The sequence below is a fragment of the Panthera onca genome, chromosome Y (genome assembly GCF_046562875.1).
Source record: "Panthera onca isolate mPanOnc1 chromosome Y, mPanOnc1 haplotype 2, whole genome shotgun sequence".
Classification (NCBI taxonomy): Eukaryota; Metazoa; Chordata; class Mammalia; order Carnivora; family Felidae; genus Panthera; species Panthera onca.
Window position 1 is genome coordinate 2,190,034 of NC_138358.1, and position 72,089 is coordinate 2,262,122.

The window sequence follows — 72,089 nt, forward strand, 5'->3', positions numbered from 1 at the left end:
GAGAACACTCTGACGGTCACCAGAGGGGGGGCAGTGAGAGGATGGGGATGAAGGAGGCCACTTGTCCTGACGAGCACCAGGTGATGCACGGAGGTGCCAAAGCACTGTACCCCACAGCTGAACCTAATTTAACGCTGTATGTTAACCAACGGGAATTAAAATAAAACTTCTCAGAAAGGTCATTAAGCTGATTGTGAGATGGGGAGATTTTCTGGGTACCTCACGAAATCCTAAGGATAAGGAGCCGAAGCGGAAAAGTAAGAACTCTAGAGATGGCAGCACAGGAGGGACTCTGACCAGTGCCATGGCCTTGAGGAAGGAGGAAGAGGCCACGAGCTGATGAGGCAGGCATCTCTTGAAGCTGGAAAGGGCCAGGAAACGGATTGCCCCTAGAGCCTCTGGAAGGAACCAGCCCTCCCCACACTTGACTCAGGGCTCGTGCCAGACTTCCCTCTTGAACAGTGAGATACTAAATTTGTGTTCGAAGTCACTGAGTTTGTGGAACTCCGTTATAGCAGCCATGGGAAATGAATAATGATTCGATGCCTTAGATTTTCTGATGAACAATGAAACTTCTAACTCTAATGATGCCCGTAGGAGATGGGTCCTTCCCACCCCTCCTTCCCTGAGGCCTGGGCTCCGCCTACCCCCACCAGCCAGGATCCACCCTACCCCCAGCCTGTAGACATTTCTGGCCCAGTCTGTCCACCAGACATCGAGGCCTGCCCCCACACTTGCTCTCAGTTCTGCCTCCCCAAATCTTCCCGCCTTAGTGGGCAAGGGGTGGACCACCTGCTTGTGACACCAGTACCACTCACCTGTCACTGACACTTGCAGGCTACCTGCCTGGCACCTCCCACGGCTCGCTCCTGCTCCTCCACCCCTCCCAGTACCGTCCATGCCAACCACGTGAGTCTTCTGTATTTTCTCCCCAAGTTCCAAGAGCCCCTGTCCCAACCACTTCCCTCAGCTCTTCCTCTGACAAGTTGGGGGCAAAACGTTCCGTCTCATGAAGAGAAATTGTCTGAATCCTGATGGTTCTTTGAATGTGGCTTCGACTTCCATCCTGTTGCAAACTAGAGCCCACTCACAGAAAAATAAAGCAGAGCACCCAAGAACGTGCCAGAACAGCTTAGTTGGTCAAGAGACATCAGAGACCCAAACTGTACCAGGCACGCCCACCAGTAAGACACCTGTGAAAATCATTTACCCCAAAATGTGTACGTTGGACATATATGGGCTCCATTCTCTGTTTTCAAGTTTAAATGGGGGAGAAAAAGCTATTTCAGATGAATGGTCCATTTGCTGTGAACTTGCTCTTAATTCAGTATATAAAAATGTAAAGGGATGAAATAATTTACAAATTCAGCTGCTTACACTCAGCAATAATTTACAGAAATGTACAGGATGAGGCCTCACAAGTGACTTGTTTCCCAATCTCCTTTCCATTTCCTCATGCCTGTGAAAATAGACATTAAAGGTTAGTTTCAAAAAAAAAAAAAACAAAAAACTGTAAATATATCATCCAGACTGAATATTACCAAAGACTCCTGTAAGGACTTGTCTTATATTAACATTTTAAGCACAGTTACTGGGGTTAATTAGTTTTTGGACCCTGAAAAATTGTAAGTGCCTCTGATGACTTACTTGCAACTGATAATTTTGTGTGAGAAACAGAAAAATAATAACAAACAGACAGTGAATAAATACACTCTTCATATTCCTTCTTATTAGTATAGAGAATATATTTCTGAAATTTAATTAAATATCAAGATGTCCAAAAGATCTATAATAAACCACTTTGCAAGACCTCTAAATGTCAAGGAAAAGCACATTTTACATGCAACATCCCTCCCCCCCACCCCCCGTAAATCTATGAAGATTCAAGACTTTTTTTTTAAATCTGCAGAACCCACAAGTACATATTTTATCTCAGAAATGCTTTCCAAAGACTTGGGAGTAGCTTCTTGTTTGCAGTATGACAGATTGGAAAGTATTTTAATTTGTCACACAGTGGTTTGGGCCATTAGTTTTAGAGATATGCCAGAGGCTTTATAATAATGCAAGAGCTGCGGACTTCAAGTTTAACGTGGCAGAGCTTGAGGAGAGGGCGATAAAGAATCTCTTTGGCCATTTTTCCGCCGTCCCCGTGCAGACACGCTAGGTCCCCGGCGATACTCAAAGCGTGCGGGAAAGAAGGTGGCACTCTGGGAGGAGAAAAATGTAAAACATAACCAAAAATAAAGGCATTTGTCAGCCCCGATGGCTTTATCACCTTAATAAGTAATGATGTCTCTGTGCCGCGGTCCCCACGTGTGGCCACATCTCCCCGGTGGCAGCAAGAGGTGAGGGGCGACAGGAACGCGACACAGAAGGCCACTGAACCACACGGGGTGGGAGTTTCACCTTTTTGGTGGTCTCCTATCCCCTCTTCCTACACGCAGGACAAAGTCTCATTTCACTGCCAACACGTCTCATATGCTCGCCGATGTCCTTCACCACAAAAAGGGACATCCGGCCCGGAGTCCCTGGCAGGCCACCAACTCCGGGAAGCATTCTGCCATTTAGTCCACCTTGCCCTGTTCTCTTCAGAGCTCCTTCCCTTCAGGGCAAGTGCTGCTGATTTTCCAGGCAGTTGTGCTATAAGGCTGTGGCCCAGGACCAGGTGCAGTGATTCACCTGCTCATTAACATTTGAGAAGCACCTGTCTAAAGGAGGAGCCGGCACATTTTCCGCCAAGGGCCTGGGAGTCAACACTCAGCCTCTGCGGGCCATCTGGCTTCTTTCCCAGCTGCTCAGCTCTGTCCCTGTTGTCTGAAAACAGCCACGGACAGTACGTGCATGGCTGAGCTCCTACAAAAGTTTATTTCTAAGAACAGACAATGGGCCAGCTTTGTTCTGCAGGCTCTAGTTTGCTGACCTCTGGTCTGAAGTTGTCTCTACAAAATCAATGTATTTTGTTTTTGTTTTCGTTTTTGTTTTTTTACTGTGTATTTTGTAGAAGAAAATGTGAAGCAAATAGTATCCCAGGAATACTCTGCTGTCCAGTGGTGTGCTGGTAAATGTTTAACAACTGGTGGTCCAGACGTTAAAAAAGCCCCACTTGTAGCAACTACAGATTCCCTGGGGATAAATATTCCCACCATAGCCAATTTCCAGCTATGCACATATATCACTGAACACTAATCTATTAGGGCTCTCCAGACAAGCACACCGGTATTTATACATAAAATGTATTTATCCCATTATACCTTTACACTTATCGTATTATTTATCCTACTTAAGAGATTTAGGAGAAATTGGCTCATGTGGTTATGGAGGCTGAGAATCCCCACAACCTGCCACCTGCAAGCCGGTGACCCAGGCAAGCCCATGGGGTAGTTCCAATCTGAGCCTGAAGTTCCAAGAACCAGGAGATCCAAAGGTGTAACTTCCAGTCCAAGAGGAGAAGAGCCTAAGACTCCCCAGCTCAGTCAGGCAGAGAGAAAAGTCCACCCTCCACCTTTTTGGCCTACCCAGACCCTCCAAAAACTGTGCAATGCCCATCCAAATTGAGATGGCCACCTGCTACATTCAGTCTAAGGATCCACATGCTAATCTCTTCTGGAAACACTCTCCCAGACACACCTGGAAGTATGGCCAGTTATCCGGGCCCCTGAGGCCCAGTCAGGTGGATATAAATGCACCATCATGGCAGAATCGGGAAGGGAAGTGCACAATCAGCTCTCTCGAGCAGTGCAAAAACTTTGAAGGTGCATCTACTGGGTGGGGTGGGGTATGTCCAACACATCTCGTCCACCTGGAGCCTCAGAATTGACCTCATTTGGAAACAGGGTCTTTGCAGATGTAACCAGGTGACAATGAGGTCATAGTGATCTGAGGTGGGGACTAATCCAAAGCCTGGTGTCCTTCTGAGAAGGGTAAAGTTTAGACACCAAGGCACAAAGGAGGAAGATGTGAGGAAGGTGAGGGTTGTCTGCCCAGTAAGTGGTAGCTGCATACTCATGAGGCAGGACTCAGGGGTGTGTGGATATGGCAGAGTCTGGAAAACTCAGTGCTAGGTCACACAGGCAGTCAGTGTCACGATGGGCATTTGAGCTCAGACGTGCCCCTTATGAGAGCCCACATCCTTAGCTCTTTGACTATGTGGCTTCTCAGAGGGGAATGCAAAGGTCTCCATTAGATTATTTTTTGTGAATTGAGATTTCTTGGCAATTTCCTTGAGCATGTCCTGAAATCACCGAGCAGGTGGAGGTCTCTTTCCTGACCCCTGGCAGCACATTTTCCTTGACCGGCCTTCTGTCTAGAATATTGCGGTTGCCATAATTACAAACGTACTGTGGCAGTCACAAGTGTGTCCTGTGTCATTTCTGCATGCGTGGCACAGAGCTCTTTCTCCCCCAGTGCCTGCCACGTGCTGCGTAATCACCTGGCCACCATGACCCCCTTAGAGGACTCCTCTCTCTGGCCCATGAAAGTGTCCTGAGACCCTGCTCGTTTCCTGCAGAGAATTCTGCTCACCATACATGCTTGTCGTCACCAGGGCTGTGAGAGTCACATTCTATTCATAATGACACAGAGGCCCCCAAACACAGGCTCTGGGATGGCCCCTGTGGCCACTCCGCCATGGATGTCACAGAGTCAGCAGCAACAGCAAGTGAGGCGATGGCCTGTTTCAGTTGAAAGTCCAGCTGGGTCCACGTTTTCTCCACATGTGATGAGAAGTAATTCCTCACATGCAGTGTTTTGAGTGGAGATGCTGTCAGAGTCTAGACTTGAAGAGTCACAAGAGGAAGGGGGTCCGATTCAGGCCAGTTTGTCGGGCCGGACAGCCCATGAATGTCGGAGCTTCCTGCCTGAGGGGCTGGGACGGGACCACAGATGAACAGGACAGAGGCAGGTTGGCCCTGGAGCCCCTCACTTCCGGGACCTCGGGGAGAGTCCCTGTCATGCGTTTATGCTCACACGCTCTACAAAACCTGCAAGGGGAGACACTTCAACTTCAGTCGGTTCAGACCACGGTCTCGTGCTCCGACTCCCCTCCGTCACGTCTCCCTCACACCAGATGGTGTTAACGGGACTTGGCAGGCCTGGGACACGCTTATTAGGGTTCAGTGGCAGCTTCGTACAAATTCACCTCCACGAAGAGCTCCATGATGCCAGCCAGCCCGGAGCGGCAAGGCCAAGCCTCCCACGTCCTCGCTTGTGGGGTCCAGGGCCAGATGCCGCTTCACGACACAGGCACCTAGAACCACGAGTACACCGCAGAAGAGAAACAAGGCTTGGGACGTGTGGAGCCAGGAGCCAGGGGGCAGGAAATCCTGACCACAGGAAAGTCACTGTGAGGACAGGACCCAGTTCTCATCAGCTGTCAGCAGCAACTAGTCAAAATGAGCATTGTCTCCTGCAAGGGGTAATGCCTAACGCATAGATACGAGCATCGGCACACCATTTATTTTTTTGATGGGCTGAAATGGAATTCATCAGAATTCTTGTGTCCATAGGGCAAAAACTTGTCTGATGTGACAGTGAGCATGTCCGTGAGTCGATCTGCATGTTGTGTGCAGTCCACTCTCCATAATCATACTAATAACAACACATTTGGGCTGCCTGGGTGGCTCAGTCCGTTGCATCTGATTCTTGGTTTCAGCTCAGGTCATGATGTCACAGTTCATGGGATCGGGCCCCCTGCTTGGAATTATCTGTCTCCTGTCTCTCTGCCCCTCCCTCACTCATACTTACTCCCTTTCTCAAAACAAATAAATAAACTAAAAAACAAAACAAAACGCTTTCACCCAACCACACTACAAGGCACATGGAATTGGCGTTCTATTCTCTCTGTTAAAACAACACCACACGATCTTTGTCACATGAGGAGGCAAGAAGTGTGCAAGAGAAAAATGTAGGAGGAAAATCCATTACATAATCAGGCAACCAAGTAACTTATAAATTCAACAGTTTTCTAGAATTTCTGATTTTTTTAAACACATCAGCTTTTTAGAATTTAAATCAACCCCTTTCCTAACCCTTTTTGAAGGTCATTTTTTATTGTTTTTTAATGTTTATGGGGGGGGGCAAAGAGAGAGGGAAAGAGAGAGAATCCCAAGCATTCTCCGTGCTCTCAGTGCAGAGCCTGCTGTGGGCTCGATCCCATAAACGGTGAGATCGTGACCTGTACCGAAACCAAGAGTCAGACTCTTAACTGACCGAGCCCCCCAGATGCCCACATATTGTTTTTTAACTTTAATTTTGAGCCCAGGGAATCTGTATCTCAAAGGACTGACTTGTCCATGCATTTGCTCAGTATGGAGCACTGGTTCCACAGCAGGTGCCATGAGGCACAGCAGCCAAAAAGAGCATCAGGCCTTCCTCTCTTGGAGAGCGTGTTCCCACAGAGGGCTCAGATAGTCAACGTGGAGACAGATAAATAAAGGACTGTGGGGGGGGGGAGCAAATTGTAAATATAGGACTGTGGGGGGGGGGAGCAAATTGAACTGGCCAGGGTGACCATCATGGAGCCCAGTGAGGGCGTGATGTTTAAGCAGAGACAAGAATGGGGAGGGACCAACAGGCATAGCTGGGGAAGAGCAGCCCAGGCAGTGGAGTCACACGTGCAAGTGTCCTGAGGTTACAGGGCGGGAGGGAGTTATCTTGTTCTGGGAAGAGGAAGAAGGCCAGCAGGGTTGCAAGGACGGCAGGGAGGGGTGGGTGCTGGGGAGAGACGGGCTACGTCTGCCATGTGTTAGCTCTCTGTGTGCACAGCCACCATCACATACACATGTGCCCTTGAGTGGGACTGATACAGACCCCCGTGTTCTCCCTCCGGCAAGTTTCCGAATTCGCCCTCAGCCCATTCTGGTTACATGCAAAAGCCTTCTCGACCAGGCACCCCAGAATTCATGTGCAAGCGTGGCTCTGAGTGACAAGCCTTGCCAACGTGGGCGGAGAGCCTTTCAATTCAGGATCTTTCATGTGACGCGTCGGCCTGCTGGGTCGACCTAAGGGCAGCCAGGCAGAGACACAGCACCATCTGGACACCTTCTCCAGATGCCAAAGCTGAATGGATCCTTTCACAACCTGGAGACCACGACCCTTCCCCGAACACCACCAGCCAATTGAAACCCCGATTTCCCTCCTCCAGAGACTTAACGCAGAACCAGTCCCTGGGTGCACGCTCAGGAGTCTGTATTCTGGTTCCTCTTTGGAAATGGTGACTCCAGCCCTGTGCTGCTCTCAGAGGGCTGTTCTTACCGGAAGGGAGGCGGTCTGGAGGGACCAAGAGAAGGTGATGTGCGCAAGATCCCTGTTTCCCAGTAGCCTGCAGTGGAGGCAGGCATACCGATGTGGCCGCCCAGGGAGCCTGACACATGGCACCTGTAGATTCCACTCCAGGTGCCAGGAGAGACTCTCCCCGTGACCGGGACACAAGCTGGGGAGGAGCCCTTTGGAGGACAGCTGGGTCCTTCCCTATGAGGTGGTTGTGAGTACAGTGGCTGCCACAAAAGTAAACATGCAGAGGACCCCCCATCCCAGCTGCAGTGAGTGGCCACCTCTGTCCTCCGTGGGATGCCATAGGCACATCTGCTGATACGGCTCCAGGGTCCCTGGTCTTCATGGACTTGTCCCCACAGGCCTCAAACCCCCAGAAGGTGGGAGCCATGTGCTGTTTGGTTCTGCGTGGTTTCAAGCAGCCCCAGCACGTGACAGGAGCCCAGAACAGCTGAGGGAATGCAGCGAGTCAGGACCTGGCTCAAAGACACAGAGATGCCGTGGGTCAAAGGTAAAGCCGCAGCACCTATAAAACCTGGAGCATCTGCTGACCTGAGCTCACCTGACAGCTGTCTCCATGAGCACATAAACACACCTCTGGGCCACCGCTGTTCCCCTGTATCTCTGAGCACACACTAAGGCATCAACACAGATGTCGAATGACCACGCCGACCTCCAGTCTTATCTGGGCAGACGTCCATGAGAAATCCAACATTTGGAGAGAGAAACTGCGATCATCCAAGTGGGAAGCCCACCGGACAGAGAAGGCAACATGGGCAGGTGTGGGCAGGTGTGGCCCTACAAGACACTGTGCCACGGCACTGGGGTTGGCTGCTACCCGCAAGTGTCCACATGCAGCCAGAGTGCCCTCCACCTCTCTGTGTGGTGTCCTGCCTTTTGTCGGGGTGGCCATTACATCACAACTGACCAGGAACAAAGCGTGGATATTCCCATTAGCAAAGCCGCATCCTGGTCTGTGGGTTGGGATAGACATTGCGGATAGAAAAACGGAATATCGTATTTGAGGATCAGTGTGTTTTCTACAGAGGAGGCACAGGCACAGGCGAGACCCCCAGTGCCAGCCCCACGCCTGCCAGATGGGCCTTCTTCCAGTCCCTGCATCTTTTACTGGGTTCCCAACCCTGGGCCTAGCACTGTGCTTGGCAATGAGGGGCCTGCAGGCCTCTTTCAGCGTGGTGGTTAGTTCTGGTGAGGACAACCAACCAGAGTGACCAGCCAGAGCAGGCGTGTGAAGTGGCCACACTCGTGATCAGTGCCACACGGGATGGCACATAGGATGCCACATGGGATGCCACACAGGACAAAGTAACAGAATCAAAGGGAAGGCCAAATTAGGGGTGGGGTGGGGGCAGGAGGGCCTCTCAGGGGAGATAAAACCAAGCTGAGACCAGAGAGAAGGTGCCCCTGGGCGAATAGAATAGGACCTTCTATAAGCAGGCGCAGCATGACCAAAGGCCCCATGGTGTGTGTGTTGCGGGGATACACCTGGTCTGCAAGGGACCTGGAGGGCAGCCATTGTGGCCGCAGCATGGGGTGGGGGATGATCTAAGGCCGGACACCACAGTGGGGGGGTCATTGTGACCGAGGGCCTATGGGCAGGACACGGAGATACCATTTGGCGAGGGCCCAGCTTTGACAGGAGTCCTGGGGAGTAAAAGGGGAAGGCACGTGCGATGCTTTTCACGCTGTCCGCAAAACTCACGTTTGCAAGGGTCCTGCGGATTGTGTATCCGAGCCTGGCTGGCTGTGTGCTGTGTTGGCCATGGCCTCCTCAGCGGTCCTCAGGCAGGGCTCTGTTTTTCCTGAGCTGCTGCCCATCAGCATGAACTCCCCTCTCCGGCTTGCTCCACCTCATCTGTTCCCACTTTCCCCAAGTCACCGGAGCTGGGGCTGGAAACGGAGGACAGGAGAGAGAACCCCCTGGTGTGGAAGAAAGTTCCAGAACTGCCTGTGGATTAGTTTCCCCTTTCCAGGTTTTGTACCTTAGAAATTCGTCATTCCCTTCTTCCCCTTTCGGGTGACAGCCAGTTCTCTCATGTGCTGCTGAGAAGATAATTCGGAATTCTGTGTATTCTAATGCGGTTCAAAATGTCTGTGTCTAGCATTTGAAAATAGCTCTGGGCATTAAATGGTGGCAGCCAGAAAGCTTCCGGAACCGGTGTCTCATCCTCTCCTGGTCTGCCAGCCACTGCATCAGTCTGTCTGTCTGCATCTGCATGAACAGCAGGCTCCTTCTGCAGCAGCTTGTGGGGCGGGGCCCTTGGGGTGGTTTGGGATGCAGTGGGCGGGTGCACGGGGGCTCTCACTGGGTCACATGCACGCTGCATGCCCGTGTGCTAAGCACCACACTGGGCACCAAGTTCACAGCAGGAAAGGGGCCTGGCCAGGCCCTGTGCTCTAGAAGCTCAGTCTGAAGGGAACACGCTTTAGGGAAGGTCGCTCACAGTCCCCCTGGTGAGGGGCTCCTGTCCCAGCCTCACTCAGGGAAGCTGCGAAAGATCTGGACTGAAGTGGCTCAAAGACCAGTGTGAGTGAACAGCAACAAGGGAGGGGAGGCAGGGAGGTGGAGAGGCCGCTGGTACGAAGTCTGAGGTCGGAAATCCCGGGGCCCAGAGTGATGCAGCATCCGTGGGCGAGCACCTGGGGCAGATGTGTGGAGGAGGGCAGCAAGCCAACGGTGGGATCTCAGAAACATGAAGGCCCGGTCGGGTGGACAAAGCTGGGGTACGGAGGGGAGACCCGGGGAGCACCAGTCACAAGATCAATGTCCACACCCGCCTCCTCGGTACACCTTGGACAGGTGGGCAGGTGAGCAGCTGGACAGATGAGTCTGAAGTCCTGTACCAAACACAAGGCTCAGAATGCTATGGCCCAGCCCCCCACTGCAGCTTCTTGTAATTGGTATTTCCGCTTCCTCTGTGACTTCCAGCCATTAGGACTGGCTTCTGGTCAGTTGAATTCTAAACTCCCACCTGCCCCAGGACCTTTGCTCATGTCTTTCCCTCTGCCCAAAACAATGGTTCTTTCTCTCCCTCTGAGCAGTCATCACTGCCTCCAGGAAGGCTTCCCTGCCCTCTCCCTCTCAAGACTAACTCAAATCCTCCTATCATTCACTCTTGAAGCCTTCAAACTTTACGTGACATTATATTCGTAAAACCCGTTACCTGCCTTCTCTATTAAATTCCATCTCTCTGAAGAGAGACAAGTGTCACATCTAGTTTTGCTCAACGTGCAATCTACAGCACAGGAGTGAAATCAGCAGTATTTAGCAGGCAAATGTGTCGACCAGTGATGCTCTGACAAACCAGCCCATGGGGGAGAGTGAGGTACCCACCCTGTAGTGGGTGTGTTTCCTCTGGACCCTGGTGGGTGGAGGGGAGAGGCAAAACTGCCTTCAATCACCAGAAAAAGTCACCACAGCCCCCTTCTCTGGGATCCAGGCCTCCGCTGATCTCTTCCCATCCCCTGGACTAGGACCATTTCACTGAATTTGGAAAAACTAAGTCACACAGTTTGGCATTTTCTCCGTAAACCAAGAGGAGATGAAAAAATTGGACTGAACATGTCTTGTAAACAGCTTTCAGTGTGAAAACCCAACATCAAAATGCAGAGACTACTGGCTCCCTCCAGCTCCTCGGACACGGGCTTCCTCTTCACATTTGGGGAACATTTCCACCGGTGCCAGGGGCTGGGACACTCGAACCACAGCCCCCGCAGAGCACGTCTGTCCCTCCATGGCTGACGTCTTTATTCCACCCGTTCTTGCCCAACCGCCCAAGGGGAAGCCCCGAGAAGGGGCTCTTCAGCCAGTGTCCACCCCTGCTCCAAAGGGAACGTCCAGGATTTGGACTGAACTTCAGGAACCAGACTACCTGGTCCGGGTCTGCTGTAAGCCTGGAGTCACCTGTGTCTCCAAAGTTCAAGCCAAAGGAGTTTCGCTGCACTGCCAAGGCCTGCCAAGCGTTTGTACAGGAGCCCGGCCCGGTGTGCGAAACTGCCTGGTGTGTGTCTGGGCATCGCGATGTGCCGGTGACAGGAAGAGCCATGGAAATACCCAGAACGAGGAACAGTTGAATGCAGGATGCTCCAGCCAGGGACTGCCTGGCCACTTCTGAGAATCATGCCCCCAGAGGGCAAAAAGGGGAGGCACAGGGGCTTAGAGACACGGCCCAGCCCCCTGGCCCACTCTCCGCCCTCCCGCCCTCCACTCAGCTCAGGAGGGCCTCCACCAGGCTTGGCTGCACCAGGAGCTCACGGGGCAAGAGTGGACACCAATGGGTCTAATCCAGAATGCCCTCGATGGCCGAGATGCATTCATTCCCCAAAAGAAACTGGGGGTGCCACTGTCCAGACTGTCCAGAGAAGAGGGCTCAGTGCGGAAAGGGTAAGAAGGAAATATACACCATGAAAATCAAGTCAAAGTTCTCTCACAACACGGGTTTCCCAGCAATTCTCAATAGGATCTTGACAGAGGGCTATAAAATAATATCCAGGCAACAATTTTACACCTTCCGTATTTCTCCTATTTCAGATCTAATTGATGTTTCAGAAAAGACAAGGCTCTTTTAAGGGATGGTGTCGGACAGGCGCTTTCCCAGGAGAAACAGGAGAAACTAAACCAGGATCTAGGCACAGGGACACATCCCTGGGAAGGACGGGACCTCAGATGCTGCACAGACAGCAGTCACACTTGGCAGCATAAAAAATGAGAAATTTTACATAGCAAATGCCTTTGCAAACACATCAACAGGTAAATGAAAGCCTTGTGGGTTTTATTTTGTTTTAATTTTTTAATACTTATTTATTTATTTTTGAGAGAGAGAGACAGAGTGTGAGCAGGGGAGGGGCAGAGAGAGGTGGAGACACAGAATGTGAAGCAGGCTCCAGGCTCTGAGCTGTCAGCACAGAGCACAACGCAGGGCTCAAACCCACCAGCTGTGTGATCACGCATGGCCTGAGCCTCCCAGGTGCCCCTAAATGAAGTCTTTGTAAAAAAATAAATACAGATCTTCCTGGACTCACGATGGGGTTGTATCCCTATCAACCCATCCTTCGTTGAAAACATCATTAAGTCTAAAATGCATGCATACGCCTGACCTCCCACACCTCAGAGCTCAGTCCAGCCTGCCTTCCATATGCAAGAACAGTCGTGTGAGCCCACGGCTGGGCAGGACCATTCATCCTAAATCCTATTGGATCAAGGAGTGCTGACTCCCTCGTGGAATGTACCAAATACTGTCCTGAAGTGGGAGCCAGAGGGGCGCCTGGGTGCAGAGTGGCCACCAGCGTATGGGTTGGTGACACTTGTGGTCATGTGGCTAACGGGAGCCCGCGCTTCCCCACATCATAGGAGATGATCGGACCACACATCACTAACCCAGGAAGAGGTCCAAACCCACAATCCCAAAGATGCTTTCCACTGAGTGCATGTTGCCTTCACGCCACGGAAAAGATGAAAAACGGTGAGGTCAAACCATCGGCAGTCTGGAGCCATCAGCATTTGCAGCAGATAAGAAGCAATGGGTGAACAGCTCCAACACGCACAGACATCTGACAGAAAGGACAAGAAGAAACAACCCAGCCATTCGTCAATGAACAAAAGGATGTGCACAGTCAGTAAACCTCAAGAGCATCGCCAACCGACCGGCAAACGTGAAAACAATTCTCAAACTCACTCGTCTTCAGGAAACGCTCATTAAAGCCACAGGAGTCATCACTGTACCCTCATCACACCGGCAATGATTTAGTGGAGTAGTCGATGGAGACCCAGGCAGAAAGATCACCAAGGTCTCCGCGGGGCTGGGGGAAGGTGCGCCCCGGTCCCTGCAAGACCCCTGCGACTATTGGCTCCACAAGATGAATGTGACAGTGGAAGCTGCCCTTCCCACCACCCCGCGAGCAACGCGGATCATTCATATCTTAACCTGTCATTCGGGGGAGCCTTCTTCTGCATATTTTGGGCACTCACGCAAACCTGTCGAATGACACACATGGCATGTCACAGGCTACAAGCTGCTCGGTGACACCGAGGAAGGTTCCAGAAGAAAATCATCCCCGCTCACTGCTGATGCCACCACGCTCCCCATCTTGTAAGCAGTCGCGCAGGAGCACTGGATGGTTGCTCAGGGCCTCCCCCCGACTTAAGGAACCTGGGAGTCTAGCCAAAGACGGGCCCCCCAAGGTCCTCCCAGGAACTCTCACCTCCTCGCCACCTCTGCCAGCAGGACACAAGGAGATGAAAGATGTGTCGTTGTCGAGGCACCTGGAGGTCTCAGTTGGTTGAGCGTCCGCCTCTTGGCTTCGGCTCCGGTCATGATCCCAGGGTCGTGTGATCCAGCCCCGTTATCGGGCTCCATGAGCCTGCTTAAGATTCTCGCCTTCTGTCTGCCCTCTTCCCCACTCGAGCTCTCTAAACATAAAAAATGAAATTAAAAATTTTTTAAAAAGATGATGTGTAGCAGGCTCTCTTTCTCTCCACTGGCTGTTCCTCATCCACTTGGAATACGGTGATTTCAATCCCCGAGCTTCTAACCCTCCTTTGTCCTCACAACCTTCGGCTTCTCCTCACCTTCAAATTTCTCAAAGACACAGCACCAGCTTACTGTCTGACTTCTTTCTGTTCACGCGTCCACCACTCTTTGTGCCCCAGCTTCCTCTCTCTGTAAACTCAGCGAGGCTCCCGGGACGACTGCCAGCAGGTCCTTGTGGGCCTCAGCCAATGCTATCCCTGGTTGGTTTCTTTGACCTTCAAAGCATCTGATCTAATAGGAAGGGTTTTTTATCACACATCACACCTGGAGCTTGGTGGGTGCCAGACCCGTGTCTGTGGGCCACATGAGCAACTGAAGAGAGCAGTAAGTATGTGGATGGGAAGGAGTCGGGAAGTCCCCCAAGAAGGCCCTAGCTGTACTTCCTTGATTTAAGGCAGAACAGAGGAGAATGTGTGGCGTCTCTCTTTTTTAAAATTGACGTTAAAAAAATATCTTCACAATCCTTCCCATGGTTCCCCCAAAAGGGGGAAATGGGGAGAACTGTGAGCTCAGCTTTACAGAAAGTACAAGTGTCCCTGTTACACCCCACTGCAGATTTCACAACTAGGCTTGAGCACATTTGCTCTGGCTACCATTTACTGGAAGAAAAGCTGCTCCAGGAGAAGCCAGAAAGACCGAGTGGATGGTGAGGTCCCTGCGGCCCAACTGGACGCATGCATGCCTTCCCCTCCAGACACCATAAGCTGGCCGTGTGATCTAACCTGCACAAGACGTCCATGCGGCACGTGGCCACCTCTCAACCATGCAAGAAACATGTGTCCTGGACTCACAAGGTGCCCGGCACTGGGAACCAGACAATGAGCTCTCCCGTCCAGACCCCAATGGGCAGAACCACACGACGGACGAAAGAATGAAGTACAACATAAGATTGGATGGTGGCAGCAGCCAGAAGAAGGAGTCAGCAGGGAAGGTGATGGGCTGGGCATATGCAATGGTAGACCAGGTGCCCAGACCTGGCAGGGCAAAGGAAGAGGGCGGAGGGGAGGCCCCAGCCCCTGTGGTGACAGGCCTGAGCTCTTGGCTTGCTCCCTCAGGTTCAGAGATGTTGTACCTGGTGTGCCGTTGGCACCTGGGCTTTGGGCCACACCTGTGTAATCACCCCCTCTACTCCCGCATCACGCTGTCTTGATGACCGGGGCATCTCTGTGCAGCTCTCCAGTGTCCATGGGAACTGTTGCCTCACCTAAAGCTCAGGCAGTGCCTGGGACCTGTCAACCTGCCAGGTGCTTGCCAACTCCTTCCTCTGGGTGACCGACCCTGCCACTCTGTGTTCACAGGGGGCAGACCGACCACAAGGTATCGTGACACAGACCATTGGACTCTGGTCTCTATTGCTTCCAGAACCTTCTCAGACAAGAGAGTCAGGCCCCCTGGGCCATGTACATGTAGACACTTTACTCCCCATGGCTCAGTTCTGCACACGGGGCTCACCTCAAAAGGCACCCCTCATGGAAGCCCTCCCTACTTATTATTTTCCGTGGGACCCTCTCACTCCATCACTCTCCGGCTCTGTTAACCTTTGGCCATATCTGTCCTTGCAGGTACACAGGCTGTCTTGGTTTTGCACATGTCAGCTACTGGAACACCATGCGGGGTGGGGAAGGGCAAATTGCTTGTTCACGTCCGGGTCTTCAGTGTCCAGACCATGCCTGGCAGTGAGTGGGTGCTGCTTAGTGCCTAAGGAAGGAGAAAGGGGGACACGTTATTTGTGATTCCCAATCCCTGGCTCCTCCCACTGCCCGCTCCACCCCTGCCCTCCTTCCCTTCTAGAAGGTGCAGCTGGAGTAAGAATCCCTCACATTTATACACTTCTGTTTTCAATCTATGATGTCGACACCCAGAAAACAGGAGGTGCTCAGTGGGCATTGGTAGGATGAGTGAAGGAGTGAATGAGTGAATGAGTGAACGAATGCACAAAGTTTAATCAGAGCTCGCAGATTCCAGCCAAGGGAGTCAAGGGGCCTTCCCAGGAGAGCGGAGTTGAGCTCTTTCCTGAGGGAAGACCGAAATCGGCCTGGGAGCTGTGCCCAGGTGTGCCTGCATGTGCCCTGCACTGGTGGGTCGGAGACCCTCTTCCTGTGTCCTCCCTCTGCCTTGAATAGCTCAGCCTTCCCCTGTGCTGGAAGCCCAGCCCTGCCCTGGCTGTGCCTCTAGGCCCGACCCCTGTCCCTCCTTTCCTGCTCTCTGAAGTGGACGCCCCCTGGGTCTATCCTCTCCTCTCCACCTGCTCCCTCCTGAACTGCTTAGAGCATTTCTCCCACAGAGACATTGTTCTCCTTTGGAGCGTGAACCCTGTGGAGTAAAGGTGGGCAGGAGAGCTGAAGATCAAGAATGTCTGTGAAGAATGAGGGTGACTTTTGAAGACATTGAGGCCGTGGAGATTGAGGCGGCAGAAGGATGCTGCCTACGTCCATTTAGGAAGGCAGAAATGGGTCCCCTGAGCCCAGGGAAAGAGGCCACCATCCCCATTTCTGAGAGGCAGTGTCTATTGTTAGTGTGCTTGGGTCAGGTGCCTGCATCAGGCCCTGTGATGGGGAGGAGGAAGAAGAATGTGTGTATAAATAGGTAGGTGCGTGAGCATGTGTGCACAGACACCCACAGACACACACGGCATAATTGTATGCGTCAAGCTAGTGCTTTAAAGCCGTAGATCTTGCCTACTATTGCTTCAAATGTAAAGGTATCTGCACAGTTAGATGCAGAAATTCTACTTCTAGTTATGTGTCCTAAAGGGATACTTACGTATGTATGCGAAGATGGGCAGTCAACGATGTTTATCGTAGCACGGTTGTAATAGCCACCACCATGCCCCCTGATGCACAGGAGACTGGGCAAGTCCAGGTCAAATGAGATGAATAAGTACAAATAAGTAAGCTGTCAGTGATGAGGCAAAAGCATTGACGCCAATACAGGAATATCACCAAGCCCCATCACTTTGTGAAAGAAAACAAGGGACGTTTGCATGTTTGAAAAGCTGCTGGGGGTACGCATCCTTTTGTTTAAATTTCCACTACTTTAAAAAAAAATTGTTATTATTTACTTATTTCTGTGAGAGATAAAGAGACAGAGTGCGAGTGGGAGAGGGGCAGAGAGGGAGGGAGACACGGAATCCGAGGCAGGCTCCAGGCTCTGAGTTGTCAGCACAGAGCCTGAAGCGGGGCTCAAACCCACAAACCGTGAGATCGTGGCCTGAGCCAAAGTCAGATGCTTAGCTGACTAAGCCAGCCAGCCCCTCCAAATTTTCACTACTTTCTTGTAATAACGTAAGAATGTCCAGTTTTCTTAGGTAATTTAAAGTCACCTCTCCGATGGCAGAGATCGAGGGGATGGTTGGGGCTGATGTGAAGCCATGTGCACGCTCAGTGAGGAGATTCCCCAGAAGCTCTTTCTGTTGGTATTTTTTACAAGGAGGAGCTATGCAGGCTTTGGAAGCAAAATGGAGTAGATTCTTGCCTGTCTTCATATTTGAAGGAAAAGGCTCTCCTTTATGAGGCTTCCCTCTGGGACGCAGCCTGTCCTTTGGGTTTGAAAATCATTCAGCCTCCACAAGTTAGAGGCTCGTTCAGACAAAACTACCACATGCCTCGTGTTCCAAATCTCCTTCTGTCTGCTGGTTGTCCAGTGTACATCTTTGAGCACTTCCTAAGAATCGAGAACTAGGCTAGGAATAGAATATGAGCAAAATTAAACATGTCTTTGCCTGCAAAGACGCTGCAAATACGTGTTCATAGCACATGCAAAAAGCGTGCTATGGGAATGAGTCACGGAAGCTCTGAAGGGAGCCACCTGCACGGTTGTGTGGTCTGTGTACTGACCAAGGGCTTTCTCAAGAGGGTATAATGAGAGGGGACTGAAATCTAGCCCACACTTTGCTGACCAAAACCTGTGCCCTAATGTAGGGCTGTATGCACCTGCTGGGGGCACCACCATCCCTCCCCAAGCCATAAGTCCCCAGGGCTATGTTTGGCCAGAGGCAGCATCCTTCCTAAGCGTCTACCCAGAAGGGGAGTCGCATATTAATGCTTCCACTATTATCTGTAGGCTAGATGTGTCTGTGGATATGGCCTCGTCGGGGATATCAGGGAGGGCTTCCTGGAGGAAGTGACACATGCTCTCTGGATGAGGAATGAGAAGAGCTCTCCAGCCAAGAACCAGTGGAGGCCGAGGGTGGGAAAGGTCACGGTCCATGTGGGTGATGGTGATGGGAGGGGCATAGTGGCAGACGCTGCCTGAGCATCCCTGCTTCTCTTGTCTTTCGCACACTTGTGTGAGCATTCCGCATGACAGATGACTGGACACCGAGCTGCTGACTAAGAGCCCGCACTTTCTCTGAACGCAGCAGAAGTACACAGGACTTACCAGGAGCCTCACTGGGCCCCTGTGGAACAGCTCATCCTGACCCCTGCTGGCCAGAGCCAAACCAAATTTCCCCGCTGGCCTGAAACCTCATCGACTTGTTCTTCCAGGGCATTCTAGTGAACAATTTATTTTATCTATTTTTAATTTTTTTTAATGCTTATATATTTTTGAGAGAGAGAAATGGACAGAGAGGGAGAGAGAGAGAGAGAGAGAGAGAGAGAGAGAGAGAGAGAGAGAGAGAGAGAGAGAGGAAGTGGGGGAGGGGCAGAGAGAGAAGGAGACACAGAATCCGAAGCAGGCTCCAGGCTCCGAGCTGTTGGCACAGAGCTGGACGCAAGGCTCGCACCCAGGAACCTGGAGATCATGACCTGAGCCAAAGTCGGATGCCTGACGGACTGTGCCATCAGGGTGCCCCTCAAAAACTTTTTTTTTTTTAAAGCACCCTCTGAGGGGCGCCTGGGTGGCTCCGAAGGTTGAGCGTCCGGCTTCAACTCAGGTCATGATCTCGCAGTCAGTGAGTTCGAGGCCCGCGTGGGGCTCTGTGCTGACAGCTCAGAGCCTGGAGCCTGTTTCGGATTCTGTGTCTCCCTCTCTCTGACCCTCCCGTTCAGGCTCTGTCTCTCCCTGTGTCAAAAGTAAATAAAACGTAAATAAATAAATAAATAAATAAATAAATAAATAAATAAATGCACCCTCTGAGCATGGCTTGTGGGCGCCTCTGGAAGTAAAAGAGAGGAACCCCCTTTGACCGTCAGTTAAGTAGCTACAAGGAGGCGTCAGAAGGTCTCACTATGGACAGGTGCAGATGGCAGTGTGGGGAGAGCTGGAGGCGCCTGAGCATTCTACAAAGTCAACCCCATCGGTGGGCGGACACTTACTGTCGGGCTACAGGGCACATCAGAGGCACGAAGCCCGTGACTTGCCCAAGGTCCCAGAACTCTGCAGAAGTGCCTCCAGGGAGTTTGGGGGAGGACGGGTGTTCCTGGCTGTTTCTGCTCAATCACAGACACTCTTAATTTAGCTCCCTCCACGATGGGGTCCCCTGGGCATGATGTTTTCAAGTCTCACTGCACAAACAACTTTGTAAACTGATGGAATCCACCTCCCTTGTTTTATGCAGAAGAGTAACCGAGGGAACAGGGAAACAGAGGTTGTCAGTATCACAGGTGATTAGTGGCAGAGCCGGGGCCGGGACCCACAACTGTTTAGAAGATGGAAGTTGTACACTTGAGTTCTGAACCCTGGCTGCACATGAGAATTACCTTGGAAATGTTTTAAAAATTGCCATGTCTGGGCCCACTCTGCTCAATTGCATCAGAATCTTTAAGGGTGACACGCACATTCGGTATCTTCGAAAGCTTCCCAGGATATTCAAATGCACAGCTCTGACAACACTGCTGGGTAGAAACCTTCAATGGGAGGAATCACAGGTCCTCTGCATGGAAAAGTAGCACTGCTGTCCTGCTGGACTATTCAGACATTCTGTTTCTACTTGTGACAGATTTGGTAGGTTGTGTTTTCTTTTTCATCTAAGCTGTCAAATTTATTGGCATAAAACCATTTAAACATTTCCTTGTCCATTTATCTATCTATCTATCTATCTATCTATCTATCTATCTATCTATCTATTCATTCATTCATTTATTTTATTGACGTGTTTTATTTTTTATTTTTATTTTTTTAATTTACATCAAATTAGTTAGCATATAGTGCAACAATGATTTCAGGAGTAGATTCCTTAGCACCCCTTACCTATTTAGCCCATCCCCCTTCCCACTGCCCCTCCAGTAACCCTCAATTTGTTCTCCATATTTATGAATCTCTTCAGTTCTGTCCCCCTCCCTGTTTTTATATTATTTATGTTTCCCTTCCCTTATGTTCATCTCTTTTGTCTCTTAAAGTCCTCATATGATTGAAGTCATATGATTTTTGTCTTTCTCTGACTAATTTCACTTAGCATAATATCCTCCAGTTCCATCCATGTAGTTGCAGATGGCAAGATTTCACTCTTTTTAACTGTCAAGTAATGCTCCATTGTGTGTGTGTGTGTATATATATATATATATATATATATATATATATATATATATATATATATAACACTACTTCTTTATCCATTCATCCAATATTTGGATGTCAAGTAATGCTCCATTGTGTGTGTGTGTGTGTGTGTGTGTATATATATACATACATACATATATATATATATATACATATATATATGTATATATATACATATATATATATATATATACATATATATATATGTATATATATACATATATATATATATATATATGTATATATATATATATCACTACTTCTTTTTCCATTCATCCAATATTTGGACTCTTTCCTTGTCCTTTCAATGTCTGTAGGGTCTGTAAGGATGTACATATTTTTATTCCTTATGTCAATAACTTATATTATCTTTCTCTCTCTCTTTTTAAAATTAACACAGTATTGGGCACTTGGGTGGGTGAGTCGGTGAGCATCCGAGTCTTGATTTTGGTTTGGGTCATGATCCCAGGGTCGTGGGATCAAGACACGTAGTGAGCTCCACACTGAGCCTGGAGCCTGCTTAAGGTTTTCTTTCTCTCTCCTCTCCCCCCTCCTGTACTCATGCTCTGTTTCTCTCTCTAAAATTAAAAACTAAATAAATAAAAGTTAAATTAAAATAAATTAATACAGTATTATTAGGGGGGTCTAGCAATTTTATTACTCTTTCCAAAGAAAAACTTTTCAATTTGTTAAAATTCTTTCTGCTTTTGTCTATTTCCTATTTTACTAATTATTGCTGTCCTACTTATAATTTCCTCAGGTAAGTCAATTGATTTCCTTAGTTACTCCCCATCGGTCCCCTCCCACCAACATTTGGCAACCACTAATCAATCTACTTTCTGTTTCTGTGGATTTTCTTAATCTGGACATTTCATATGATAGTCATAGAAACTGTGGCCTTTTCTTTTACATAATTTTTTCAGGGTCCATCCATGTTGTTGTAGCCCTGCATTCCTTCATTAGCCCTTCAGTTCTTTTTATGTTTCACTGTATGGAAATCACACTTTATCTTCTGATATGTTGATGGATATCTCAGATTGTTTCCACTTTTTGGCGATCATGAGTAATGCTTCTAGGAAAATTTGTGTACAAGTTTTTGTGTGGAAATATGTTTTCCGTTTTCTTAGACATACTTTGGAGTGCAATTAATTGCTTGTGTCATTAGGAACTCTATGTGTAACATTTTGAGAAAAATGTCAAAAGTTTTCCAAAATGGCAGCGGTTCCATTTTACAATCACATAGCAAAGTCTGATCGTTCCAATTTTGCCATATCCTTGCCCAAGCTTGTGATGTTGTCTTCTTCCTTTTAGCCATCCTAGTGGGTGTAGAGTGTTATATCATTCAAAATACTCTGTTTCACTTGTGATTTATTCCTTGGTCTCTGGCTTGTTTCAAAGTGTGTTCTCCAATTTATAAGATTTTAGAGTTTTTATCAGGTTATTGATTGACATTAATTTCTGTTTTAAATATAATTTATTGTCAATTAGGCTAGCATACAGTGTATATACAGTGTGCTCTTGGCTTCGGGAGTAGATTCCCATGATTCGTTGCTTACGTACAACACCCAGTGCTCATCCCAACAAGTGCCCTCCTCAATGCCCATCACCCATTTCTCCCTTTCTCCCCCACTCCTCAGCAACCCTCAGTTTGTTCTCTCTATTTAAGAGTCTCTTATGGTTTGCCTCCCTCTGTTTGAAATTATTTTTCCCCTTCCCTCCCCCATGGTTTTCTGTTAAGTTTCTCAAGTTCCACACATGAGTGAAAACATATGCTGCTTTCTGTGACTGACTTATTTCACTCAGCATCATACCCTCCAGTTCCATCCACGTGGCTGCAAATGGCAGGATTTCATTCTTTCTCATTGCCAAGTCGTATTCCTTTGTGTATATAAACCACATCTATATCCATGATTAACATTAATTTCTCACCTAATTCCAGTGTGGTTAGAGAACGTACACTATATGCTTTAATTCTTTTGAAATGTATATATTTAAAAATTATATAAATGGAATAATTCACTATATAGCATTTTGAAATTAGATTCTTTTACTTAATGATATGCATTTGAATTCTTCCTGTGTTGCACGTGTCAATAGTTTCCTATTGCTGAGTAGTTTTTCATTGTGTACATAAACCACAATTTATTCATCTATTTGGGTTGCTTAACAGTTTTGACTCTAAGGAATAAAGCATTTATGTAGAACTCTTTATGTGGACACACAGTTTCATTTTTCTTAAAAACCTAGAAATGGAATTGTTGGGTCATTGATTGAATGCATGTTTATACTAAATTCACAAGGAATTTTCTAACATAGCTGACATGCTTTCCATTCCACTGGCAACATTTAAGAATTTCATGTATTCCAACACTCTACAAAATTCGAAATTCTCAGTCTTTCTGTTTGGTGCTATTATGTTAGTTGTGCACTGGTATCTCGTTGTGGTTTTAATTTTCACTATCTCTAGTGATCAATACTGTTGAATGTTCTTTTACCTGTGTCTTTAACCATATACATGTTCTTTGGTGAATTACCTGTTTGTATCCTTTATTGCTTGTTTAATCTTGTTATTTTTGAATTGCAAGTATTCTTTACATATTATGGAAACAAATAATTTGTCAGGTAAAAGTTTTGGAAATCCTTCCTCCTACTCTGTGGCTTGGCTTACATTTTATTTTCCTAATAGTGGTCTTATGAAAGCAATGTTCTTAATTCTGATAAAGCCCAATATATCTTTTTAAATTAAAAATTGTATTTGAGATACTTGTACATTTGAGATTGTAAGAAATAACCCAGTTGTCAGAAATAATACAGAGAAGTCCCGTGTACCCTTTACTGAGTTTCCACCAAAGGCAACACTTTGCAAAAATATACTTCAATATAACCACCAAGATATTGACATTGGTATAACCAAGGTACAGAACATTTACATCCACAGGGATCCCTCATGTTGCCCTGATGTAGCTACAGGCACTTTTCTTTTTCTACCTCTGCCTGCTTAAATTAACTCCGGAAATGTGTTCTCTATTTCTATAATTTTGTTATTTTGAGACTGTTATATAAATGGAATCATACAGTATGTAACTATTTTGAGATGAGCTTTATTGCACTCAGAGTAAATCCCTTGAGATTAATCCCAAGGAGTTGCTAGTATTCCTTTTTTTATTTCCAGTATTATTCCATGGTATGGATATACCACAGTTAGTTTAACAATTAACCCACTGAAGGATATTTAGGTAAATTCCCATTTTTCACTGTTGCCAATAAAGCTATGAATTGTGTCTATAAGTATCTACATGAACATAAGTTTAGAATTATTTCCCGGGAGTATTGTTGCTCGATCTTTGATAATTCCATCACTAATTTTAAAAGAAACTTTCTAATTATTTTCCAGAGTAACTCCACCATTTTAAATTCCCACCAGCAATGTAGGAACAATTCAGTTTCTCCAAATCTTTACTAGCTTTTGGTGTACTCACTATTTTTAAAATTTCTGTTGTGTTGATGGTGTGGATTTCAGTATGCTTTTAATTTCCATTTCCTTAGTGGAAAAGAGGTTGAACATTGTTTCATGGGCTGATATGACATCTTTGTATCCTATTTAGTGAGATGTCTGTTCCTATCTTTTGCTCAGTTTTTAATTGGATTTTTTAAATGTTGACTTTCACAGATTCTGTATATAGTTTAAAATAAGGCTTTTGTTGGAAATATAATTTGAAAATATGTGTCCCAGTCTCTACTTTGTCATTTTGTTATCTTGACAGGGCCTTTTGAAGAGCAAAGTGGTTAATTTGGATGAAGTCCACCAAATTATGCTGGTGTCCAGATCTTTGCTTAACCCTAAATCCCCAAGTGTTTGTCCCCTACTATAGTTCTTCAAGGTTTAGTTTTGTGCTTTATATTTTTTACCCACGATTCATTTTTATTCATTTCTGTGTAAGTGATGTGACTCAGGTCGAGTTTCAGATTCTGTGCTATTGTTGTTGTGTATTTTCCTCCGTGTGTGTTACAAACACCACGCCTCAGTGTTGTTATTCTTCTCTAAGGAGCTAAAAGTCTCTTAAAGGGACTTGAATAATGAGTAAATATATATTTTCTCACTTATTCCCCACTTGTGGTTCATTGGTTTTCACGTAAATGCCTGTTTCCATCTATTATCATTTCCCTCGTTCCCGAAGAACTTCCTTTACTATTTCGTGTACCTGGTGTGCTCATCACGAATCATTTCAGCCTTCCTTTTACACATAAAGTGTCTTTATTCCAGCTTCACTTTTGAAATATACTTTTGTTCTGATTAGTATCCTAAGTGGACAGGCTTGTGTTTGTTTTCCCTCAGTGGAAATGCTCTCTGCCGTCTTCTTCCCTGGGGTCTTTAGACTTACCTTTGTTCCTGTTTATAGAATGTTTCTTTGTTCCCTGAATGCTTTTTTTTTTTTTTTTTTTTTTGCTTTTGAAAATATCTTGTGTCTTTTTCTCAACTTACTATGTTTTTATTTATTTATTTTTTAAGTTTTTAAATGTTTATTTATTTATGAGAGAGACAGAGACAGGGCGTGAGCAGGGGAGGGGAAGACAGAGAGGGAGACACAGAATTGGAAGCAGGCTCCAGGTTCCGAACTGTCGGCACAGAGCCTGACACGGGGCTTGAATTCCCAAATGATGAGATCATGACCTGAGCTGAAGTCGGATGCTCAACCAACTGAGCCACCCAGGTGTCCCATCAACTGGGTGTGTTTTTAAAGATTCTACCACAATCTGTACATTTATCTGAATTTTTCTCTTTTTCATTCCTAGATAACATCCCCATCTCTGAACTTGTGCTCTTTGTTAACTACAACTTAGACGATGAACCTGTGAGCTCTTTTTAGTCTAGAATCTCTGATTGCTTTTAAGATTTTTCTCTCCATTACTGGCTTTGAAGAAATTAGTTATGCTGTACCTTTGTGTGGTTTTCATGTTTCTTGTGCTTCAGGGCCATTGAGATTCTTCCATCTGGGAGTTTATAGTTTTCATCCAATTTAGAAATTTTTCACCATCATTTCTTCAAATATGTTTCTCTTCGAACTGCTTCTTATTCTAGGGCTCTTAAAATTATTAGGTAGCTAAATACTCCATTTTATGTTTTGAACATTTTTAGTCCCTGTGTTTCATTCTTCAGAGCTGGTATCACTGTGTCTTCTGGGTCGCTGATTTTTTCTTCTGTGACATGTACTCTGCCACCCACACCTGTGTCACATGTTGACCCTGTTTTCATGAAATCCATAGTCTGGTCAAGGAGACCCAATTCTCTTGCCCATATTTGATGTGAGTTTCCTTTCTTCCTTCCCCTCTAATCTTCTGAATACAGAACCTTTAACTTTGAAATCATATGTTCCCCCTTAATAAATCAGCCAACTGGTTCTTCTAACACAGAGGTTTCTTTGTAATACCGTAATAATGAATGTGGCAAAAAGTATCATTGCTTCATTTTTTATGTTTATTTAGTATTTCCAGATAGAGAGAGAGAGAGAGAGAGAGAGAGAGAGAGAGAGAGGAACCAAAGCAGGCTCCAGGCTCTGAGCTGTCAGCACAAAGCCTGTCAAACTCAAAACTTTGAGATCATGACCTGAGCTGAAGTCTGACACTTAACCAAGTGAGCCACCCAGGGACCGTGTCATTGTTTCTACACTGAAGTACCTTCCTCTTCACCTTTACCTTCCTTGTATGAATGTGCTTCAAATTCTGTGCCTCTCTCTCTCTCTGCCCCTCCTCCCACTTGCACTCTGTCTCTCTCTCTCTCTCTATCTCAAAAATAAATTAAAAAAAAACATTAAAGAAAAAGATGCATAAATTCTAGGAATCTAATGAACAACGTAGTGATTACAGTTAATGGTACTATACTGTACACTTGAAATTTGCTAAGAGAGTAGGTCTTAAGTGTCCTCGCCTCACACATGTGATCCTAACTGTGAGATGTTGGGGTTTTTAACCACCTTGACTGTGGTGATCATTTCACAATATATCCTGCATTAAACCAACAGAGTGCACCCCTTAAAAATAAGGTACAGTATGTATTTCAATAAAACAGCCTGGTGTGGCACGAGGGAGGCAGAGAGCCTAGAGGAGACTGTCAGGGGGGCGTAAAGGGAGACTGGAAGCAGGCAGAAGGCCCTTACTATGTTGTCCCAGAAAGTGTGGCCAGCATCGTTGCTCATAGAAAACAGAAAATGGTTTACCAAGTGAGTTTTCAGGCCGTGTGTTCACAGGAACCCTCATGTTTTTTTTCCAGCTGACTGTAGTCAGAGGAGCGAAGGAAGAGATGAGCTTTTAAAATAATTTATCAGATGGAGAGGAATCAGAACACGGTGGGTCCCAGATTCAGTACTTTCTCATCCCAGCCCTCTCAGAGAGCCCACAAATCTCAACTCAAGCTATAGCTTCCAGGGAAACCAAACCCGGGAGTCTGTTGTTCAAAATCATGGTGTAAAGAAACAGCCATGGATCTGACTTTAAAATTTCCTTGGGGACGCAGAAAGATTAAAGACCCTTTGGACAGACCACAGCCTCCCAGTCCCTCCCTGTTGGAGCCAGCCTGTAGAAATGAAGCCCTCCTTTTCTTGCTCCATTTTCAGGGAAACCAGAGGACAGATGGTCATTGTCCTCCACCCTGAGAAAAAAAAATCTCACCAACAATTAAAATTGAAATGACCAGTATGTAAAAATGCCATCTTACCAGAAGTCCAAAATATAAAATAAATAGCAACATTTCCTGGTTGCTGCGAAGCTCAGTGTTAGAGTTCTCTTTTTTTAGAACAGGGGGACTAGTATAAAACTTTAAGTTAAGGGAATATAAATGATTTCTTTTATATTTTTAACTAAGGGTGTTAAGGCCACTAATTTTTATGACCTTCTGTCTTTCTCCATGGCAAGGTCTTTTTACCATTGTCTTCAGAAGAGAGTCTCCTGAGAGCCCTGTGCTGTCTCAGCCTCACTGCTGTGTCCCTGTCCACAGACAAAGGTGGGAACAAAGTTGTCGTTATTACAGATGTGCAGGGGAGCATCCTGCTGCAGGGAAACTTCAGGAAACACTCGGAAACTGAATAATGGCTCCCGGAGAACAGGAACAGATATGCCTCAATTTCAGAAACAAATGCACATGAAACCTCATCTTTTATTGGAGGACATATATATTAACTTAAACTCTTTTAAAAAACATAACCAGGAAACAGTGACCTTTCCAACGCCTTCATGAGCTGCGGTTTTAGGAGAACATAATAAATGCCACGAGACGTTCTGGAACAGAAAACATAGAGATTCTACAAATGAAACTCGGGACACACGGCCAAGATACCCAGTATAGACCTATGTGTACAGTCACTGCTATGTATTTTTTTCCCATCAAAAAGTTGACATTCAGGATATTCAAGAAATGAGAGTGCCCTTTCAGACTTCAAATTGGGATTTATTTCCTGGTGATGCTGTGTTTATTTAGCCATGTATTGTGTCATGCAACAGAAATGGGCTTTCATGAAAATAAAATCTCTTACTTCTTGCTATCAAAATTCAGCATGAATTCCATTAAGAGAATGTAATGTTAGGGTAGGTTCGATGCACTAATCGCTCTTTATATGTAGAATTTTAAGAGCTGAAACCATCTCTGCTGTGCCTTCTCCTTCGAACATTTGTTTATGAGCATGTATGAGTTCATAAGCTATCTTGAGCTCAGAATTAAATTCAGGCTAAAATGTAAGGTAATAGTAGAATAAAGAGGAGAATAAGTTACTGTATATATTTGAGAACATGTTCAGATTTTGATGTTTGGGAGAAAAGCCAGCTTTCTGTGCTAGAATTTTTCTGCGGTTCCCCTCATATGGGTCTATATGCAGTGGTCTACGCTGGTTTTCCTGAGTGTTTACTTATTATGAGACAGGGCCGGCCACCACTGGACTATTTTCAAGCCAAGTGTGACTATCTGCTCTTGAATTCTCTGTTTTCTTCATGTTCCTACACCCACGTCCTCACTTTCCAGAGCCATTGGAAAGGATGAAGGGCACTGTAGTGTGAGCCCACCTCAGTGCTGAGATGCCTCACGGGGTGACCGACTGACTGAGGGGACAGACTGGTTTGTTTCCAAGTGATGGGGCAATGTGCGTCCCCTGGGACCTGGCCCTCAGATGTGGTAGCTCAAAATGTCAAGTAAAGCAAACTATTACTCTTCCTTGGGAACGGAATGTTGTGTTGGCCAATAATGAACATGGAAATTGTGCATCTGAACGTAGAGGATGCTCACCTTGCAAATCTATTTTCTTATCCTGAATGAGCATGAAGTAACTTTTTTTTAGTCCATGATCCTGAAAAACTGAAAGATTATGGCATACAATTATCTCACTGTCAAAAAGCTTTCTTCTGTTGAAAACGAAGTCAACTTCCTTGAATGTTTAGCCCTTCTTTTAATTGATCTCTTTTGAGATTTCACTGGCATGTTCGGGATACTCAGAAGTTGGGGTGTTATACACAGTTGTTTACTGGGGTCTGTCAGGAAGGTGCCTGGCCCCGGGAATGGCTGCAGATGGAGAGATGCCAGCCCTATGCGGCTCTCATCAGAGATGTGTGCCAGGTGGTGAGGGGTGACAAGTCCCAGTGCCAGAAGCCTTCACAACTCGGTCCTCACCCCTCTATAGCTTCATCCCAAAGGCCCCAGCACTCAAGCCTTGTTCAGTTTGAGGTGCCCCTCTGATATCAACCCTGTCCAACCGTCTCTGTTTCTGCGTCTTGGTCTCTTGACTTCTCTTTCTTCTCACAGCCCTGCGCACACCATGCATCTGCCTACAATGCTGTTCTCTCCCTCCTTGACTGACTGTGTTCTGTGCATCCATTTGGTACTCGATTAAGTATTGCTTCTTCTGGGAAGACTTCCTTGGCCTTCTTTGAGACCATCGGAGTATTTCTCATACTTGACTGTATTTATTTAACGATTCCCTTTGTTACACTCTATACTGAAAATCTCTAAATCGTCTACTTCAAGCCAAATGCTGCTCACTGCCTGTTTTTGTAAACAAAGTTGTATTGGCACACGGCCATGCCCATTCATTTTGACACATGGCTGCTCTTGCAGTATGAAGGCTGAAATGAATGCCTCTTCCATCAGAGGTGTATGGCTCAAAAATCCTGAAATATTACTCTCTGGCCAGTAGGAGAATAAGTTTGCTGACCCCTGCTGCAAACAATTAGGTCAGAGACCTGGTTCTATTCCGTCATCAGTACTTGGGCTAGCACCAACAGATATTTATTTTCTGGACATTTGTTGAATGAATGAATGAATGAATGAATGAATGAATGAATGAATGAATGAAAGTGAGTACGTTGCCCGAGAAGCTCAGCACGAAGGCACTAGAGGTAACTGGCTTACATTTGCGGAGGATCTGATACGCAGAAAAATGCAGAACATTAATGTTCTTGATTCTGTTTGTTCTGATGCTACTTCTAACGAGTTAGCGTGTATTGGCTACTCACTAACTGCCACAGATAGTGCTAACGGATTTAGCTGGTTTCTCTCACTCAATCCTCGCAACAACCCAACATGATAGGAACTAGTGTCATATCCATCTTACAGAGAAATACACGGAGTGTGGGAAAGTTTGGTTTGGCCGTGACCCCCACGTCTAGGAAGCAGACTTTTGGGAGCTCACTTCTTTCACCCATGAGTCTCCACATGAACTAGCTCATTTGCCTATTTGGGAATTGTGTCTTCAGTTGCATTTTGTTTTTGTGCAAAGTATATCTTCTCTCTGAGCAACTGTCTAGGTGTCTAGGTGAATGGTTAGTTTCGTAGGAAGTCCGGCTTCTGTAATGAAACTGAATTTCCCATAAATTCCATGGTAGCCACAGGTATAAGATATATTTTCAGAATTGTTATATTTGGACTAAAAAAAGTGTGAACCCAACAATTCGACTCAGAAAGAATTTTCTGAAGTCAGGAAGTACATGGGATGGACGGGTAAAAATCACTGCAACCAAACAACTGCAATGACAAAACAACAGCAACAATAAACGTGAGCAAAGCCGAAAGGCATTTTAATAGATCATCCCCATGAAGAGCGCTCTTATGGGTAAGAAACCTGATGGGTGGAAAGGACCCCAGACACCAGGGGCATATAATCTTCACATGGGGTTATGAACAGCACAGGCATTTAAGTGGAGCACTCATGGTATTCCATAGAATAAATACTATATTCTGTAATGAATGAATGGAGTGATGTTTACAGTGTGACTTTGGCCTTCTGATAGCTGCTAACGTCTAAAAGTTGGAATTACATTTTTAGTCACTTACCTTCCATACTTTGACATTATAAGCTATTCATATTTTATTTGTCTCTTTTGTCGTAAGTAAGCCGTTAACCCTAAAACGGGTCCACAGATACAAGAGGGCTTGGATGTGCAATGAAAAGTCAGAGGAAACCTACATTTCCAAGATTTTATGAACTAGTTGCCAATGGGAATATGCATAAACTTGGAAGCAATTTCTTTGGTTAAAAGAAGAAGTTCTTCATCCAAATTGCAAAATCACATGGGCTTCACATCAGGGCCAAAGTTAAAAGTGACTGAATTGGTCATTGAAGGAAAATCTTCAATTTATGTTTTAATACGGTTCTTTTAAAAGCTGAACTAGTTGAATCATTAACCAAAAACCTACAAACAAACAAGAACACAAAAAATGCCCAGGACCACGTGACTACCAATGAACTCTAACAGACCTCTAAGCAATCAGTACCAACTTTCTCAACCTCTTCCAAAACATGGAAGAGAAAGGAAGACTTCCTAACTTATTCTATAGGGCCAGCATTACCCTGATACCAAAGTCAGCGAAAGACATAAAAAAAAATAATAATAACTAATGTGCCCATGAATAAAACACAAAAATCCTCAACAATACATTAGCAAACCAAAGCAAGTAGCAATAGTAGCAATATGTACCATGAGCAAGTGGGATTCACTCCAAGAATGCAAGAGTAGTTCAACATACCAAAACCAATCAGTGTAATACCTCACATTGATAGAATGAAGAAAGAAAAGAAATCACATAATCATTTCAATAAATGCAGATTAAAAAAAAACAAGCATCTGGTAAAATCTAGTGCCCTTTCAAGGTAAAAACAAACAAAAACTAAACTAAACAAGGAATAAAGGGAACTTCCCCGATGTAATGAACAACATTTATGTAAAATCCACAGCTAATACCACACCTGAATGAAACAAGAATTCACACTTTCACCATCTTTTCAGCATTGTACGCGAAGTCCTAGCCAGAGCAATTAGGCAAGAAAAAGAAATAAACAGACACCAACATTGGAAAGGAAAAAGGAAAGTTGTCTCTATTTATAGAGGATATAATCAGTTGTATTTCTGTAATGAACTGTCTGAAACAGAAATTAAGAAATCAATTCCATTTACAACAGTATCAAAAAGAATTAGGTACTTAGGAATAATTTGAGGAGGTACAAGTCTTGTACAATGAAAACTACAAAATATTGCTGAAAAAATGCAGGCATCTGAATATAAAGACACCCTGTGTTCATGTGATAGAAGACAATAGTGTTGAGATTGTAGGACTCCCCCAAACAATCTATGGATTCCTTTTAATAGCTATCAAAATCTCAATGGCTTTTTGTAAAAGTAATAAAGCTGGACATACATTTGTAAGAAAATTCAAGGCACATAGAATAGTCAACTCTATCTTGAAATAGAAGAACAAAGTTGGAGGACTTATACTTGTTCATCTCAAAACTCTTTCCTGCATCAAAGGACACTATTCAGAATGAAAAAAAGAACGCACAGAATGAGGAAGAATTTACAAATGACATATCTGAAAAGGGTCTAGTATCCAGTATATATAAAGAACACTTACAATTCAACAACAAAAAGACTAAAAGCCCAATTAATGCATGGGATATCAACATGAACAGTCATTTGAGGAATGCAGATAAAACCACAATGAGATAATGCCACTTCACACCCACTAGGGTATGTAGAATCATAATCATAATCCATAGGAAATAAGTGTTTGTGAGAATGTGGAGAAATTAGAACACTGTGCATTGCTGATCAGAATTTCAAGTGATGGAGCCACTCTGTAGGACACTTTGGATGATCCTCAGTAGGTTAAACCTAGAACTGCCACATGACCCAGCATTTCCACTCCTAGGTATATATCCAAAATAATCGAAAACAGGTGTTCAACCAAAAACTTTTATGCGAATGTGTGTTGCAGTACTTAATACAGTAGCAAAAAGGCGGAAACAACTCAAATGCCCATCAAGGGATGAACAGATAAATAAAGAGTAGTATAGCCATACAACGGAATAGCATTCTGGTATAAAAGGGGATGGCGTACAGATACATGCTATAACACAGATGAATCTTGAAAACTTTGTGTTAAGTGAGCAAAGACACAGAGGCCACATATTTTGTTATTCCACTTACATTAAACATACAGAATAAGCAAATCCATATACAGAAAGCAGATTTGTAGATTTTAGGGGACAGGTGTATAGTGGGGTGGGAACTCAATGTGTACGGGATTTCCTCTTGGAGTGATGAAAATGTTCTGGAGCTACATGGTGGTGGTGGCTGCACAAGGGTGTGGAAGTACTTCACTGCCACTGTGTTGTACACCCTCAAGTGGTTAAAAAGATACACTTTATGTTTTGTGTATTTTACCACAGTAAAAAGCTGAGCTATAATGGCCAGTTTCTCCAAAGCAATGAAATTATTTTTTTATTATGCATCTTGGCAATTTTATATTTTAAATGCTTATTTTTTTTTCTGATTAGAAAAACAGTATTTGTTTACTAGTAAGGTTTCAGCCACACAGAAGCACTATGGGAAAAATAAAACATACCCATGTTCCCACTACTAACAAGTAGCCACAGTGAGTTTTTAATGTCAATCCTTCCAGGCTTTTTTGTCATGGGCATAGGGGTGTGTTCACACACTCATGGTTGTTATTTGCATTTTTAACAAAACTGTTATTATGCAGTACATAGGCTGTTATAATCTGCTTTCCCTCTTGCTATATCATGAGCATTTTCCTATTGTCATTTCATGTTCTCCCGCATCACATTAAATGGCCAGATAGCATTCCATCTTATGGTTGTAACATACTTTATTTAGCCAATTTCTATTGTTGGATAGATCCTAACATTTTAGAGTCGGAATACACTATAGACATTGTTGTGTCCAAGTTATTTCTTTCCCAAGCTTTATAGCTGCAAGCCTTAAGCACATGGCACACAAAAACCATTCGAAATTTTGAAAACAGTGTTAATTTTTCATTTCCAGCTGGATTTGGGTATTGCAGGGGCTTTGGATTTGCCATTCAGGAATCTAAAAGATGGAAATAGTGGATGGGTGGTAGGAGTGGGGAACGAGCCAGGTGTGAAATAGTGCCCAAGGCATCAAAAGTCTATCCTGAATGGTTTTGTGTCCCTGAAAAATAGATATGGAGACCACAAAATAGGTTCTATTGAATCTGTTGATGACAGTTCCATCATGCAAAATGGATAATGCCTTGACAGAGAAGAGACTAAGTAGAGAACGGGTTGAGGTGAATGTGTCTCTCAGAGTCAAGCAGCACTTTCTCTTCCCCACAGTTCACGGAACGAGAACATCCAGTCATTCGGTCTTGCTGTGCTGAGCCTCCCTTTGTGTTTCTGGAGGCACGGGGGCCAGGCAGGAGAAGTCATTCTTGACGCTTTTTTTTTTTTAATTTTTTTTAATGTTTATTTATTTTTGAGACAGAGAGAGACAGAGCGTGAATGGGGGAGGGTCAGAGAGAGCGAGACACAGAATCTGAAATAGGCTCCAGGCTCTGAGCTGTCAGCACAGAGCCCGACGCGGGGCTTGAACTCATGGATCGCGAGATCATGACCTGAGCGAAGTCGGCCGCTTAACCGAATGAGCCACCCAGGCGCTCCATTGACGCTTTCATTTCAACTGCCCATCAGTGTCAGAGACTTCAGGATTTTCTCTGATGATGTCTTTAAACCCAAATGAGTCACATCAAGGTAGAAATAACTGCGTTCCTTGAGGTCTACACGGCATGTGACACATACTCTGGATGTTGGAGGATTATCGAAGCAGTTGTATGTGTTTCCTGGGGTGTCCCTCATGGGACGGAGGCTTTCCAATTAAAGTGCTGCACTCTCGCTGTCACCAAGGCATTTTCCACAATAGGGTGGCTTCTCGATATCACTCCCCATTGGCTTAGTTGGGCTTGGTAGAGGGTACAGGAGGCCACCTTGCCTGGTCTTAAGCTGAAGTTTTCAGTCCAAGTTAGATTGGTTTTATGAAGAATCGTTCCTAGACTATTTTTTTTCTATTGTGTTCAAAGGATTTTTCTTATTGAGTTATAGAAAATTTTCTATCTCAGGCACCAATTATTTTTCTGTTGTGTATGTTTCAGTTTATTTCCACATCTTTTGCCATCAAACTATGTGCATAGTATAGAGAAATTTAAGAATCTCATGTAACCAAACACGTCTTTCTTTCCTTCCTTGTTTCTGTACTTTATGACTTAATTTAGCAAGGCTTGCCCTCCCCAGTAATTAGTATTAGTTTTTAATATTTCTTTGTATTTTATTCCTAGGCTTATATGACATCCCCCTTCCATTTCGCTCTATTATCCACCTGAATTTAGATTTGCATGTCATTGGAGGCAGGGGATGAAGAATACTGTTTCAAGACCACCACCTATATAATCTTAGTTCTCCACTAACAAGTGTGTCTTCAGGATGCATTTCCTTCCTTTGGAAATTAAATCTAGAAGCAAGTCTTGCTTGTGAACAGTCAGAGAAGCTTCATTTGGTGTGAATTCCCAGTGGTCTTACTTCAAATCAAGGCCAGTACAAAGCCTGGACGCTTATTTCAGTGATCCTTTCGGCTTCTTTCCAAGGGAAGACATTGTAAGGTCATTCACAGATTTATAAAATGTGTTCTCATGGCTTGTGCTGGCTACAGAGGAATTTCTAGTATGGCCCAGTATGCCTTGAAAAATTTGATGAGCTTTCCAGAATGAGTAGGTAAGTCTGTGCTGTAAGATCAAAAGCCCTAAGTCCAGATCACTGTCTTAAAAAGGCCTTCTTCTGAGTGCCTGGCCAAGGGCCTTTGCTTCTTATGCAGCTGTCAAAGGTAACAACAGGAGAGCCACTGGCAGGTGAGGCCTCCCCAAGGTAGGACTTAGAAAAGACTTACAGTGCTCACCCTTTGCAGGGAGGGGCATGGTCTAGAACCTCAGTGATCCTGGCTCCCCCCTTTTTTTCTTTCACGAATCTCCTTGTTCAGGGAGAGGTTTACCTTTGCCAGAAAAAGGCTTCTAGTTCAAGCATCCATCTGTCTGTGGGGACACCGTGTCCCCTCTTTCCCTTACCAGACCACAGACACTCAACAAAGAGCATCTTATAAACACATCAGAGCCAGGTAAGGTTAACCAGAAGGAAGGAAATGACACTGAGTGATTGGGGTGCAATGATCCTGGGTCACGCCAAATCACCACAGCTTGAACTCACAAAGTCTTCTCTTTGCTCTTGGATGTCTCCCACCAGCACCTCTGGACGCCCGGTGGAAGCATCACCACCCACAGAAACTTTCCACTGCTGGTTCGAGAGCCTTTTTTCCCAACAGAGCAGCACAGATGGATGGTGTCAGCAGAGGGCTAGGTCAGTCAGCAAGGTCAGGCCAGACCATTCAGCCCACGTCTGTGTCTAGTTGAGCAAACAGCAGAGCCTAGGGGATGCTGTCGGGAGTATTCTAACACTGATGCAATTTGTCTTGCTGGCCTTGATCTCTGATGCAATTAACAAATTCATAGTGAATGTACTCCTCATAGCTTTGTGCCCTGGAAACTTCTGGGAGATTCCTCTCTCTCCTGCACGTTCTAAGAAGCTGGTGAAAGACAGGGAAGGTGGAATTTTTATAAAACGCAATCCTTCCTGGAGCTAATGCTGAGTTATGCTTCCTGCCCTCTAGACACTTGCTCCCATTCAACTTCAGCAGGAGCATGAGGCACTTGCCTGCCACATGGGCACATGGTGGGAAGTGAGAGAGACAGAGAGAGAAAATGCAGATATATACGTATCTGAGAGAGAGAGAGAGAGAGAGAGTGTGTGCACGTGCCTCAGATGTCTGCTCCAGAATTTTCCCCTTCATCCCTTTACTTGCTGGGCCGCCAGATGGAAAATGTAAAACAGCGCTGCTGCAGGAAGCCCTGTGACTGCCCGGGGTCCTGAATGATGTCTTTTGCCAACTTAGAGACTGGACCTTCTCCGGGTCTGAGGCTCCTTGTAGAGATTGAATTCCAGGATTCCAGAAGGCTCTCCCCTTCTTACAAAAGGAAACGATTGTCCAGGCAACAGTCCATTCACATCTGGCAAAGGTACAGATAACTTCTTGGAATCGAGCTCAGTATTTTACAGCTCTGGGCGCTCGAATGCTCTCTTGGTGACCACAAGACCCAGCCTTCAATCTTTCTTCTTTGCAAGAGAGGGTCTCCCGGAAGTCCAGACGTGTGATGAGGCACAAGGAGAGGTGCACATGCTTACCGCATTGTGGTCACCACAGAGAAAGTTAGGGGGAAGAGGGCTTTGGGTTGGCTGGGGACACTTGCTGCCCTTGGCTTGGCACCTCCACCCTCACGGTCGGGAACCTGGCCAGGGAGTAGCAGATGGGCCCAGGGCTGGAAGCAGCCAAGAGACTGCTTCTGCACCCAGCGTGCTTGTGGATGAGCGAGTCTCTGAGTCACACCATCAGATGAGTTTGCCTCCATGGCCTCCAACCCTTGGCTGAAGGATGAGGGCTCTCTCCATCTGCTCCGGAATTTACAGAGTGGAGCCCTTGCCGAGAAGCCCACTCAGGAGGCCTTTCTGAGAGCTGAGTGAATGTTCTACAGTGTGTGTCGACAGCTGGCCTCGTAGAAGACCTGTGTGCCGGGGACCCTGGAGAAGTGCATGGCAGGGCTGGCAGGATTCGGCTCTGAGAGGCAGTGACATGTCCCCTGACAGCCTAGGTGACAGAGGGCTCTTCGTTCGTTGCCTGGGCTTCAGACCAAACACTTCCCCAGAGCAAAGAGACACCGTTTAGCAAACTTGAAGCCAAAGCTAACATAAGAGGCAAGGAAATCCATGCAAAGGGTGTCAGTACCAAGGGCTAACACCCGATTAGCACTCACAGCCTATGAGGCCATGTGCTATAGTGGCCATAATGGGCACTGTCCCTTTCATCTTCAAAGCAGCCCTAGGAGGCCAGTGTTGTGTCATTATTGTGCCTGTTTGACAGCTGAGACTCAGGCTCACAGAGGCCCAGATGCTTGCCCTGAGTTGAACAGAAGCAGAGGAGACAGGACCCCAACCATGGCTGTGTGATGCAGCAGTAACATTGACTCCTTCAAACCTGTGCTGTGAAAAGTGGTGGTATCGATACATTCTTTGCAAACTAACTAAAGATAGTGAGAAGACAGAAAGCGCCCTCTCTTTCCATTTGAGCTCCCCGCGCATCCCTCCCCATCTCCCCAGCAGCCAGGCCCGGTGGCCCCTGAAGACAAACTTACTTTAGCACATGGCTGCTTCTGGCCCTGCTGGAATTCCCTGGGAAGCTCTTTTCTCTTATTCCCCGTAACTGCTCTTGGTGTAAAGTTCTCAGAGGTGAAGCTTATCCTGATCCATTTACCTCCCAGATGCCTAGTTTTCTTCTCCCTCGGGGTCTGACCCCACTTATCCTCCTCACCCTCACTGGTGTTGGCCTTTGCAGGTTGGAAATCGGAAGGCTCCCTGCAGTCTCCTTGTTGGCACTGAGCTGGAGACTGGGGTGGGTGGGCACAGTGCCCACAGTCTGGGGAAACCACAGCCCGGTGAAAACGACAGCTGCTTCCTTACAAATGTGACCGAGCAACCCCTCCTCCTCCACCTGGAGCCCTGGTGGGGTTTGTTGTTTCACAATAACAAGTTAGTGTGTGTGTGTGTGGGTGTGTGTGTGCGCGCGCGTGTGTGCGTGTGCACGTACACACGTGGGCACCCACATGCACACTCAGCTTCCTGGTTGCTCAGATACAAAAGATGAAAATGTTGTTTTGGGGTTTTAAGGTCTCTTATTAATGTATATTATATATATAATAAATATATAAATATAATATTATATATAATATATATAATAAATACATATACATATAATATTATATATATATACATATATAAGTATATATATATATATATATATATATATATATATATATATATATATATATATATGTGTGTGTGTGTGTCTATATATATATATATATGTATAACATATATATATCCAAATATATGTACATATATGTGTGTGTGTGTGTGTGTGTGTGTGTGTGCGTGTGTGTATAAATCAGCTTTCTTTCCATGACTTATAGCCTACACGTGCAGGAAGTCCCTAACCTTGGTCCCCATTCAGCCCCTCCACTCTGCAGAAGGGTGTAGACATTTCTTCCAGAAACGTTTGGTGCTGATTGGCTGTTACGTGCATGTACTTAGCAAGCTCATCGATTGTTCATTTGCAGTCAAAATGCCAAACCCCCAGCCTCTGGGTCCACCATTCTGTCTTCCTGTTCTGTCCCCTGCCTCTCTTCCGTCTAGAGCAGGTGGCGTTTCTGCCACAAAACTAACAAATGTATTTGGGGGCTCCACCTTGAGGTGGGGTGCTCCTTCAGGGTGATGGCGAATACCAAGCAGCAAAGGAAGCTTCTAACTCATTTGAGAACAGAGTAGAAGAAAGTTTCAGGAAAGCCCGTTGTCTCGGTTCTGAATGCCAGAACCAAATACCACAGACGGGACACTCAGAAAAAGGGAATCTGTATCTCAAGGTTTTGGAGGCTGGAAGTCCAAGGTCAAGGTGCCTGCAGAGTAGGTCTCTGTGAAAGTCCCTTCCTGGCTTGTGGCTTCCCATCAGCTCCCGGTGTCCTCCCAGAGCCCATGTTCTGTGCTTGGTGCTTGTGCTCTTGGCACAGTCTTGTTGGATTAGAACCCCACCCTCATGACCTCATCTAACCTTGATTACCTCCTTGAAGGCTCTACCTTCAAACACAGTGACATTTGGGATTAGGGCTCCAGTCTAGGAACTCTGGGGAGACACACATTACTACAAGTTACTACAATTTAACTATAACCTAAAAGCCAAGATGAACATATTCTTCCTACACATGTAGATTTCAATGAGTTTCTTTTTTCCCTTTTTCTATTCCATTTGGGAGAGTGCATTGTGCACCAAGAAAGCTCAAGTCCCAGTAGGCAGAGGGGAGAAGTACCCTACAACCCCCCCCCCGTGCCCCCTGTCTCCACTGCTACCAGGGACACAAGCGTAGCCATGCATGCCGGGACAGATGCCCACCAGCATGTGCCCTCCCGGTGAGGGGGTCCCCACTAGCCCTGCTCCTGGCCGGTGTGTGGGTGTTGGGTCTCAGACTGTCTCACACCTCACTCAGATGTGCACAAACCATGTGGTTGCTCTGTTTTTGCAAGCGGCTGCTCCAGTGTCCTCGGGGGTCCCCCATTTGCCATGTAGCAAGTGGGGGGAACCTTCAGCCCAGCCCAGTGAGCTCGGTCTGAAGAAATAATTTACATCCGGTAAAACCTTGGATTGCAAGTGACTTGTGCTGTGAGTCTTCTGCAAGACGAGCAAACACTTGTCATAAATTTTAGCTTGATAAACGAGCGATGTCTTGCCATACGAGTCGTAGGTGGCAATGAACGTTCCATGATCACAACTGAGCCCATGGTTCTTGAAATTCACCTTGATCTATGAGTGCTGTGGATTCCAAGTGTGTTTCTGGAACGAATTAGGCTCACACACCAAGGACTTACTGAATTTAGTTTAGCATGTTTGGTCTCTTCATGTAAAGTTTCAGACTTGGGTCACATTCCTCTGTCCCTCTGCAGGGTTGAGTGGGTCTGGGTGGGTGTAGAGGCACAGCTTGTGGCCTGCTGGTGGCAGAGGACAGAGGGAGACCGTAGGCTAGGGAGGCACGGGCCCCTCTGGCTGTGGCCTGATGCCCCTTCTACACCTGGGACATGGACGATGCCCTGCCTTCCCAGGGAGGTGCCTGTCTCCGGGGACTTTCACACCGTGGCGCCTCGCCGGCACATGCTCCCCCTTTAGGAAGCCAGGCTCCTTCTCACAGCCTCAGCCTGAGCCCCAAGGGTGTCCTCATTAGGAATCTTAGAGGGGTGGTGCTTTAGGGACAGGGGACCTTCCCCCAGTCCTCCTGTTCCCTGCTCCCCCATGGCTAAGGGGTGCCTTGGCTGGTGGCGTGGGGAGAGGGGGGCTAATGATGCCTGCTGGAGAAGTGTTTCAGTTCAAAGTCTGAAACGTTGCAAAGCTTCCCCCCAATCGCACACCTCCTTTGCACTCACAGCCTTTTGAAGTGGCTCAGCTGACTCGAAGCAGAGAGATTCAAAGCTGAATTTCAACCACTGTTCATTTCTTATTTGAGAATAGGGAAGGCAGATCCTCAGACGGTGAATGCACTGTGTCTGTTCAGGGGAGAGAACGTGAGCTGCTGCGGGACCTCTCGGGGATGCACAGCCAGGCTCCTCTCTGGGCTCGGGGCGAGCAGGGGGCGGGGGGTGGGGGTGGTGGGGGGTGCCGGGACAAAGCCGTTCAGACACAGGGCACAAGTCTGCAGCACCTCACTACAAATTTAGCAGTAAGGCAGCGATCACACAGTGATGATAAATTAAAAAATGAAAAAATAGAGATTAAAAAAAGGGAGAGAGCAGCTCAGCTCTTGAACAGAAGCCAAGCAGGAATTTGCTCCCAGAGTGGTTGGCGGTGCATCAGGGGTGAGTTAGGCTTGCACCCACTTCCTCCCGCCGCCACGGGCAGTCATCACCTTTATTCTCTCTGGAAGGCACGCAGCATGGGGCGTGCGTTCACCTTCAGGGCTTGTGAGCACATCAGACGTCTCATCTGGATGTAACGCACCCAGGAGTGCAATTTCTCAAGTTGGCAATTTAAGCCATAGGTGGAGAGGTGGAGTGATCTCCCTGCTCCCTCAGATTCTGGGAGTTGTGAGGTCACCGGAGTCCTGCCCCAGGCCTGGGTCCAGTGCAGACTCAGCCCTGCTGGCTGCTTGAATCCTGGTCTCCTTCATTTGCATGCTGATTATCCAATTAGTTAATGTTCCCTTCTCCAGCTGAGTGGGCTGGGGTGGGGGGAGTCGAGAAAAATAGTAGGGTGGAATCTCAGGGCCATAGTAATGGCTTTCTACTCCTTGAGAAGCATTTGATGGGTGTTTTTCCACAGAACTTAATTCAGTTTTGAATATGAATCAGGATGAAAACAGAACAAATCTCATAGCAATCAATAGAATTTCGCCATGGTGGATCTCGGGGTCATTTAAGATGAACTGGCACAAGGCAAGCTAAATCAAACCAATAAAGGCTTCACACCTTTACCAGAGAGGTCGGACAAGGGCGTCCTTTAGGGTAGAAGTTCTTAGCTGGGGCCTCACAGCTCAGCATTACGGGGTCCGTGTAGTCCTGGATATGGGATTCCAAGCCAGCTGGTGTGTGCATTTAGGGGGGAAAGCATCCTTAATTTTTTCATCAGATTTTTAGAGCAGTGTCAGGTGGTCCCCACTGGCTTTGGCAACACCGTTTAAAAGAAGATTCAGGGATTGATTAGAAACCACAGGGGGAAAGATGTTACCAGACCTGGGCCTTGGAGATGCAAATTGTTGCCGTGTGTGTGTGTGTGTGTGTGTGTGTTGGGTGTGCACTCATACCCTTGTGCGGGTCTGCCAGACATGCTAGCAGAGTGAGAAGAGCACTGGCCCAATATCTCAACCCTGTTTCTGTCTGCCACTGTGTGACCTCAGACAAGTTTCTCAACTTTCCTGTGCTTCAGCTTCTTATATGCAGAATGGGGACAGTCGTGGTGTGCATGCCATAGAGGCTTTGAAGATTAAAAGCATCATTCCTCACAAAGATCTGCAGACCGCACAGCAGAGACAGAGACACAGTGGTCTCCGGCTGCTTTGTGCCTCCACTTAAGGCAGCGTTGCCGTTTCTATTCTCGATCCCGCGCGCTTCACGCTGCCGGTCATATCTGCGTTAGGTATGGGCAATGAGGCACTCGGCAAAGTGCCTGGCGCGAGGTGAGCGTGGTGGAGAGTCAAGGCATGTTTGTTGGGGTGCAGTTCTGTCTGCCAAGTGCAGCCGCGCAGTGCGAGAGCCATCCAGGGTGCCTGGAGGAGCCCAGACTTCAAAGCTGGTGACGGCCGCACTTCTGTGAAGCCCTCCTCCTCTGTGCTGATGGCGACAACTTCTATTTTTATTTTCATCATCTTTCTCCTAAGAGATACATTTTGTGGCCTGCCATTGAGTCTGCTTCCCAAAATGCAGCCTGGAGATTTTTTTTTTTTTTTGAGATAAACTATCCTGTGAAGAAAGATAGATACTATATTTTAATCTGGGAACATTGCATTCGGAACGTCTTTTTTTTTTTTTTTTTTTTTTTAAGGCAACATTAGTGGTGCTATCATTCAGAGGATATGGATGTTTCGAGGAAATTTACATCCAATCATGCCTTTGAAGCTTTACCAGCCCTGGGCAATATCATCTTTCTGTCTGGAAACAGCAGTGGCTATGGATGTAACACATGATCCCGGATCATAGTGCCCACACCACGAAGGTCCGTGTCCACACACCTCCATGCCTGTTGTGGCTAAGATCCTTACACGGGAGGGCCCCTGCCCTGACAGATGTCGTGTACCTATCAGAGCGAAGCCAGGGAGGTCTGCTGGTTAGTGCAAAGGCGGTATCCAACCCAGAGGGAGGACACAGGGGCTGGCATTGAGCCACCGGGGAGCACTCTGCTTAATCCTGCCCCATTTTGGAAACAATGGGGAGGAAGGTGAGCTTGGTGGTTGAAGGCACCTAAAATCGTCACCCTGGGGTGTTTCCCAGATTGAAACTAATTGCCTTTTCTCATAGCAAGAAAGATGCAAAAAAAAAAAAAAATCAAGACCCATCATTTTTGGTCCAGATAGAGCTGGGTGCTTCTATTTGATGAATATTAACCTGTAGAATAAGATGGTCCTCTGTGGGTTGATTCCACCTCAGAACTCCCTGAGAACCCAAGCATGGTCCCCTCGTCAATGAATCTTCCTGGCTGGTGCCCTCGAGCCCCATGTACAGATGTGGGGCCCATCGATTTCAACATATGTAGGAGAAAATGCACCTGTTACCAATAGTCTTCTTACACATCTGTGGGATGTACAATACACTCATCCCCCCACAAACCAAAACGTGACCCTCTGCTGCAGACTCAGGGAGCACCCCACAGTGTGCCTGATGTGATGCTTCTCCAGGAAAGAAACAAAACTGCATGACATCAGTGCCCACCCTTTCCAAAGACTTTCAATTCGCCGTGGTAATGGGGAGCGGGGCCAAAACATGGGCAAGACGACACCAAAGATATTTTTTCTTAATTTTTCTCCAATCGTTATTTATTTTGAGAGAGAAAGACAGAGCTTGATCAGGGGAGGAGCAGAGAGGGAGGGAGACAAGCCGAAGCAGCCTCCAGGCTCTGAACTGTCAGCACAGAGCCCAATGTGGGGCTCGAACCCACGAAAGCAAGATCATGATCTGAGCCAAAGTCAGATGCTCAACTGACTGAGCCCCCCAGTCTCCCCAGTGGTCTTATTTATGGAAACTGTGTGACATTCCTTCCATCCCCAGCCCCTCCCAGTGGGCACACCGTCTGTGATTTGCTGAAACCTACAGTGGTTTTTATGAGGATGTGTGATCCCACCAAATGGTGGAAACTGACCCAGGGTTCAAATTTGGTGGAACTCAGTCTGTGAAATGGATTACATTGCACCTTGCTAGAATGTAAACGCAAATTCAAGTTCACAAGGTGGGGGTGGGAAGGGATTTACTAACAGCAAGAAAGACTTGAGCTGAAAATGCATTTTGAAAGCGTGGAATTGCGCTGATAGGTATGGGCGTAAGGAAGACAGGATTCTAAAAACATGTATTGGTCCAAAACTTGGGGCTGATGCTGGGCCGGTTAGTGGACAAATACGGCTCAACTGTGACCTCACAGGAGGACGTAGGTCTAGCGGATGCACACTGGGGCAGGAGAGGGCCTCTCTGGCCGGACAGGCAGGAAGGAGCCCGTGAAGGTGGCCACCCGGAGGAGGTGGGGAGTGGAGCCAGAGGGTGGGCACGCCCACGATTTGGAATGCCGCTTTGGTGCTGAGCAGGATGCGGGATTGTGAGGAGACCCCTTGCTCTTTCAGACCCCAGCTTTGGGGACCTTGGGTCTGCAGAGTGTCCTGTTAGGTGACAAGCTAACAACATCACTAAAGAGTGTTATCTGCTTCCCTTAACCACGTGGCCAGGGTCGGGGCACCTGGGTGGTTCCGCCAGTTAAGCATCTGACTTTGGCTCAGGTCATGGTCTCAGCTTCGTGGGGTGGAGACCCCCATTGGGCTCTGTGCTGACAGCACATGGATCCCGCTTGAGTTTTTCTCTCTCCCTCTCTCTCTGCCCCCTCCCTGCTCACATGTGCTCACGTGTGCTCATGCTTTCTGTCTCTCAAAAATAAATACAAACCTTAAGAAAAGAATGGCCAGGGTCCTGACACTGTTTCTGCAAAGAGGGGGCCAGCAGCGGTAGGGACTCACTTTACTGGACATGGAATCAGGCTACAGATGTGTCACTGACACCGCCTGTGTGGCACAAAGCCTCACCCTCTGCCCTCGGTGTTTCCTGTTTTCCCTCTCTCTGAACATTTGTCTGAGTTTCTCCTGAAAAGCCAATACTCCTCTCAAGGAAGCAGTGACCCCTATAAGTAGTTCTAGGGAACTCCTAAACCTGGCCCATCTCTCTGTCTCTTGTTCCCAGACCATGGCTCTTAGGAGCTTTAATACAAGTTCAGCAAGTAAGAGGAAGCTGTGATGAGTGATAGTGGCAGGTCGTTGTGGTTTGCTGGGCGACAGGTTACGAGTGTCCCCACAGTTCTGTGTGGCACTTCACTGTTGCTCTTTTTCAACATGTGGCTGAGAGTCACGGCCACGAGCACGGCTGGCTGTCTCTGATGTGCTGTGAGGATGCTGGGGTGGGTTTTTCTTAGGGACCGGAAATCCTGGGTGCCTCAAGATGTTCTATCTCTCTTGGAAAAAAAGGCTCTTCTGGGGCCAGTACATAGAGAATCCTTTATGCTTCTGTGAGGGGGTAGCAAAATATATATGAGAACAACAACAACAAAAAGAAATCACCATCACGTTTACGCCTTAAATTTACGGACAGCCTGTCACGATGAAGTCAAAGATTGATACTCACTTTGTGGACTTAATTTCAAATGACTTAGTGGAGGGAAAGCAGGCACTCGCTTTGAACCACCCGCAATCCAAACACAGACTCCGACAGCCGAGTGTGAAAAGGGGCCGTTGGGCACTGCTGACCACCTGTCCCACGTTCACCTCCCCTTCTCTCTCTCCCTGCAGAGTCTCCCCCCGTGTCCGCCCCTCCGCCTGGCGGTCCACGTGGCTCCAGGGGCGCCAGCTGCACCTGGGGGGCCAGGCACATGCCTGCACGTGTGCACTGTGGGTCCTGGAGACATGAGGCCTCCTGGGTTCTGCCACAAGCATTCACACCCAGCCTCGGCTTTGGGATTCTGCTGTGTGTCAGGGCAGCGACATGCTGCAGCCACTTGCTGGTGGAGGCCAGCCCAGGGGACAGGTGAAGGGTGCTCCAAAGCCAGACGTGCAGGAAGATGGGCCCAGTGACTCCCTCTGTATGGCTGCCATTGGAGTGGGGGTCTCTTTATTCACAGGCAAGAGAGTCCCTGGAAGCTGAGAGCTAGCTGTTCATACTACGTATCTGGGATCCAGGTGATCCCAAGGTGGCCTACTCAGTCGTTGTTGACTTCGGAGGCTCTTGGGTGGAAGTTTCTCATGCTCCCGGAGCAGGAGCCACCCAGGCATGGTGTCATTCTCCCCGTCCTGCCAGGAGAAGGGCCTAGCACCCCTGTTCACCCCAGCAAGGCAGCAGAGTGGGAGCACAGAGGCCACTGCATTCCCTGGAGGCCTCAGGGAGGCTGCGTGATGGAGGCTTTTCATGGGCCAGATGCCATGCACCGCCCACCACCGCTTCTGGTGCCTCTGCACGGCCCAGACCACCCTGGGCGTGGAACCCTGGGCTCCTCCTGTATGAGTGAGGGTCCCAGGTCTTCAGTGGCAGAGCATCCCCACCTGCACAGCCCTCCTGCTGCTCTCCTGACAGGCTGTCCTGCGACTGCGCCAGCTCAGCATGGGCAGAAGTGCTGGAGGCCGGGGAGCCTGACGTGGCAACTCCGGCCACAGGCACGGCCGAGTTTGGAAGGCCGTGGGATGGGAATTGTGTCAGTGCTCAGCGGCTTCTTCAGTGTTATGGGCTATTTATTTTTGTGTTTATTTAGTTAGGTTTGGGTTAGAGGCTGGGGGGAGCCTGCACATGCGAGTATGAGCAGGGGACGGGCAGCGAGAGAAGAAGAGAGAATCCCAGGCAGACTCCACGCTGTCAGCACAGAACCCGATGTGGGGCTCGAACCCACAAACTGACAGATCATGACCTGAACCGAAATCAAGAGTCGGACGCTTACCTGACTTTGCCATGCAGGCTTCCCATGTTACAGGCACTTTAACTGAATTGGTGTTTCTGTGGTGAGCAGAGTGCAGGGCACCCAGGAAGGACCTAGTGCTTTGGGAGGCACCTGGCCAGACGATGACAAGAATTGCAGGGAGACCTTCTTTTCGGTAAGGGTTTTCTTTATGTGCCTTCAGAGTGCTAAGTCCTTCCCCCACCTTCTAACTAATTCCTCCCACCGACCTATTAGCTCCATTTTGTAAGTGAAGGCAGAGGTCAGAGAGGTTCAGGAACTGTCCAAGACACACAGCACGAAGAGTGTGGGATCAAGATTTGGACCCAGGGGCGCCTGGGGGACTCAGTCGGTTAAGCAACTGACTTCACCTCAGGTCACAATCTCACGGTTCGTGCGTTCGAGCCCTGTGTCAGGCTCTGTGCTGACAGCTCGGAGCCTGGAGCCTGTTTCGGATCTGTGTCTCGCTCTCTCTGCCCCTCCCCCCACTTGTTCTCTGTTTCTCAAAAACACATAAACATTAAAAACATTTTTTTTTTTTTAAATTTGGACCCAGCTTAGTCTGAATGCCAGACGTGCCTGGACTCTCGCCCGTTACTGACATGCACCTAGACCTACGTCTCCGTGACAGTTTGCTCCTGTAGGGAATGTGACGGTGAGAGGCTGAAGGGTCTGACTTACCTGGTAGTTTAGAACCAACCGTTCATCCAAGAGGCATCGCGAACCTCCAGCTCTCTCTCGCCTCGTCCTTACCCTGCCTGCTGACGAGACAGATGCCATTCAAACACTGGCAAGTTTCTGTCATTGCCCCCAGGGGAGGGGTGACCTTAGAAGACAGGCCAGCCCCATCTGCCTGAGCTGGAAGAGGGCAGAGAAGAAAAACTTCAGGGAATCCAAACACGAAGACCGCAGCCACCCGTCGGCTGTCCTGTGCTGACGATGTGCTCGTCACAACACATTAATAAGATGCTTTCGAATTCCACTCACTTCAAATGATGAAGCCTTATACTGTAAACCGACGTCACCACTGCCCCATAAACGAATGCAGAGGGATTGCTCGCAAAGTCACCTCGAGCTTCCCCTGACCTCACCTGCTTTAATTATGCACGAGGTGCTCAGATTCCCTGGCAACAAGCAGGCATTCGTTACCTATAATTCCTATTTTACAACCTTTTTGTTTGATCTGTCCCAGAATTCATTCTGAAGAAATCCAACAGAATAAATGATCATTCTCCCCGACCACTTGACTGCTTCTTTGAATACATGATGAGGCTGCACGTGTGTATTATTTACAAAAAATTGATTGCCACGGAGCCTCCACATCCCTTTCATGCTCTGCAAACGTGGACTTAACACACTTCCTCTGAAACCCGCAGCCAGCCCCGCGTATGTGACAACACGTTGAAGGAGCAAATGGGTTTATTGGTTTGGGCAGCATGTCCCTGGTGAGGAAATTAGGGGATGTGCAGACATGCAAACTCTCCTCTTGTCTGCATCTCGGCACGCTGCTCTGGGGCCCGAAGACTGCATCAGCCTACAGGGAAACCCCCCACCCCTGGGAGACATGAGGACTCCATGAGCCAGAAGCAGGCGCCCGAAGGCGCTTCTCTTAGATCCTTTGCCAGAAAGAAGCACCTACCAGTGGGGGACCCAGGACACAGCGTCACTGCAGCTCGGGGGCTGACAGGTGCCCCAGGGGCTCTGTGATTGGGGCCTTCAGGCGCAAGCCTTCAGACAAGGACTTGGGTCCAAGAGTTCACTTACAAGGAGATGCTAGAAGAATCATAGGGGTTGGGCAGGGGCCAACGAAGGGTGTGTTTGTTACCAGACTTGGGGATCCTTGTGAAACACCTCCGAACTCCCCCAGGGGCAAGGGGGCAGGGGTGCACAGCCCCTGATGCCCACTCATCCCTGGCGGGGGCGTGATCCAGGTCCCCTCCTTGCTTGGCATTTCTGGCCGGCCCTGCTGGTGGCGGGGTGGGGGGGCAGGGGAGTGGGGAGATGGTGTGGCTGGAACTGGACAGCGTGCACTGTGGGGCAGTGGCTGGGTCAGTGGTGGTCCCCACATTTAGGAGACCCTAGTCCCACGTTTCTCGCTGCACACCCGGGGCCCCAGGAGTCACACCAGAGTGACCCTGAGAAGTCGCATCTGTGACCTTGGATCCAGATGGTGTGGTGGCATCCGAGTGAGAACAGTCACCTGGGGACGTGGGGATCTGGGGTCATGGTGAACGTTACCACCTGAGCCTACATTTGTGCCATTCAGAACCTTCTGCAGAGCTTCACTGGTGCTGGCAGTGTAGAGGCCCCCAGACCTGAGGAGGACTGGGAGGTGAGGAGCAGAGGGGAAGTAAGGGAACTGAAATGGGACAGCAAGTAGTGGGAGGTGCACTGCAGGGAGGGCGGGGGAAGGCAGTGTGTTTGAGGCTCACTCGCACATGGCGTCCCCAGCTCAGCTCCAGGGCAAGGACCGTGCAGCCCAGCCTGTGTCCCTGAGACGGACGAGGGCCTGCTCCAACTTGTCTCCAGCCTAGCTGCTCCCAGTCTGGCCAGCGGCCGGGCAGCTCCCGCCTTACCTGGGAGCCATGAGAAATCCCACTGTGGTCCAGCCCTGGCCTCTGATTCAAAATCTGCATTGTCATATGATCCCCAGCTGCTTCCCAAGCCCATGGCCTGAGAGGCACGGATTGGGCTCTGGCTCTCCAGCTGGGAGTCCCGGGCCCTCCCATGGGTGTTTGGGGTCTGAATGTCACGGAGCTCACATGGCTTCCATGTTTTCAGGGGGCCAGACTCTGCACGGCCTCATTTCACTCTGCAAATGACGCTGCTCGGCCACAAGCACCCGGGTCCTCATCACCATACAGGGTAGGAACCCACAGTTGTGCCGGGAACATATACACCACAGTCCCTGAGTCCTGCAGCATCGGGCCTGGAACCCACACCCCTCGGGCCCCCGTCTCCCCGACCGGCCTGTCCCTAGGCAGCGGAACACATCCGATCTGGAAGATTGTTGGCAGATTTCCACACCGAAGAAAACATTTTGTTTTGTTTTGCATTTCAAATGAAGGAGACAGTGAAAGACAGACAAAGGGGTGAAGTTGTAGGCAGACAGTTTTGTGCTGTATTTTCTTGCTGAATGTTTTTTATGACGCATCCGATGCCCTTTAAAGGTCAGATATTACTATTGTTCATTTCCTCATCAGTTAGCTAACCAAGCACTGTGCACCGCTTCAGGTCACAAGTGTTAGTTACTGATGAAAGAGAAAGCCTGCTCTTGATTTTGTAAGGGGAAGACATGATTCAATCGCACGTTGTAGAAACAGTTTTGCAACCAGGGCAAGCATGCTATGCACAGATTTAATTTGGGGGAGATAACGTTATGTCAGATACAGGAGCTTGACTCCCATCGCTGGCCACTGTGTGCAGGGGCCACACCTGCTGGTGCCGATCTGGCCAGGACAGTGGCCAGAGCAGACACCACCGTTTCTGCATCGTGACCAGGAACGACACCGATTGCTGCAACAGCTCGGGCCAGCCTGCTTCCCCTCTGGTGTGACGGGGATGAGGAACCTGCCTGTCCCTAGCAGGGTGAGGTTCGGGGTGGCATACACAGCCTTTCTCAGTAAACGGTCGGTGAGAAAAATGAGAGCACATGAACTCCTGGTACTTGAGAATCCACATCATGGTAGAACTTCTCTTGGGAAAGCTTGGGAAAGAAAAGAAAAGAAAAGAAGAGAAGAGAAGAGAAGAGAAGAGAAGAGAAGAGAAGAGAAGAGAAGAGAAGAGAAGAGAAAAGAAAAGAAAAGAAAAGAAAAGAAAAGAAAAGAAAAGAAAAGAAAAGAAAAGAAAAGAAAAGAAAAGAAAAGAGAAGCTGGATTAAAACTCCTGGATAGGGTTTGCCCAGCACAGGCGAGCGATGAGGACAAACCTGACGACATTCCACTTTCTTTCAGCATCGTGGGGTCAGTTTGGATGTAAGAGACAGACCCAGTCCTGTCGCTCAGGGATCAGGGGCATCCGGCTCCAGAAAACAGAGCAGCGGCCCCAGCAGTTACAGATGGAGCTGGCCTGAGGGGCTGTGGCTCCTGTGTGGTACCTGGCTCCTGTGTGGTTCCTCCCTCGGATAAGGGTTTATATCTACCCCCTCCACTCCCCCTACCCTGTGCCTCTCCCTCTCTGCTAAAGGAGACTGGCTTTTGTCCAGACAGCAAAGAGGGAGAGAAAAATATAATCACTTCTCTAAAGGAGAGGGGAAAGGGGTTCCCACGATTCTAATTGGTTGATTTGGGCCACGTGATCAGGGACCTGGGGGGAGGGGAGGGGTTCTGGTGATTCTGATTGGTTGGTTTGGTTCAGAAGCAGGTGATTCTCATGCAAGGTCTGGCCTGCACTACCTGTGTGGAGGAGGGGGAAATATTTCACCTCATTCAGAAGAAAGCGCCAAGCCTGGGGACCCTCCCTTGGAGTTGCTGACTATGGGGTGGGTGGCTCTGGTCACTGGATAGATCCCATGTCCAGGCAAGAGTGCCCTTTGAACTTGTCGCCCGTTGCCAAACCAGCCAGGCCCGGGCAATGCTCTGCTTCATTCCCCACCCATTGTCACCCCCTTTGAGGGGTCACATCACTCAAGGGGACACATGAGCTCTGCTGATGTTCAGTCCCCGGTTTTTATTGTTGTTAATTCTGTCCTTTGCTGCGATCATGCAATTCTGCTTTGGAAATCATTTTAGGCAATACTGGTCTCATGAGTGTTAGAAGTGACTCTGTATTTTGGCCTGGGGGTGTGTTTCCAGGCTGTGTGAGTTCACTTGTGTTTTATGGGCCCGGCAGGAGTCTGGCCCTTCACCTGCGTCACAAATGTATGTGCGCGTACAGTATTGCACACAAGCGCAGTATCCCAGCCTCTCCAAGTGCCAGAGACATCTGTTTACGCTGTGCCTTGTTCTCCATATACCCCCACACCTGTCTGATTTGGGCCAACGAAGGCCGATGTGCAAATGAGCTGACATGCCACTCTGCCTGCAGGGCACAGACACGCTTCGTGCTTCCCCCGGGTATGGGGGCCCCAGGAGATGCTGTACGTCATTACCTATCAACACTGCATCCGATCAATTTCTCCGGGAATATGACAGGCTTCTTCTTCCCCTCCAGCTGCAGCCAGTGCTGGGGCCCATCCTGGGTTGGAGACGTTCTGCTCCCCTTGGAAATCTCGAGCTTTAATGACTGGTTAACATATCGACTGCCCCCACAAGCCCTAAGGCATCTCCTGCTAAAGGTCAGCCTGCAGCCAGTGTATAATGGCTGCTTCTCCGAGGTAATTAGTTACTTTCCTTCGATTAAAATTGGAAAATGCACAGAGCTGAACATTTGTCTCAGTTAACATCCACTGAGATGCATCTTCAGACCCATAATCGCTCCCCCGAGGTGGGAGGGCTGGCTTAGGGGACCTCGGACAAGTAGGGTCTGAGGTGGTGGTTTCTCGAAAATCAAGAAATCACCATCATTCTCACCACGGTGAGCTAATCTTGGCACCGAGATGGCGTGGGACCTTGGAAGGTCTCGGGGAGATGTGTGCAGGCTTCCCAGATGCCAATCAACACCCCCCACCCCCACCCACTGCCCTCCCATACTGCCTGCGGCGGCCAAGCCAGGGTCCGGGATGTCCGTATCTGATCACCAGCTCCTCCTGCCTCCTGAACATGCCAACAACAGAGCTCATTATTCAAATAGATGTTTCTGTTTGCTTCGGATTGCTATCCCGAAGGGAATCGGGCTTTCTCGTTTGCAAAATGAAGACCGTACTTCAGTTTGTGCAAGATGTTAGGTCCCCCAAATACCCAGATCATTGGTAGAGAGGCTGACGGCTCAGGGCAAGAGGTTGGATGGGAAAATGGTCATTCTGCAGTCAGGGAACATTCTGTATTCTCGTGATGGGCCTCCGGCCCTTTATCTCTATCTCTTGAATATTCAGAATTCTGGAGAGCCTCACTCTGGAAGAGTCCCCCACCCCCTAGCCCCCCACAGGCAGGTTATACACCTGTGTCTACAACACAGCTCTGGGGGCCCAGCTTGAGGGGCGTATGACCCCGTCCACGGGCTCCTCTCTGCCCTCTTGTTAGATACGTCTTGTGTTTACTCCCACACCCTCAGTGGCTGTCCTCTGTTCATAAATAATTTGTGTTGATCACTTAAAAGTCATAAGAGCACACAAAAATAACACGAAGGAAGTAAAAGTCTCGTGAGTCCCTGTTGGCCTGGTCTAACCCGTGGCAAATGGTGACTCGACGTTTTTATTCAAATCCTTCGACTTACTATTTCTTTCCACTTCTCTCCACCATTTCTTTGAGGGATGGGCTGGACAGCGTATTCATTTAGGAGTCTCTCCAAGTCAAGACCCTTTACAAAAATTGTTGCACACTCGTTGCTCTGTGGCTATATAATAACTTAGCAACCTTTGCCCCAGTGACGAACATCCACTTAGTTTCTAGTTCTTTTTGTTTTTGGGGGTGGGGGGTTTTACTGGCCAGGCAGCAGTGCTACAATGTGCTTGATGTACGTACCTATCCTCATGCACCAGCTCAGTCTTTAACTCCTAGAGAACTCTGGCTTCTAGGCACTGATAAGGAACACAAGTGGTTGTTTGCAGAGCCTATCTCTGGGGAAAGCAAACGCTGTTTTCAGCTCCACTGCCACCTTGTCCTGGAAGAGAGTTTGTTCCCATTGCACAGAAGACACCTTAGGCCTGGGGTCATCTTCTCAGATGTGCGAGGCTCTCAGCTCCCATCCCATTTACTCTTGGCTCCCCAGCCCATATCAGCCGTACCTCTCGCGGTTTGCTGAGGTCCCCAGGAATGAGTGACTGACTCTCTATGTTGGAGAACAGTCCGTAGAAGTGTGTCTAGGTCCCTCCTGGATGCCCAGCCTCTGTTTACCTCGGCAAGTAGACCTCTCCCCATTCCTGTTTAGCTTCACAACATCAAGCAGATAGCCTTCCAGGGCCAGGATGAGGCAGGGTTCCTGGGTCCAGACATTGATATAGCGGACAGGCAGAAGGGGGTCATAATTTCATGGTGTGGCCTCCAGTGTAAGTATTAGGAGTTCCGGTGGGGATTGGAGAAAGCTGGTTTCAACCGGTTAAATTATGCACACCGTCTGTCTCCATTCTTCTAAAGAAATTTAGGTAGAGGATTCTGATTTCAGAGCACAGGCAGGAGGCCCAAGTCCTTTGGGGTTTGGGGGGAAAGTGACATTTAGATACGACCAGGACAGGTCTTAAGTGCTGGCAGAATGGAATCCCTAGATAGAGCCTACACATCAGAAGTCAGGAAGGTAGGAAAGAGATTTTGGACTGGGATGGGGGTCCAGACTCTGGACAGCCTGGTAGGCAGGGGATCAGGTTCTGAGCAAGGGTTGCAGGAAATTCCAAGGGCATTTGGAATATGTTGAAGAAAACCTGGACATTCCCAGGAGTTCTGGCTGCTCCCGTCTTTGCCTCCTTCGGGACATGCTTTCCCTGTGATCCCACACCTGCTGGAATCAGAGAGAGTCGCTCTAAGGGGTCAGGGCAAGTACTTCCCGGCCGTTGAGAAGCACATGCATTCACAGAAGGGCCATGGACAGCTTCAAGTTCGGGCAGGAAATGCGGCGTGTGACAAAGTTTGGGCAGGAATGTTGTTTTCTACTTTAAGATGCCTGAAAGGCGTTTTAACACTAACCTCCCATGTAGCTTTCCTGTGGATGATATATAACTCCATTTACCGCTGTAATCTGGGTAGCAAAATGAATACTCCATCGTTGTACTATGAATAGTAAATTAACCCAGATAAAAGTGTTCTCCAGCCAATCAAAACCATTAAGTAGCTAGGAGACTAAGATTAGTGAGCACATTCCAAAGGCAATTATAATGAATAACTAAAGAATACATTCACTTCAAGAGGGCAGACGGCTTCAGAAGCTTTCTGGTCTCTCCAAAGAAAATGAGGGTAGGTGGGAAGAAAGCTGAAGAAATTTCGTAAAAAGGACATATTTATTGATCTATGTGGGGCCATTTAGAATCGGTAATGGGTTCTTAGGGCGACTTGGGCGTCTTAGCCATCAGCAGGATCATTAAAGGAAACAAAGAACCAAGAAATTTTCCCTGCTCACCACCTTTTACAGCCAGGTCAGACCCAGAGGCTGTGCCTGAATCTCAGTGTGGCAACAGTTCTCAGTCTCTTGTGAAGAAATACCATTTTCATGTTTTAAATGTAAGTGTAATGCATGCTAATTGCAGACAGTATGGAACACTCACCAAAAAACGTGAAACGATACCAAAACCGATCCATAATCCTGTCACCCAGAGACAGCCATTATTAACATTTTGGGGTAACTAGGTTTGTAAGTGTTTCTGGGTATGTACATTATATGTTTGGATAGTCGTAAATTATTCTGTTCACTTAAGAATGATGGCTTTAATATTTTGGTAAAAATGATACAACTTATTATATAAAATTCAAGCCATACAGATAAATGCAAAGAAAGGTTTTAAAAACTTTCACCTGGGGGCACCAGCGTGGCTAGGTGGGTTGATCACTCAACTCTTGGTTTCGTCTCGGGTCATGATCTCGTGGCTTCACTAGTTCGAGCCCTGCCGATGGGCTCTGTGCTGCCAGCCCGGATCCTGCTTGGGATTCTGTCTCTCCATCTCTCTGCCTCGTCCCTGATCCTGGCTCCCCTTCTCAAAATAAATAAATAAACTTAAAAACACCAAACTTGCCCCTGAACTCTCACCCAGGGAAGTTAACCATCCTGCATCTTCCTTCAGCTTATGGGCTAATTATGTGCTCTCTCAGAGAGAGAACAATTACCTTCTGCAAAAATGGATGATTGTAGGCTATTTTCATGCAAAAATGGAAATTTTTTTTTTTTTTTTTGTAATTTCAGGTAAGGAAATAAACAAACCAGAAGGACAAAACACAAGGCTGAAGGACTGTGGCACTACTGGAAACTGTTTCCAGGGGCCACACTGGTTCTTTTAAGAGATTCCGCCCATTCTCTCTCCTGGCTTTCTCTTCTTTGTGCTGAGACATGTCAGCTCATCGCATCTTCCAAGGCAGCAACAGGGCTCCGTGTAAGGCCCTCGGCCGCACATCCTGCTTTTCCTGACTTCCAGCAGATTCTCTAAGTCTGGTGGCTCAATCCCAGACACAACAATGGCCGGATACTGAGAAGTGTTCAACCCGTGGCCATGGTGACCCTCGGCTGTCTAGCCAGTCACTAAAGGGACATTCTTACATGTACCACCAACCCGCATCCTCAGGTGCTAGGGAAAGATGAACAAACACAAACACCAAACAAAGCAAAGCTTCCAAGACCTAAGCAGTGATATCAGTGAATTAAGTGGCTTATGTGGGATAAGAGCAAACCAATAAACCTGAGCATCCAGAGCGGACAGTGAAAACCCCCAGCCTAGTCTTGCCAGATGGGAATTGGGGTCCATGTGGGCATATCATCAGATTTGTCAGGAGGAACCAAAAATGTAAATGTTTTTAATTTTTTTTGGTAATGTTTATTTTATGTGTTTTAAGGGGGGAGGTGATTGAGTTGGGGAGGGAGAGAGAGGGAGAGAGAATCCCAAGCAGACCCCGTATTGTCGGCACAGAGGCTGATTCCGGCTCGAACTCACAAACTGTGAGACGGTGACCTGAGCCAAAACCAAGAGTCGGGCACTGAACCGACTGAGGCGCTCAGGCGCCCCCACAGGGACCTAAATTTTTAACTGAAATCTCCTTACTTACATATATTGAGGGTAAGTTAGAAAATTGAAAACACCGCGCAAAGCAAACAAAACTCACTGATGGGTCAGCCGGATTTCTTTTGCTGTTCTGACACAATTTAGTACAATTCAGGACACCAGTTCAAGACTATCAAGTGAGCAGCAGACAATTTTTAGTGAAAGTATGACCCAGACAATATCTGGCACATATTTATACCAAAAGATATTCATTGTTGTTTGTTTTTCTGTGTTTTATCTGAGATTCAAGTTTACCTGGATATCTTGTCTTTGCTGGTGGGTTTTGGTGGATGATTTCCACCCCCCTTCATGGGGACCCCCATCTTAGGAAGTCTGTGAGCTTTCTCTGTCTTCCCTGCCTCTGTCCAGATTTCAAAGTATTTGGCAGCTAAGTGTCATGTTTTTGTTTTGGTCCGTTTCCTTTTTCATTGATAATGTAGCTGTTTTTCTCTTACTATTATTTTTTTTTTAATTTTCTTTTTGTTTCCAGTAGGTTTGGAGGAAATTGTGGGGTAAGAATGTATTTTTTATGCCATTGATGAGCAGTCTCTACAGTCTGCTTTTTAATTTAACATTATATCATATATATCTCCCCATCATGAAATATTCCTATTTAAATTTTTTAATGTTTATTTATTTTTGAGAGAGAGACGGAGAGAGAGCATGAGCAGGGGAGGGGCAGAGAGAGAGGGAGACACAGAATCCAAAGCAGGTTCCAGGCTCTGAGCTGTCAGCACAGAGTCCGACGCAGGGCTCGAACTGACAAACTGTGAGATCATGACCTGAGCCGAAGTCAGACGCTCAACTGACTGAGCCACCCAGGTGCCCCAACATTTCCTCATTATGAAATATTTTTAAAACACATTCACTCGTATGAATTTCCCAAACCTGTCTTAGGTGAAGTTCAGTTACATTTAATGCTCAGAAAACCTGTGTACAGATATTGGAGCTAGAAGCAGACCTGTGTGGGAGAAAGAGTCGATTCTGCTGCTTGTTCCTAATGGGGCTGGGAGAACAGGAGAACCGTCCACGGTGGGTCGGCTCTGACTGTCCTTAGCAGCCACTACAAATGATGGTTCCTCCCACAGCCCTGGTCCCAGATTTCCAGTGGCCTTCCTTAGCTTTACCTTACACAAGTCGGGTGAAGGATTTCTTTTTCTCCCCTAAATCATCTGGGGACCACTTCTTATTAACTGTTGGTTTCTAATGAGCAAGGCAATCCTACCAACTGGGTTTGATGTGATTAAGAAAAGTGCTTTTTCAAGCTATTATTTTTTGTGGTGGGGATGATTCTCGGGTAATTAGGCCACACTGTGGAGACACAACTTGATACATTGGCTTATTTGGGTTTTGACAATATGAATAAAAGTCCTAGGCTTTTGCCAAACAAGCTTCTGAGGAATGTTGGCATTCCATTTGGTATCTGCTGGGATCTGAAGTTGTGTGCGGGGGACAAGGGCAAATGCACAGCTAGGGGAGGAAGGGGCTGCCGTGTCCGGTCCACGTAATTCACCTGGGGGGAGGTCGCGCTGGCTCGCGGAGATAGTAAGGGCACCATTTTGGGACCGCATACTGCTTCCCAGGATAACCACATTCCATGAAGAAGGTGGATGGCATCTACCCTGATGGCACAAAACACCGAGATAATTCCATTCTACTTCCTGTTTTTTTCTCCAGATCCACTCCACTGTGGCACAGTGAGTCACGATCGTTCTCGGTTTTAGAGCTGGTGTTTTTAATTTTGTTGGCGGCTTCAAATGCCACTTTTATGAAGTTGAGAATCCTGTTATGTAGAAAGTATGAGGCACTTTGGGTGACATGTTGGGCCTCCACAAACTAGCTTTCTTCTTCTTCAGATACAGGACTGGATTGGCCTGTGGGTGTCTGTGTCGTGTGGGAGGCGTCCACCGGCCAGCGCTCTTGCACTCTTCCACCCAGTGCTTGCTGGCCGGCTCAGAGGGTCCATCCATCCTTGTTTTGGCAATGAGTGCCTTAGTCCGGCCATTTTTGGCTAGGGTAGTAAGAGAGAAAGAAAAAGAAATGGAGAGGAGAAGAAGAAAGGCAGAAGGACAGAGGAAGCGGGGGAGGAGGGAGGGAGCGGAAGAGGGAGAGCATTAGGAAAGATCAATGCTCCGGGATCACTCCACATGCAGAAGGACCACGGGTGTCAGGGTGAGCTTGAGGGCAGGTACTCAGAACGTCATCTGAACTTTAAAGTGTCATCCCCAAAAAGAGAAATCAAATATTCAGTGGCTCCAAAATGCTCATCTATCCAATCACGAGTTGCACCTAGCACGCCTCTCCACCTGGAGGCATGGACACAAAAAGGGCTCCATTTCTAGAGCATCTCCTGGAGAGAAAGCTGTGATAAGAAGAAAAGGGAAAACACCCGAGTCTCCTGTGCCCCGCACACCCACAGCCCAGGAGCCAAGGAGAGGCTGACCCTGGTGTCTTTCTTGCCGGCCGGACAGGACTTGATTCTCAGATGTGATTGAGTTAGTGGGGCTGTTGGCAAAAGCTTGTTTTGACTGGTAAACGATGCAAGTTTGGGATAGAAGTCGGTGACCGAGGAGGACGGTGGAATGTTGAGGTGTCCTCCTCACTATCACACGTCTGAACCACGGCTACTTCTAATTCTCCTGCCAGCACGCTTTTTATTATTTTTGCCAACCTCTTATTTCCAAACCCTGGTTTTGCTTCATTTAACCCTCTTTTCCTGGACCTTTTAGACAAGGCACCCCGTTGGTGAAAAAACAGACAAAAAAACATCTAAGACACCACTTGGGACTATGTGGCAGCAAACACACTTTGGGGAGGCCTTGTCCTACAGAAGAGATGCTCCAGCGTGTGCAGAGACCATCAACGAGAAAGTTAGAGCAAATTAAAACTTTGTTCACCTTTAAAACAATTGAAAAGAGAGAGGGTGCATTTGAGCTGAGATTTTGAGACAGAAACAAAAGCCTCAGGTATCGACCGCCAGACAGCCTCTGTCCATCCTTCCCTTAGGACGCAGGGTAGGAAATCTGTCAGCCATGGAGCCACCTCTGTCGGCTTTGGACTCCCCCTTGCTTTTCGATACTCCCTGTTTCCTGTAACAAGCCCCTCAGTTGTACACGGTGCCTGTCTTACTCCGCTACTGCCAATGTGGGAACCAGGCCCACCCAGTCTGGGCATCATCCCACTTATTCCGAGGAGCCGTCAGAAGTGCACTGTTTCTCAGCCGTTGGGTGTTTTGACAGTAGGGCCTCAGTAGGCCTGTCTGCATGTCGCAGGGATCACTGTCCGCTGGGAGCTCATACCCTTTGGTACCTGGGAGGAGACCTCTACTCTTTCTGACTCCAGTCTTTTCTCAAAGAAGCTTCCCCGACCCGACACGTAAAAGGCGGAGCTCGGACGCATCTGCCAAGCTCCCCACCATGCTGTCTTCTGGCCTTGCTTCCCACCGACAAGACCCGTCCTTTGTTATACTGCGACCCTGGTGTCCTTAGGAAGGAGAGCCTTCCCTGGGACCCAGCCGAGACCCCAAGCTGCTCAGCGAGAGCAAAGGCAGGCAGTGATATTTCCTCATTGATCCCAGGCCTTAAGACCCAATGAAAGGACTGCCTACCTGTGCCAGCTGAACTTCAGAATTGTTATGGACCAGTGACTCATGATAACCTCCTTCCTTTCTTTTGGGACAGAAATGTTTGTGTTTTGTTGGTTTGTTTGTTCTCTCTCTCTCTCTCTCTCTCTCTCTCTCTCTCTCTCTCTGTGTGTGTGTGTGTGTGTGTGTGTGTGTGTGTGTGTGTGTGTGTGTGTTTGTGTGTGTGTGTGTGTGTGTGTGTGTGTGTGTGTGTGTGTGTGTGTGTGTGTTTTGTGTGTGTGTTTTCTGGTTATCACATGCCCGTGTTGGTTGTATGCTTAATTCATAGGTCTTCATTCATAGGTCTTCAGATTGCAAGTGGAATCAAGGGCCAGTGCACACAAGGAGACTCATTCACACCTGGACCTAATTTGGATAAAAATATCCTGAACTTTGAGCTGATGTTACAAGGGTTGGGTCTTTAAGAGGGAGGATTCTTGGGGTAGGGTGAGGGTATTTTTCATGCAGGATGAAAGTGAATAATAGGAGGCCAGCAGACAGGCTGTGGCAGTCTAAAATATGTTCATAAATTCTCTTTTAAGCCCTTCAAAAGGTGGACCTCCATTCCCTTTTCCTTAAGCATACGCCAGACGTACTGAATGGTTTTGAAAAATACAAGAAGGTGAAAGTGATGGTGAGTCAAAAACACTCTAAAGAGCAGATATTGTAGTTCCAATGGTGTTGTGATCAGGGGATAATCGATGGAAGGGGCAACAGGCCATTAGATGCTAGAATTCTATGAGTGGAAGAGATGAACATAAGAGAAGAGAAACAAAAATAATATAAAATCAGGGAGGGGGCAAGACATTAGAGACTCATAAATATGGAGAACAAACTGAGGGTCACTGGAGGGGTTGTGGGAGGGGGAATGGGCTAAATGGGTAAGGGGCACTGAGGAATCTACTCCCGAAATCATTGTTGCACTGCATGCTAACTAATGTGGAGGTAAACTTTAAAAATTAAAAATAAATAAAATAAAAAAAGAAGCTAGAATTGTACACCTATCAAAATTATCAATTAAATTTGAGAGTGGACTCAAGATATCTTCAGACGTGCAAAGACTCAGAACATTTGATTCTATTCATTCTTCATTAGGAAGTTATCTGAAGGTGTATTCCAGCAAAACAAGGAGAGAAAAAAATAAAGAAAAATTATAGTTAATAATAGCCAACATTAACAGTGTTTATTTTTGTGCCAGACACTGTTATGGGTTATTTTCACATTTTATTACATATTAACCACACAACAAACTTATAAAGTATATACAATTACGATTATTATCTTCTAGAGGAGGAAATAGGGTTATAAAGAAGCCAAATAACTCATCCAACATCCATGTTACACAGTTGGTAAGTGGAACAAGTAAAGTCTAACCCAAGGCCGTCTGGCTCAAGAGTCCAGGCTTTTCAATGCTCCCTAAATTCCCAGATAGCCTATTACCATGAAACCATGGAAACAAACGGGGACCATAGTAGAGGAAAATCACAGGAAGGAAGCTATGAAGCAGACCTACTGAGTCACCACCTAAATGAGGCAGGAAAAGAGAAGGCTCCAGTAAGTGACCTCTAAGAGTTTAACAGGAAGATGTCATAAGTGGCATGATTTGAGAACACTGAAAGAGTGCAATAAAACAAAGAAGTGTAATTAGAAAACGAGAAACAAGAAAAGGAGAACGAGAAAATATCCATAAGATGGTCTTAGTCTGAATGAGCCAAGTGAAACATGGCGTGGTTTAAAGCACTGATGGAATACAAAGAAAAAGGATCCATTTCACCTTGATCCTAGAGATGTCCTCATTCAGCAGGTCCAAGGACTCCAGGAACAGAGTAGTAATTCTAATGTTTGCATATTATTTAATAATCCCAATAATTTAAACCATTTATTAGTTTTCAAGTTTTAGAATCAACCTTAAACAATGGAAAGAGACTTGATTGCAGAGCATGATACCAGTGTTAACAACAATGACAAACAGAAGTCCAAAGCTGATGGGAAACCGAGAAAAAGTGCAGCAAGGTTGAGGAAGACATTTATCTTACAATGTAAGGAATGAAAAATGATAGTACAGGTAAGGGAAATAGGTCTCTATTTTAAAATTACATCTTGTGGGGTACCTGAGTGGCTCGGTGAGTTCAGAATCCAACTCTTGATTTTGGCTCAGATTATGATCTCACTGTTCATAAGACTAAGATGAGCATTAGGTTCTGCACTGACAGAATTCTCAGAATTCTCTCTCTCTGCCCCTATCCTGCTTGAGCATATGCTCTCTCTCTCTCTCTCTCTCTCTCTCTCTCTCTCAAATAACATATATTCATTCACACATACATACATACATACATACATACATACATACATACATATATACATACATAAAATTATATCTTGTGATGGTTAATTTCATGTTTTAACTGGGCTAAGCCACAGGGTACCCAGATATATGGTTAAACATTATTTCTAGTGAGTCTGTGAGGACATTTCTTAGTACAGTGAACATCTGTATATCAGGAGACTAAGCAAAACATATTGCCTTGACAAACCCTGGGTGGCCTCAACTAATCGGTTGGAGACCTGAATGGAACAAAAGGCAGAGTAAGAGAGAATCCACTGTTGTGTATCTGAGTGTCTTCAAGCTGCGATATTGGTCTCCTGACTTCAGACTCAGACTTGGAGTGAAACATACATCATCAGCTCTCCTGATTCTTAGGCTTTTGGAGTCTGCCTGGAACTAAACTACTGGATCTCCTGGGTCTTCCCTTCTCAGCCTCCATAATCCTGTGAACCAATTCCTATTGATACTGAGTCTCTGCAGAACCCTAACTGGGACATATATGTAACTTCAGGCATTATGTCTTTTTGCCCTCAGATCCAGTTCCTGCACTTCTCCTACAGACTGTGTTTCCTGGTTCCTTGCCACCTGGCTTCCAGAGGGGTTTGACCAATGGGTGTTTGATGGGAGAAAGGGAGGAAGGTATAAGCCCAGAGGTTTTTCTCTCTCCCACTCCACTTGCTACCAGTGATTTTATCTCCTCAAATTCTAGCTTCTTTCCAAGAGCCTCTTCTCCCATGTTCTCAGTTCCTGCTAGGTATGGTTCTGAGTTTCTCTAGCCCTGGGGGTGGAAACAGCTTTCTGATGATACTAATTCCTGATTGCTTCGCCATCCTTTGTTTGGCTTCTGGGATTTCCCATCACGTGTGTAACTCTTTAAAATACCGATAGTGACTCACCGGCTGGCTGGACCTGACTGAAACAGTATAAAGATAGAAGTTCAGGAATATAGAGGAAGGTGAGGAGAGAGAAGACAGGTGGCTTAAGCGACCTATACGTCATCTTCACATAGGAAGTCAGTAGACGGTGCTTAAAACTGACAAATCAATAAGCAGCAGTATGCTATATTACTTATATTCATGAAGATACCTAAGAAAAGAATATAAACCTGGAACAGTTCAAAGTGTTGCCTCAAATAATGGAGGCAGTAAAGAGACCTGTGGTTGCCAGGAACTCAGAGGGGAAGGGACAGATGAATAATAGATGAAGCACAGGGAATATTTACGGCAGTGAAACATCATGTAAGACAGTGAAATGCTTTGAATCATGGCATTGTGCATTTGTCAAAACTCACAGAACTGCACACCACAGTGAATGCTAAGGTAAACTTGGGACTTTCATTAATAATAGTTTCCATTTTGGCTCACCCGTTGTAAAAAATGCACTACACTGACACAAGAAGTTTACAATAGGGAGCACTATGTTTCGGGGGGTAAAAGGGAGAACAGGGGAACTCTGCACTTTCCAGTCTTCTTCTGTAAACCAAAAGCTGTTTTAAAAAATAAACTCCCTTAATGAAAGGAAGGCAGAGAGACAGAAGAGGAGGGAAGGAAAGAGGGAGAAAGGGAGCTACTTAAAAGTCATGGAGGAAACTTAAATGTGGATTACTAAGTGAAGGGATCCAATCCAAAACGCCATATGCTTTACGTTTCCAACTATGATAACATTCTGGAAAAACAAAACAAAACAAAACGACAACAACAATGACAACAACAACGACAAGAACAACAACAACAAAAACACCTTCGGAGACAGTAAAAAGACCAGTGGCTATGAGGGTTTAGGGGGAGAGAGGAAGTGGTAATAGGTGGAGCACAGGGCACTTTAGGGTGGTGTAACTATTCTGTATGATACTGCAATAGTAGGTACATACCATTTACATTTCTCAAAACTTATGAATCTATATAACACAAAATAAACCCTAACTGTTAATGATAATGTGTCTAATGATAATATGTCAATCAATAATGGCTCATCCACCACGTATAATTAATGTATCCACATTAGTGCAAGGTACTATAGAAACGAGTGGGGGTGAGGAAACTGGATTTTTTGTGTAATTTGTCTCTAAATCTAAAATTGTTCATACAAAATGGTCCATTTAAAAAAACCCTGATTTAAAAAAAAAAAGAGAAAAGAAAACAAAAGAAAGTGTTGCCTCTGGGGAAGAGGTGTTCGTGGGGGAAACAAAGCTTTCATTTTTTTTTTATTGCAAGTCCTGATCTGCAATTTGGATGTTATGGGTATTTTTTTTTAACTATTTGTATACAATACCTGGATTGAAATTTCTCAAATTAAAAAAAAAATCTGTACACCTGCCAGCATAGATAACATGAAAAAGACCATATTAGCAAGTGTTGGCAAAGCTATCAAGTATTCAGAGCTCACAGACACTATGCAGGCACTACTATAGAAAGAAGTTCATGTAAATTGGTATAACCATTTTGGAAACAGTTTGGAGGAATCTTACCAAAGCTGATAAGGTGGATGACATGCGACCCAGCAAATTCCCTCCTAGATAAATAAATACTATTCTAAAACATGTTCACCAAACGACATGTCCTATAATATTCACTGAAGTTTCATTCATAATTACCCTAAGGCATAACCTACCTAAATGTCCACCAAGAGTTGCAGAAATATTGTAAACTATTCACATAAGGAAATTCTATACACCAATGAGCATAAAGGATCTACACACACAATAACATGAATATCACTAACATAAGTTTGAATGAAAGAAGCTAGGTGTAGGACACATAATTCCATTTCTATATAGTCCAAAAACAAGCAAAAGTGGTATATTTTGTAAGAAGTCAGAATAATTCCTGTCCCAAAGGAGAGATAGACCGTGACTGAAAGAGGCACAGGTGGTCTCTTGGGGTACTGGTACCTTGTTTAATGAGTGCAGGTTCCACAAGTATATTGAACTTAACTTCATCAAGCTGTGCTCAGAATACTTTTAATAATATATGTCCTTTTTGGGTGCCTGGGTGGCTCAGTCGTTAAGTGTCCAACTTTGGCTCAGGTCATGATCTCACGGTTTGTGAGTTCGAGCCCCACATCAGGTTGTGTGCTGACAGCTCAGAGCCTGGAGCCTGCTTCGATCCTGTGGCTTCCTATCTGGCCCTCCCCTGCTCACACGGTGTCTCTCTCTCAAAAACAAACAAACATGAAAAAAATAATATATGTCCTTTTGAATGTATACTATACTTCCGTAATCTTATTTTAATCTGAGTGCAGACCCCTAAATCACACCCTTTTTTTCTCTACTGTCTCTACTAAACATTTAAAGAATATGTACTTTAAAACATCCTAGAAGAGAGAAATATATGTATGTATATATATGTATATATATATTTATATATATGTATATATACATATATGTATATGTATATGTGTATATATGTATATATACATATGTGTATATGTATATGCGTATATGTATGTAAACATATATGTATATATTTGTATATGTATATATACATATGTGTATATATGTGTATATATGTGTATATATATATGTATGTATATACATATTATATACACATATATATATACATACACATTTTACATAACTTATTTCAGTAGTTGGAAGAATCTCAACATTAACATTTCTATGAATACCTTTCAAAGTAAGAGAAGTTCAGTTTTGAGTCCCCTAGAATATTTATTCAAATTTGCTTGGGAGACATACTGTCCCATCTTTTCTGAGCACTGCTTTCCTTTTGGGCTCTGGATATGTCCCGCATGTTATAAATTTCAGTGTAAGGTGACATTGCCAAGACAAGGGAGTGCTGACCAGAAGTCATTGTTCTTGCAAAATCTGCAGCCAGGCTCAGTTTTGATCTTCTTACCACCAGATAAATTCCATCTAGGGGAATTCTTTTACTGTTAATTTCAGCTACTGTAACTTTGACTTGCTCTCCAACCTAGAATATGTTGTTATTCCTTCTGCAGGTGGGAGTGGAATCAGAGCTAAGTCACAGGCATTAGACCCAAATCTAAAGATGAGTGTGTCAATGCTTCAACTGTGAGGCTATCTTTTCCCTATGGTAACAACGTTCTGCTATTTCAAATCTAACTACTGCACTTACTGGTCTCCTTTAACACAGGAAGTACAAAACTCACACATATTGCTTCAAATTTAATTTCGTACATGTAAACTCACACGGATTTAAAGCAAACATTACCGAGCTTACCCAAAATGAAAATTTCGTGTTGACATTTGGCAAGTTCGTGATAGGTAACTCTTATTATTTGTATAAATTCTCAGATAGTTTAATATACATAACAATATGTTTTAAATATATTTCAGAACAAAGGGCAAAAATACGCCAAATATCTAAGGAAGTCTAGAAAACCTCCAACAGTGAAAACTACCTAATAAATCAACTTAACCTCACCACCTGCTGTCCTTTCCTCAACTAAACCCACTCATACATTACCTTCTCATCATTTGTCTTTTGGCATTCTCAGACCACACTCTATTTTCAGGATGTTAAACTCGCAAGTACCTCTCAGCATATATATTTATTTTCAGCCCACATGCCTCCAGTTAATAGCATTTGTGAAGCATTTTCTATGTGTTCACCCACTAACATCGTTTTTTAATCCTTTCAGTAGTCCAATAGTTTATTTTACTAACCACATGTGATTTTTCAGGAAGCTAAAGCACAGAGCATTTCTGTAACTTACGTACAGTTCTAATGGTTTCGAGTGGTCAATCTTTCATCCCACCGCAGGCAATGTGATCCACAGTTAGTACACTGCTGCCTCCAATTATTGATAGGAACTCAGACACAAAGACAAATCCAGGGCACATAATACTATGAATCCTGCACTTGCTAGCACTCTACGTCCACCCGCTAGGCTGTAATGAAAATTCTGGCTTTACTTTATTCTCTAGGACAGCCTTTACTGCTGCTGCTCTTATGCAGCACACTTATGTTCTTTTATAATATAAACATACGTGAGTGTTAGGCTTTCCATCACTACTAGAAGGGGGTTATAGTCAGGACTCAAAATGAACTTTGATGCAGGTTTAAAGTCTTTATTGTGGCAAACTGGGTAATGGTTTGGACTCTGGAATGAAGCATTGTCTCAGAGATTACTAGATCATCAGACTTGATATTGACATACTGTTGACTCCCAAAATAGCATAAAAACCATATCTCCAGGCTTCCAGGGTGTTGACGTTAACAAAAGAAATAAAAATTTCTCACATTGCTTTGCGATTCACATGCAAACCTAAGATTCCATTTCAAAAACTTTCCAACATCATTAGAAGAGCCAGACACTGCACGTTCTCTAACACGTATTTACAGTTAATACATTAGTAAGAAAAGTACAACCAGATTGTGAATCTTAATCATATGTGCACATTAAGCTGTCCAAGAACACAATTCAGCTCCATGACAAACAACTGAGTTCTAACTCCCATAAGACATGACAATCTACCAAAAATATTTTAAACACACCAATAAAGCAAATTTTATATATGTATATATATGTATGTATATATACATATACATATATATACATATATATGTGTATATATACATATATATACATATGTGTGTGTGTGGAGATATATATATATATATATATATACCTCCACTATATAATATATATACACAGTAAATAATATAAATATTATATATATAAATTATATATGCACTAAAACAACTGATTTTAAGAGCTCCATGGCAATCCTTGGAACACCAAAAAACTATGAGTTCAAAATTGCTCAGATTTCTTTGTATCCAAATATGTTTCATGCATTTTTATTCAACAGTGTTTAGAACAATAGTAGTATTGTTTGCACACAGCAAATCAATATGTGTCAGCCACCGGTTTAAATTATACTGGATCAATTGTTACTCAAATTTGGACAAAACACACAGCACAACAGTGACAGTAAACAACAATGAAGCTTGCTCTCCACAATTATAACATTACTGGTTCTGTAAGAAAATTAAGTTGCTGGGTGACAAGTAGAAGGGGGATAAAAATGACATCAGGAATTCAAAAGCTTATTTGAGGTGCCAGTCACCACATACAGGCACTCATGCATAGCAAGGTCATAAACTTACTCCTTACTTGTGCCATATGAGCTATAAAGGTATGAGAATGAATAAAGACTATGGGATTTATTTCAGAAATCTGTACAACCTAAGCGCAGACTCGTTTTAGAAGACAGTAAATGAATGCCTCACCAGAAAGGCCACCGTGTCAAGTTCCTTTTCACGGTCTGCCCAAAAGGATACATAAAATACTTTCATTTTCCTATTAATATATGAATCAACTATATTAGTTGTGTCTTCACATTTTATAAGTTGTAAAACAAAACTTCAGCAAAGTTTTGCTAAAAACTTGGAAAAAACAAAGATTTTTTTTTTTTTTTACCATCCTGTTTTTTAAACTAGAAATGGCAAAATTTTTTAAGGGACCAGCTAAACAACATATTGAATTTAGGATGGACATTCAGATCCAAACCGAAATCAGATAGCCCAGATAACCCAAAGCATGAATGCAAGTTCAAGTGCAATAAAGTAACAAGGTATAGCAGGGAAAAACTAAGATTCTCAGTTAAGTTCAAATAACTGCATGGTGTCAATGGTTGTGTTTCAAAGCTGTGCTGAGCAAAGTTAACCTCCCAGCTACATCTAATTTCAAAACCCTCTGGGAAGCTACCTCGATAAGCTGTATGTTGAAATTACATTCTAATATGGTCATTGGATTCATTTTTAATTATTATACAATTATATACAATAGGGAAGTTGTACAAATATGTATCTTTTCCTCAGGGGCTAATTAGCTAAAACAGTTAATTTGGGAAGGGTGGGGGAGAAAAACCTCTGTATTTGAAATACCATTGGCAATGGAAGCTAGTAACGAAAATTTATATAAGCTTCCTATGAAACGAGTATAATTTAACCCTCTGCATCTTTTATTTTTTTTTTTTAATTTTTTTTTCAACGTTTTTTACTTATTTTTGGGACAGACAGAGAGAGACAGAGCATGAACGGGGGAGGGGCAGAGAGAGAGGGAGACACAGAATTGGAAACAGGCTCCAGGCTCCGAGCCATCAGCCCAGAGCCTGACGCGGGGCTCGAACTCACGGACCGCGAGATCGTGACCTGGCTGAAGTCGGACGCATAACCGACTGTGCCACCCAGGCGCCCCAGAGTTCAGCGCTAGAGGCTCCTCCCCTGGAGGCAGAGGCCAGGGCCTCCCCAAACCAGCGCCGCCTCCTCTTCATGCAGCTCAGGATGTGAGGCCCCTAGGGGCCGCCCGCGCTTGACAGGTCTCGCGGCCGCCTCAGGGCCCTGATGAATTTCCTACCATGAAGCCAAATCAGGAGGCAGGCTGTGAGAGTTACACCGCAGTTGCTAGGAGACCAGGCCCTTTGTGAGGTCACAATGTCTGCATATCTTATCACGGTGGGCTGCCCAAAGCTGCCTTAGGTTTGGCTGTGTTTAAGATTATGCCCTTGAGAAAGACCTGTACCTAATCTTACCTGAGAAGGCCCATAATTCTTCACGAGTTCAAGAGGGTTGTCTTAGAGGTGAATGCACGGGTGCTTCAGCCTCCATTAATTCCATCTAACATGAAATGACACTTAGCGGTGGACAGTACACACAACTTGCAATCAAACACGACTCTAAGAGGGTTTTAGCTAATTAAATGCCTTGTCATGCAACGCACTGAAAGCCAAATTGAAATAACTACTCTACCCTTTCAAAGAATACCGATATACTGTGCCTTGCTTAGGGTTCCATACCTGTGTTGGTACAGCTCACAGTTCACGAAGCTGTTCTTCACAGCAGCAGCAAACAGTTTGCCTAGTTAGTATCCATGCTCACTTTCATGCAGCGTAGGGAAGACCGAGTCATTGTGTGCTTAAGAGCAAAGCGTCAACGAATTCTGTGTGAGTGGCCAGTAGGGCATTCAGTGCCACTAAAACCTATTCACTACCTAGCAATTCATGAATATTTCAGGTAAGGCATACACAAGGGAGTAAGAGAACGTATGGGATTCCAAGGGTTAAAAACGTGTTACACCGTCCGTGTAAGTGCTTTTGAAAGCAACCAGCATAGTCCATCCATCATCACCACCTACACAATTCATTCACAAAATACTACAAGGACCACCTACCATGATCAACTGAAATCCATTTGGTATAAAAGGATGACTCCAAACTAGGTGAATCACTAAGAGTGATAAGTCATGGTAACAATCAGAAGAGAAACTTGCCAAGGTCAACGTGATACATGTGACAGGCCTCTGTCTTTATTCAACTCCTTTTCTTAAACATACAAACAAAACTTTCATCTACGCAGCTTAAGCTACTACTACCTCACGCTCATAAAGTGCTGAAAATGGAAAGCTATCCTTATATTCAGTAAGAGCCACCCCTGGATTTCCTTTTTCATTCAATGTAATTTATTTTCAAATTGGTTCCATGCAACACCCAATGTTCATCCCAACTGGTGCCCTCCTCAATGCCCGTCACCCACTTTCCCCTCTCCCCAACCCCACGTGAACCCTCAGTCTGTTATCAATATTGAAGAGTCTCTTATGGTTTGCCTCCCTCCCTCTCTATAACTTTTTCCCCCCATCATCTCCCCCATGGTCTTCTGCTAAGTTTCTCCAGATCCACACATGGATGAAAACATATGGTATCTGTCTTTCTCTGCCTGCCTTATTTCACATAGCATAATACCCCCCAGTTCCATCCACGTTGCCACAAATGGCCAGATTTCATTCTTTCTCATGGCCAAGTAGTATTCCATTGTATATACATAAACCACAACTTCTTTATCCACTTGTCAGTTGATGGACAGCTAGGCTCTTTCCATAGTTTGGCTGTTGTTGAAAGTAGTGCTATAAACATTGGAGTACATGTGCCCCTATGTCTCAGCACTCCTGTACCCCTTGGGTAAATTCCTAGCAGTCCTATTCCTGGGTCTTAGGGTAGATCTATTTTTAATGATTTGAGAAACCTCCACACTGTTTTCCAGAGAGGCTGCACCAGGTTGCATTCCCACCAACAGTGCAAGAGGGTTCCTGTTCCTCCACATCCTCAACAGCATCTATAGTCTTCTAATTTGCTCATTGTAGCCACTCTGACTGACATGAGGTGGTATCTCAGTGCGATTTTGATTTGGATTTCCCTGACGGGGAGTGCTGTTGAGCATCTTTTCATGTGTCTCTTGACAATCTGGGTGTCTTTTTTAGAACAGTGTCTGTTCAAGTCTTCTGCCCGTTTCTTCACTGGATTATTTGTTTCCCGGGTGTGGAGTTGGTGAGTTCTTTTGATAGGTTTTGGATAGTAGCCAATTATCCAGTGTGACTTTTGCACACATGTTTTCCCATTCAGTCAGTTGCCTTTTAGTTTTTTTGATTGTTTCCTTCACTGTGGACAAGATTTTCATTTTGATGAGGTCCCGATAGTTCATTTTT